Source organism: Falco rusticolus, chromosome 6 (assembly GCF_015220075.1).
Source record: "Falco rusticolus isolate bFalRus1 chromosome 6, bFalRus1.pri, whole genome shotgun sequence".
Lineage (NCBI taxonomy): Eukaryota > Metazoa > Chordata > Aves > Falconiformes > Falconidae > Falco > Falco rusticolus.
Window position 1 is genome coordinate 67,891,666 of NC_051192.1, and position 72,089 is coordinate 67,963,754.

Consider the following 72,089-nt stretch of genomic DNA (forward strand, 5'->3'; position numbering starts at 1 on the left):
CAGTGCAGCCCCCTGTGCCCCAGTAACACCCCCACGCCAGCACCGCCTCTCTCCCCGAGCTCCAGCATCAGTCACTGCAGCTGGTAAATCAGTTTCCTGCCATGTCACACTCCCTTCACAGCTCTTCGAAAACATCTTTTAATCCTGAAGCTTTTATTTATTTACACAAAAGAAAGCTGATCTCACTGAGCTGTAGAGTTCCTGGGGGCATCTGATGACATCCTGATGACTGCAGCCTGTGAAAGGGCCTTTTAATTTTAACCACATGAACTGCCCTGCTGAAGCCAATGAGACTATACTCTGGGAGTATTCAAATGCCTCTGTTATTTCAGGGATAGCTACTACATCTGGAGCATGCACACTCACTTAGGTGAGAGAACTATATTTTTTTGCGTGGCAGAGCAAAGTATCTGGTGTGCCCCATGTGACAGAAAAAAGAAAATACTTTTTGCAGTGAGTATTTTCAGTTGATCTTCAAAGGCTGGTTGTTCAATATAACAGCAAAGACCAAAATGGGTGGCAGCAAGTTATACCACACTAGGGAAAGAACCAGAAGACAGCCATGGTCTTTCCAGGATGACTCACTTTTTAGTCTCCACCACACAGAGAGGTGGATTTGGGGACATTTTCCATACTCATCTGAGTACAGAGATTACAATTGTTCCTGTAACCTCTAAAAAAATCTCATACAATTTAGAATAGTTCAATTCAGTGGATACAAATTGACTAAAAATAGGAACTCTGGGCTGTGAGCCCTTCTAAATGTTCCAAAACAAATACCTTTTTCTCCCTGTGTAATGGTAATACATCCAGAAGAGTGAATAAGTGCTGTTGGTGACAAGAGCAAGACAATAGCACAAATACTTTGGCTCCTCAACCTCCACATCATTGTATATTGGCACAATTTGGTACTTTACATAAGGTCTAAGCAGGAGCAAGCTGCAGTGGTACATTTTGTTGTCCTACACCTTTTCCCAGATCTACTGTATATCATGTAAATATAGTTGGAGTTATCCAGGCTAGCTTTTCATCTAAACAGTGTAGAAATTGAATATTGTTGGCATTTTTCAAAATGGCAAGAGTAGAATGACTGTATCTGCTCGATACTGTTATTGCTCTTTTTACTATCCACAAAACGATTTCCAGTTTTATGTAATCATTCAATTTTTATGACCCTGCTGTCTTTGTGGAAGTAACACATTGGTATTTTCTATTATGCATTATTTCTAGCTATATGAAATAAACAGCAGTTAGGTGGTTGTTTTCCTGCGTTGCTCCTTTCATATGAATTGTTTTTAAACTTCCACAGCAAATCCCACTGCCAGGTACTCAGCCACATCCCAGAAAAGAGTGTTGGGTTAGTTAAGGATACTACAGACTCAGAAGTGTTAGTAATAGACAACAGCCAGTGAACACAGATGCCATTTTTGCTTGTAGCAATTTCATGCTCTACTAATAAATATTTCATTAAAGCCCAGGGCTAAGAGATCACATCTTAAGTGCCAGATTACAGTGGAATTCTATGTTTATGTCAAACCCCTGCCACGCTGTGCTCCACTGTGTGAAGACCTTGCCTTTTGCAATCTTTGTGTCCATTCTTTGAGACTTCCCCTAAAACCTGTCTTTGATTAGTTATCACATGCATTTATCATCTGTACATACAGTGGGATTTCCCCCTCTGCAATTTATTTTGTTTGCTCAGGAGAATTTCTGAAAGTTTCATTACAAAAAAAATCTTCAGGTAGTCTGGAGAAAGCTGCATGGTCAGCATGGGATGAGTCAGTTAAGGAGAAGCATAATGTGGGCAGTCTATAACTTAATGAAAAGAAGTGTGCTTATACCAGAGGGAGACAGGCGTATGGCAGTATCCCTGCCAGGTTCCTGAGTGTGCTCTCTAAGCATCCATTACTGGCCTCTACCAGCAGCAGGATACTGGGCTACGTGGATCTTTAGTCTGACCAAGTATTGTCCCTCATGTGGTTTGATGACATCCATTTTTGTCTGCTGCTTCTCCTACAACCCATCCTTCTCCTGTGTTTATTAAATCAAGCGTCTTACTTTCACACAGCAGATCAATCATGTGTAATTTATACCACCATTATATATGTCACCTATGAATTTGGCTGAGAAAACAGCCTGGTTTTCATCCTACTTAATTATGGGCTACATTATACATCAATTTTTTGGAATCTTCTAGGAGAAACAAGAAAATCTCCATTAATAGCTGACATCATGATATGATTTGTATGTCTCTACCCTATCTAAAGGTGCATATTGCCCTTGTATGTAAAAAAAGAATAAATGGAGTCTTGGTGGTCATATTGTCTAGTTAGGTTTCAGCTAAAGAAAAGTGAGCAATTAACTCTCCAAAGAATGTCATTAATAACCCTGGTCAAATACACCACAATTAGCAAACCGACAGCTCCTGGCATTCTTCTTGAATTTCTTGTAGTGTATACTCACTCAGAATGTCTTTAAAGACATTAATTACCTGTGCCTTTTTGCCATCTAAAGATCCTCTGTTTGCTGCAGAATTTTCTCAGCTAGCAGACTTAAATTCAAACACATTGTGGAGATCTGAAAATGGAATGGTATGGAAAAAAACCCCACACTATGCTGACAGCACTTTAGGACCATTAGCACATCATTATGAAAACCAGTAGACAAATAACCAAACATAAAGCATCAGCTACTTTTTGTTTGGGTGTTTATTTTTTTTAAAAAATACAATTCCTCAGGATGAACAAAATATATAGAGAGAAATTGTGGAGAGAGAAATATAAATATTAGCTCAAGAAAGCATGAGATACTGTAGTCTGTATGATGTGGAATTCTGAAAGCATTTTGGCAGTATGAGGAATCCAGGACCACACTAGCCTGGGGAGAAAAGGCTGAGCTTAAGGTCAAATGTAAAATTATCATTGACTGTACATGTACTTAGTGTAATCAGGCAGCTATAATCTACCCTTATATTAAATAGCTGAGCCTTATTAGATGCACAAGCAAACCAAAAAGAACAAAACATTGCTCACTGCATGAGCAGTCCTGCTGCAGCCCAGGTGGTTCCTCCTCTTCAACCTGTCTCAGGAAACTGAATAAGCAGGTGGAAAACAGCCCTTCAGCAGAGACAGACATTTAAGCCTTGATGGTGGAGACATAACAGACAGAAAAGAGTTCCATGCTCACTGCCAGGGCAACATTATCTAAAAATATGTATAACCGGAATAAATACCAAGATTCTGATTCTTCTAAGCCTGCCACAAGCCAAGGCATAGCAGCACAAACTGCTCTGTTAGATCTGTTATCAGGCCCTCATAAAAAAAGAAGAAATATCTAGAATCCTTTTTCATGTCCACAAAACATTTGGCTGCAGATCAGTTGTTTATAAAGAAAGGTTACAGGAGCAGCTCTCAACCCCCTTCACCTTTGTGACACAGCCACTGAACTAGGTGTCTTCTTGGTGTTCCTAGGAAAAGTGTAATCCTTTTAAATTCTCAAACACAGTTGTGTTTTTCTGCAAGTAGTTCTGTATCTCACTGGCAGCCAAGCAGAGTGACAGGGTACCTTCCAGAAACAAAAATTTTGTCCCTGAAGAGCTTCTCTTGGGACCTCTCTTTGTGAGGAGGTGGTCCGGAATAACAACTTATGCCGATGCTCAGGTGGGCAATTTGTTCAAAAAGTTCTTTGTCTCATTTAGCTTAGTAAATTTTGGAAATGAATGATGTCAATACACACAAAGTTCACATGGTATGTCAGCACAGACCAGCACCTTAACTCACTCTCAGTGCTGCAATACTGCACACTTGCATTACGCTTTACACGACTTGCAGAGCTAGTCCATGTCTACCCAAAACCAGCACAGACAGGGGGAAACAAGGTGCTGCTGGCCCCAACAGTTCAGATGTGCCCAGGACAGGGAACAAGACTGTCCAAATGGGGAGACCCTTATTTTGCTATTTGCACTGCAAATTCACACCTAGGTTTTCTATAGAGTACCTTTTCCAGGCAGGCATACCATTAGAGGGAGCAAAAAACACTCGAGAGCTCTTCCAAGCAGGTCAGCCGTGGCACAGCTGAAAACGCAAGGCAGAGAAGAGTGTGGGCAGTAGATTTGAAAACCTCTAGCTAAACATTTATTGTATTATAATTATTATTATTATCATCATCATCATTGTCGTTGTTGTTTTAATACTGACACAGATTGCAAGCTGCAAGACTGCATGAGAACTGAAAATTGTCAGTTCTGTTTTAAACTCGGGATAATCCAGGACAGAAAAAAAATAAATCAACAATCACCATACCGTTGTTACGGTTATTTGCTGAAACTTATCTTCCCTGATTTTTTTTTTTTTTTTTTTTTTTAAGAAATTCAGGGCAGGAGTGTGCTAATTGTCCCTGTGCCACAGCCTGGGTGAACTTGCCAGCAGTATCAGCCAAGGACATACCACAAAATTGCCAAAAGTCCTGACCAAAAGGCAAAGTGCAGTTACATGAGAGGAGCAGCAGTGTGGGAGCAGGCTGTGACTCAGAGCCTTCCCGGCACAGCAGGGCTACACCCAGCATCATCCTCTGCAGACTTCTCCACGCATCCTCCTAAAGCAGACATATTCCCAGAAAAAGCTGCCAATATTTCCATAGAAGCCCATCACATGGACAGTTCTGATGCAGTAAAAGAGGTATTACAAGGCACAGTTCATCTCATAATAAATCAGATGTCACCAGCAAGTAACAGGGGAGCAGAGGGGAATGACCCAGGAGGGCTAGTTCAAACGTAGGGGTCTACAGTGTTGATGATACACTGGGACTGAGTTCCCTAAGCATAAGTATCTGATGCCATTTAAGTCACAACAAGATGTATAAAGTGGCCTCATGGAGCCATCAAATATGGCACATAACCTGTAGCACACCAGTGTCCTTCCAGATCAGCAGCTGGAGATCCCCTGGTTAACCCTGAAGCATCCCCAATGGCACAGGATGCCTACACCTAAGCAGCTAAACTCAGGTGGACTTTAGGGTGACCTACACAATTCTCTGGTGATCGTGTTGACCAGACGCCCACTGACCGTGGGTGCAGTTTAGACTCACTGCACCTATATGGGGACAATTAACATTTGGTCTTATGCTGAACCCCGCCAGTACCGTTAAGTGAGATGAATCCAGCCATGGAGTCAGTGTATATGGATACCTCATAGATTATTTAAAATTTATTAATCATAGGATTTCAGACTTTCCTGGTCTGAAGGCTCACTGAGCACAATGGAGATGTGGACAAATACTAAGTGATGTTTTTTCCCCTCAGCTTACATGCCAAGTTTTGAAGATTTAAGATCAAACACACAGCCCCTGTCCAGAAAGAGCTAGTTTACGGATCTGCCTTGACAATATAATATACCTTAAGTGGGCTTTGTACAAGCCCATCAGATATTAATTCTGCTGGTTGCATTCCAGCAGAGCACTGTATGGATAAATAGCTCAAAGGAAGCATTGTTCGAAAGGAGTGTTCAGCACCTTCTACTAACCTCAGCTACTTTGATACAGTTAAATGATAAAATTAATGAAGCCAATTGCAATATTTTAAGATTTAAAAAAATGAAGTGACAACAGAGTTTTCCCTCTTTTACCCTTATTCCTTTCCAATCCACATGCTTGGGAGAACTCCTTGTACTTGACAAAAATGCATTGTTTCTGCTGGCTTGTGAGAAAGGTGGGATCAGGCTCTAACTAAGATGGAGTTGTCAGGGAGCCTCTGCGTGTGTCCTCGGTGACCACAGATCAAATGGCCGCAACCTACTCTACAAATAAGGCACTAAAGGCTAGAGATGACCAACTTAGCACTCCTCTGCTTGCAAGCAAAACAAAACGTCCGTGACTTCTTACAGTGCAGTTAAATTTTCCCATGCCATGTTTTTAAACTAGATCTGTTCCCAGAAATGAGATCTAATCGAAAGGGCTGAAGAAACCACCTGGAGGATGAACTGAATTGCAGCTGTATGGCGTGGGGAGTCCCTGGCAGCATCCTGCTTCTAGGAGCAGAGTGGGAGCGAAGCTGCTGTGGTCTCTGGAAAGGTTCTGAGGATGCTCTCTCTTCAACACAGCGCGCACACATAAACACATGTGCCCACAGCCACATGCATGGAGAAGGGCACCAGCTCTGTCAGGCAGCCTGAAATTAGAGGCTGGAGGTCAGTTTCTTGGTACCATCTTCAGGGAAGTCAGGTCAGAACCTGCTGCTCTGGGGGACACATGGGTAAGGCCAGCAGACAGTGCAGTACAAATAGAGCAGTGCAAATCTACTGACCTGCCGCTCACACTGGACCAGGTCCCATCGACTGCCCATTAGTAGCTGGGATGTATGGTGCTCTGGTGCTTTTACCAAACAGGACTCAGTCTAGGAAATCGGCAATTACTCTAAAGTGCAAAACAAAGTGCAGTAAAAGGAGATGATCAGGAGATTGGGTTGAGTTCCCATGCCTAATCTGAATTAAAATTGATGTGGACACACCAAAGGATTACCCCTATAACTGAGCTCTGTGGGCCTGAGGGCCCATCTTGCCCTTAGCCATTGGATATGGCTCTTTTCAGACTCCATGTTATATTTAAAACTGAAAAAGCCATTTCCACAGCGATCTTTGCACTAATCTGTGTGTGTTATTCAATAGAGATGCTACCTGTTCTTGGAGGGGTTTTGTTTTAAACACTGAGACCAAGACACAACTGGTTATTTTTGTTCTGAGAGAGAAAAATGATAATTTCTGTTGCGGCGTAAGACTCTCTCTGCAGAACAGGATCCCGGTGGAGGTCTCCAAGTGTCCCAGCCAGGTGGCACGAAGCACAAGTCGGTCCGTGACATGGCAGCGATAGCAGCCAGCTGTTCTCCGCAGGGGAGTGGGGAGCATCTGTTCTGCTCCTGGAACAGCCATGAGACACGGAAAGGAGAGAGTGAGCCAGGGCCCCAGCTGGGGAGCCATAAGCACCGGAGGGAAGCAAATGCCTCTCATCAGGCCCCAATTTGCACAAGCGTGATGGGAGAGGCTGCTTCCCCTGCAGGCTGCTGAAGGCTTGGCAAAGGACAGCGGTGAGGGAGCGACAGTGCAAAGAGAGGGACAGCAATAACAGAGGGGCAGAGCTGAGAGGGGGAAGGGAGGTGAAAAGATGGACAGCAGATCTCATGTGCTCTAACATAAAATAAAATGCCAACCACCTATGTCAGTGAATGCACTTCAGCCTTCTCCAGTGCGAAGATTTAGTCCAATGACTGCCAATAATCTAATACTCCTTACCTCAAGCCACACAGTTCTAAACCAGGGATGACTAGCTGTGTCTTGCTGGCAAAGAAAGCAAAAAAGTTGCTGTTGTGCTAGTGAACACGGCCCCCATTTCCACAGGCATTGCCATCATTTCTCATGCTGAGCCACGAAGAACTCGGTGCTGGGTGAACAGTGGTCACGGGCCAGCTTCAAATCTGCACAGCCTATGCCAGGACTGTCAACTAGACCCTCAGTGCCAGGCAGAACAGAAATATTTCATGTAAAGAGGCAGTCTGGTTTCAAATGGAAGGAAAATTCATATTCAGGTGGAAGAAAATGCATTCATCACTGCAGAGGCCAGCACTGGCTTTGGAGGGTGTAAGCCCTGTTGGGAAGGGGAGCGGGGACTGATGCAGACCACAGCCTTGGTGCGGTGCCCTCCCCAGGGGGTGAGTTTCAGTAATGCCGGATTTATATACACCCACTAGGAACACAAGACCCACACTAGGTAACAACCCCGCTAGCAGAAGGGTTTGGAAGTGTCACTACTTCAAATTACATGAAAAATGATTTGAGTGTTCACTAAAAACATTGCCTATTATCTCTCATCTTTGTCTGGAAAAGGAAAGATTTTTGTGTCTTCTCCCCCACCACCACCCCCTCCATGCTCTGTGCAGCAGTATGGAACTGAAAGTTGATTTTGCCAGCTGACACCCCTGCCGATCACCTCTCTTCAACCTCTAAAATCCTTTAAAACATAACAGGACAACTTAGTGACCAATATATAATCTCAGCCTTTTTCAAAGGATAGTATAGACGCATAAAAGGCAGAGCGCTGACATTAAAGCTCAGAGGTGCAACCTAACTCTTAGATAGTTCATATTCATTTACACATTCAGTGTTAGAAATGCTTAGATATTAAAAAAATATATAATTTTTCAAATAGGACAACAGTAATCCAATGTGTGCGTACCTTGTATATAGTACGTCTAAGCTTCTTAAAAGATTAAATAAAAATTAAGTTATACTGTAATAATTCATTTAGTTCAGATCATTTTAAAATATAATAATTCTAATTACTGAAGTGATAAGTAATACTCTTCACAGTATTCATCTCCTTCCAAAAGTCTTTGTAAATGTTGAATGAACACTGACACCTTTGGCTAGCTCTACGGGACACAAGATATTTTTATTTCTTGAGCGACTGTGTCTCTGAGCAAACCAACTTGCCTGGTGCTGCGTGTCCTTATCTCTGACTGAAGCCAGTGGGGACAGGAGCTGTTTATAACAATGGCATTCAATGGTCTTCGTTGAGGCATGAAAACCCGTGAGGAGGACACACTGTTATTTTTCACCATCTACAGCCTATGTCTTCACCCCCTCCACACTCATATAATGTAAGCTGGCTGAAGCAGCAGGCGCAAGAAGGAAGGAAGGAAAGAGAAGCTGGGAACACTGTGGTCTGGCAGATGACTTCGGTGTTCCCAACAAGTCTGTGCAAGTGTCAAGTGATTCACGAATGCTTCAGCAAACATTGGCTCTGCTGAAATCAGATGAAGGGCAGTTCCAAGCACCACAAAGAAGCACGTGAAGGCAGAGCGAGTGCTGGATTTGTAGGGGTCCTGGTGGGATCACACTCCCTGCTCTTCCCCTGGAGAGCTGACCTCATTCAGCAAAACACCTGCAATGGCTGGACTTTGTCCTTCCAGCCTCAGAGAGGTTTAGCTCAGGAAAAGATGCTGCTAATTTGAATGCTACCCCATCTTGTCCCCACCACACATCAGGTGTGGTACTGAATGCCCACAGTGCACACAGACGCCAGGAGACCCAAGAGGAGACTCCGATTTTGCATGACCAGGTGTGTCAGTGCCTGCTTGCACACCATCTTCCCCACCTGGGAAAGGGCTTTAGTTCAGCCTGGGTGGGATGCTTACTCCTACAAAATTGGAAACATGAAATTTGGGGTCATTGAGAGAACCACACGCACAGTGCACAAACCCTCGGATTAGAAAATTTACTAATTATCGGGTTTTGGAAACATTTTTTTCCAGTAATCCAGAATGCTAATAATGAAAACTATCTCTTCATTAATTACTAGTCATAAACTAAAGTATTAAGGATTTCAGCTAACCTTTTTTCTATCCCATACTGCATGACTTGAGTTTGTGTATTAATTCTTATTTTCTTCACTTTCATAAGATGTTGGACACAGATCCTGAACAGGTCAATGGAATAATTAAACATTTTCTTGTGATGTAAAAGGAAAAAAAATACAGTTTAATCATTAAAATAAAAGTGGTTTTGTTAGGAAGGTGAGTTTTTTCCAGGGGGTTAGCAAATATGGTAAAGGAGGACATATTCTAAGGAAAAAATTAAAGTAATTTTGTAATTACTATCTGTAGTTACTCTTTAACTTTTAATAACAAGAAATGAGTTCTGTTAGGCCTACACTGCAGATCCGCTAAGTTCAGCTGGTACTTAAAATAACAGAGACTTTCTATTCAAAGCCAAAGAACAATAAACAAAGGTTATTTTTCTCTCCACTGAAGGCTGACTTTCAGTGGGGATAGGTAATTACTTCAAACTGTAAACAAATAGCATATCACATTTCTTTGTATGTTGATTGATTTTGATATTGCTATAATTTTGTTATTTTTGCCTAAAGTTGTTGCAGGTAATTTACAGACCGATTTAACACACAAACCAGAAGCCTAAAATCTATACAGAAAAATTAAAAAAATGGATAGTGGTAAAAAGGGAACTGAACTAGGTGCTGAAGAATATGAAATTATAAGCTATTAATTTTTTTTTGCCTAGTTCTTCTTGTTCTGCAAAATCCATATGGTCTTTATATAATCCTTCCTCGTGACACTATTTTTATTTCAAGGCCATAACCTGCTCTGGTCTCACAGCTGACCCTGCTTGGAGCAGGAGGTTGGACTAGAGAACTCCTGAGGTTGCTTCCAGCCTGAATTTCCCTGTGATCCTATGATCTGTGCCAGCTCCACTTATCCTCCTCTCTGAGCTGAAGCATGCTCATGGGCTAAATTTACACTGTCGAATCCCTCAGGTCCTGGGGCTGACCCCAGCGACCAAGGTCAAGAAGGACACCAGCAAGTGAGAGCAGACCACCCGTCACATCCCCACACTACACCTGCAGCCAACCTACACCCCCCCACGCCCCTCTGCTCTGGGCTCCTACGTTACTCCTGAGACGTAATTACCATCTGTGTGAGCAGGAGAGGGGGCATTTTGTCCAAAAAATCCGAAAAGTGAGGGTCATACCTGGTTCACCAGGGAGAACTACCCGCACTGGAGACCACGTGTCACCTGCCCAAGGGTGTAGGGTGCAGGAGATGCAGGGCAGAAGGAGCCAGACCTGGGGCAGCCCTCCGCAGGGGCTCTGGGGGTGAAATCTCTCCGAGCAGCACCGAGGAGACCTTGCTTGTCCCAGAGCAGGGTGGCTGGAGGCCCCAGAGCAGAGCCAGTGTGGGAACAAGGGGGACGAGTGTTTGCCTTCCCTCCCTGGCCCCCTCTTACACACCAGGTCACAACACATCACTTGGTTTAGCTCACCACCATGCAACTCAAACTCTAATAAAACCCCAGAAGCCTTGAGCATCTACTTGAGAAAACTGAGAAGATTTTTCCCTTTTTATTTTTCTCTATAAAAGATATCTAGAAAGCCTTAAACATATAAGTTGGTTTGTACAGAGGATCCACAAATACGACTCCTGTACCAGCTGTACTTGCAAAAATAGAAAATAACAAGAAATAGGTAGAAGAGTATTTTCTGACAGGTAAACTCCTGGTTGGACACTGGATAGTTACATGGGATAAATGACTTAAATCTCCAACACTTTCAGCTCTTTTCTGCTCATTGAATCTTCTTTTGCTGGGAAGAAAACAGGAGCGTTGTGGGGATGCTTGCAGTCCAACAGCCAGAAGTGGACATATCCCAGCTTTAGCTGGGCTTGAACATCTTGTTAGCACCTGAGTTAATGTTTGTGGGGCAGAGGTGGAGCTGTTTGTTGAGGAAATCTGGACCATTGATTCCCAGAAAAGCCCCATGGTATGAGTGATCCTGTCCAGAGCAGCTGCGTAACACCAGCTTGATAAGATCTGACTGAATCTGTAATTTTGTTTAATATAGCTGTTGCAACATAAACCTAATGAGGCTTGAATACTGGGGCTTATGTTTATTTGTTTTGTATAGCTTTGGAATTGATATAATTACACAGAACAGCTAAGCTATTTTACTGTCATTATCCAAGATGTTAGTTAATCTTCAGAGTCAATCAGATTAGAAAAAATCTGTTATCTCTTTCAAGATAAAATCCTGCAGATCAAGAATCGGTAGCCAGGTCATCCCAAGAGTATTGGGAACACTATTCTTCTGTTATGCAGAGCTCAGGTGATGCTGGGGTGCATTTGGGACTCTAAAATGCAAAGGGCAGGGCATTCATGAGTTTTGTTGGACATGGCCCGATTTTACAATGTAAACATCTGTGTCAGAGAATCCACTCACAACACAGATGTTCCCAAGCTTAGTTAAACACAACTCTGCAGTGTAAGAGAAACTTGCCTATCTCCCTAAACCAAAGCTGAAAATTACCAGATAGACCCAGTCAAACTCAGATTTAGTATATGTATAAAACTGTTGCATGTTACAGTGAATACCTAGGGAAGGTCAAACAGACAATGAATTAAATTTTTACTGAGGACTCAGTGTTGCATCTATGGGCTCAGACTCATTCCTGGCCCCAAGATTAAAACAGGCATGACCTGACCACATCTACACTATTTAACTCTCTTCTTAGCCAAATAAGACAGTTGGGAATAGCCAATAACCTGTGCTAGGTCCCAAAGTTAGGCAAAGGAAACGTAGCCTGTATCTCCTCTCCATACATACACACAGAGCAGACTTCAGGCTCCCTTTTAAGCCTGGAAGATATTTGTCTTTTATGTCTGAACTGAACAAAAGCTCTTTAGAAAGTGACAGGACAAACCACCACACCCTCAGAGATATAATGACTGATGACCATTAAATGGAAAGGTTTGTCCTTGGCAGTGAAACTGTCTTGATAAATTAGTTCATTTTCCCATCTGAACTCCAAAAGGAGCTCTCGCATCAGAGAACTGAAGAAGACCTGAAAATACCTAGAAGGGGGAAGCAAACAAGGCGCAGCAATACACATAAGCACATATATCAGTTTTCCTAGATTTGCATCTCTCTTGTGCCTACAACAGTAAAAAGCAAACACCCTTTGGAGCCCTTGGATAGCCTGTACTCCAGCAGCCTCCTTTAACTACCACACGTCCACCATGAATTGAACTGCAGACCCACACACTATGGGCTATGGGAAAGACTTTCAGCTCCTCAAAATCATAGAAAAACACCAGGCATCCCAGCAGTGAGGAGCACTGGCTCCTTCTGTGGAAAGGTAATGTGCAGACTTCACTCACCAGTAACTCTGCTAAGAGACACCATGCAAGATCTCTTACAGATCTAAATTAATATATAGGAAGTACAGACAAAATGTTGTCTTTGGTCACTTCTTCATAGATTACATAAGGAAAGAGGCTAAAATTTGCAACTACTCATAAGGAAGATTGAGCAATTGCTAGCTATATCTTCAGAGTGTTTCATAGACACAAGAAATCCTTAGGAAGGAAGCTATCATGATCTCACCTCGTTTATTATTAAAACCTTAGACAGATGATGGGCTTTGTGTGTTGCACATGTCCATATGTTACAAGTCCGGACACTGTGCTCTGCAGGTGGTATCTGCAGTCTTGGTGTTTGACGGATAGATGCATTCTTTAAACATTAGGAGCTGTGTCCATGATAGATAGTGTTGGATAAATTTATTCAGTTACATTTAAAAGGAGTTCTACAATAAGCAGTGATTTTGTGTGTGTGTGTGTTGTCATCTTCCTTGCAACCAGCAGATTTTGAAAAGCTGCCCAGTTCAAAACTGCTGGAGCTCAACAGACACTGCAAATGCTGAGCATGTCTGCTGCCGTCTCAGAGACCACTAGAGTCTTTTATGAGTCTTTCCTACCAGAACAAGAAAGCAGACCTATGCTCAGCTGTGGTGGGAAATGCTACAGTGCCAAGACTCCCATGGCCATTCTCTCAAGGCAAATGTGTCAAAATTTTTGCCTTAATGCAAACATTCTGGGCTTATTGAATCACCACTCACTATAAAACATTGACTATATTCTATAGAAAATGAATGAGATAGATAGGAAACAGGATTTCTACCAGTCAGCGTCGTGGGTGAGGCAACACCTGCATAACCTGGTAGGATGCTCAAATGTGTGAAGACTGAACTGAATGTAGTTCAGTCCCTATGTATCACTAGGATTTTCAAATATGAGTATTATCTTGATGGTTTATTTCTAAATTTGAGCCTATATCATGGAAAATGAGACTGGGAGAGGTTATAACAGCCTACACAGTAGAAGAGCTTTAGGTTTTAGATATCATATTGTGATCTGAATCCACAGAGAATACCTTGAGCAGTGTTGAAGGTGAGACTTTTTCAACCTTCCCTGTTTAAATACTTCCACTTTGCAAGGGTAACTAAAAATCCACAGGGTAACCCCCACTTCCTAGGTGCACAGACCCTAGGTTATAGAATTAGTATCTTCTGCCTAGTATCTTCAGTTAATTTCTAATTAGTCAAGCAAAATAAAACCGTTTTCAGCAGCAGAATCTGAGTGACCACGGCACCCACATTGCAACTACTGTGTTGGAAAGCAAGAAATCTGATTTCAAAACTTTGCTCCAAACCTGGGAGGGGAAAATGGCCTCATGCACTTGCCGGTTGAGTACCCCAACTAGCAGGATATAAATTATATAGAACAGACAAGAGGCAATCCTCTGCCAGGAGTCCAGTAATCAGCAACCTTTCACATGCTCCCTAATCCATCACTTGCACGCTCAGAGAGCCCATGTGTGAGAATAAGCAGAGGAATTCATGGGACGTAAGCACGCACGAAGTCTCTCAGCTTCTTGGCCACAATAGATACACGATGGATAGACATGTACAGCTTTGGCACCACACCAGCAAAAACCTTGTGCCTACTGTTTTAGGCATCTACACGGCAAGGAGACAGCAGAGAGTTTTGAGAATCCCAGTGACACACAGAGGCTGAAAGTTCCCTAAAACAACAGGGATCTGTACAGCTTTAAACCCTTTATGGGTTTTAGATTTCGATTAGGTGAGAGGGCTTTTCCATAACCAAAGCTAGCTATATATGAGACTAGGCTAACAGTACTTCCCCAGAAGAAAACTGTGTGAACAAATATGCTGATGAGTGAGAGGGATTGCAGTAATGCTGCCTATAAACGCACAAAGTACTCAAAGAAGCACCCTGACCCATCTCTCTGTTGGGTCAAGTGACTGTGTATGAGCTCGGTTGGTTTGCAAAGGGTTCTGCAGCCACCAAGAGATGCAGTTTTACAACTGCAAGCTATGACTGTGGTTAAGGAGGAAGACTGTAGGAACATTTATCCAACTTACACATGACAGAAGCAACAGTAAGAACCTTTTACTGGGTGCAAAGTTTATTTTAATACATGTAATATACATTAATTCCTAAAGGTTTTTGATTCAGAATTTAAAGGATCCCTTTCTGGATCAAGCAGAGTTGCTCTGGGAGTTAACTCATTTATTTCCTCTGCAGCATGGTAGCTATATTTTACTGTGAAAGTGGCTCTTCCCCTTACTTTTACACATTATTAAATGAATTTGATCCCTCAGACAACATGTTAAATAGATCAGCCTTTAAAACCAAAATACTCAATCTCAGCATTTTAACACACACTCAGATATGTCTGGTATCAAATGGGCTGGATTTTCTAATTTTTACATGTGTTATGCATGTCAGAGGTGTACGAAAAAAAAGGGTTAGTGTAGACTCAGATGTACTGCAGGGACAAAAGGGCACAGAGGGGAAGGGAGCATGCCATGGCTTGCACCTTCCCCACTGGCACTGCCTGGTGTAATGCATGTTGCATTTCTTCTGCCTTTTGTCTCTTGCTCTCATTGTGTTATTCCATCACTTTTCTTCTGCTCTTTGTTCTAATAAGGCTCCCCACATGTGGGCATGATCACTGTGATGTAAATTACACAGTCCCACTGAGATCCATCATGGCTCTTCAGCCTGGAAAGCAGCACACGTGGGGTTTCCAAAACAATTCTCCTAAAAAATAAAGGCCGCTAATGACAATTATGAACAAGCTGGATTGATTTTAGGAGCAAGATGTTTTCTAAGACACTAAATTGTTTAATGAAGCAAACAACCCGGAACTACAGGGGTGGGAAAGGATGCTAAGCAATCTGGCAGTAGTGGGGGAGGCTAAAAGAGGACATAGAAGTGATGCGCATCTGCCACAACTGAAACCTTTGCTGTTCAGTGCTCAAGTCCTGAGTCTTCAAATTCTGCCTGAAGACGTGCAGGCATGCATATATCTTCTGTTGTAGGAATCTGGGGAAGAATCACGACCCCAACTGATTTCATGTTGAAGGGCCTGAAATTTCCCCACCGGGAGACAGCTGGTTTGAAACTGTTCATTTCCACTTTGTGGCTGCTTTATGTCACCCGAACGCAGCAAACAGGACACCCAGTGGCGTCACTCAGGACATCACAGCAGGAGCAGAGCAAATGACCCTCTGACCTGGGCAGCTCCTGCTTTCAGGCAACACCTGAGCTCAGCATGGAGAGGTGCTGGGCAGGGGGGACCTCAGTCCTGGGACACAGCTCTGCTGGGGGTCTCCAAAATGGGAGCGTCCTGTTTCTGATAGGGCTTGAGATCCCCCTTCTTCTCCTTCTCTCTTCTCCTTGCCTTTTACCTCCCACTGCTGCTGCTTCATTTTTGCCCTTTGACCACTATAAATCAAAGGAGTGTCACTGACACTGGGAATGGGGTGGGAGCAGCAGGCAGCGATGACCTAAGCTTTGCACGCATTATACTTTTTACCTGCAGTCACGTTGCAGCAGCTCTCATTTACTGGCTTCCCAGTCTCCAGCAACAGGAAACGTGCCCCGGACACATCACTTATTAATACAAACAGAGTGAGAAGTGGTTTGTCTTGCCCCATATAAAATTCAACTGCTTTGCATTTAGCGATAACATTAAATGCCAGCTGACTCAGAGGCATTTTGTAAAACTCCCCTTTCGTGGGAAAACTCATGCTGCCAGCCAAGGCTTAGGGCGTGCAGGATTTCCTTCTCTTACCTTTGCTTAATCCATTGATGCCAGAGAGAGGCGGATGCCAGCTGACAGGCTGAGGGATGGGTGCTGCTGTGCCCCGTTTTATTTCCATTTTATTGCCTGCAAGCCTGTGCTGGGCCAGGGGCAGAGCTGGTTTGCTTGGGGCTCTCATAATACACCAGATTCTACTCTGCTTTTCAGTAAGAAGAAATGCAATGGTTCTCTCTTCTTTGCACATTGTAAGAGTGTATCCATAAATATAAGAGCTAATTCCAAGATATATAATTTCAAATAACATAAACTTATTTTAAACTGAAATGTATTTAAGTTCCTAAATATGTGACCTAAACATATTTAAAATTTCGCACAACTGTGCAGCTGCTGTATTAATGTATCTTATCAAAGGGGGGACAAAGTTGAAAAATTTTGTTGCTCACTACGTTTTCTGAAGCTGGGAAGACTCTTCACTCACTTTAAATGTCATTGTCATCACCCAGGATTTGCAGGGAGAACTATCTCACATATCAAGAAAGTCAGCTGAAACGGGCTGTTGCAATTTTTCATGAGAAATTTCTTGTGACATGCACTTTGTGGAAAATGAAAACTCACATTTTCCTTTGTCAGTGAGAGTGGGAGGAAATTGGTTGAAAATAAAAAATGTTTCATCAAAAGCATCCAGGTCTGTCTTTCATGCATGCCTTCAAAACCTAGGAAACCTTAAGTGAAAGCAAAATGACTCTTCTTTTTTTTTTAACATAAAATGTGTAGGGGGGTTTCATCCAAATCAATCAATACTGTTCAATTGGTTTTGTATGTCAACTCTAAACACCAAAAGGTATTGTCCAGTCACAAAATTAAGTAATACCTGCTCTTGCTAGTGGCATTTGCATGTGGCAAGGAGTGAATAAAGAGCTTTGATAAAGAAATGGAGTTGCTTAATAAGACCACTCATCTTGATACTCATGTATATTCTGTGGTCCCTTGGGCAATAACCCAAGGTTATTAAACCCCAGTGGTTTTAAACTAAAAAAGCATAGATTAAGACCAGGTATAAGGAAGAAATACTTTATGATGAGGATGGTGAAACACTGGCACACATTGCCCAGAGAGGTGGTAGGTGCCCCATCCCCGGAAAAATTCAAGGCCAGGCTGGATGGGGCTCTGAGCAACCTGATCTAGTGGAAGGTGTCCCTGCTCACTGCAGAAGGTTTGGACTAGATGACCTTTAAAGCTTCCTTCCAACCCAAACCATGTTACGATTCTGTGAACCACAGCATGGTTCTGCTAGCACACAAACAGTGGAAATCTCGCCACAAAAGGTGAGCACGTGCCCAGAGGACTGCAGCTCCACCGAAACCCCAGCTGCCCAGGTCACACTTCAGTGCTTTGTACCCTCTTATGCCTGAATGAGGATAACGTTGGTGCCACTCGCAGGGCTTGGCCCTTTGATGACGACACAGTGTGTGCATGCAGACATCACAGCAGGGCTCAGTCTGGGTAGCCCCGCTCCTGGCGGGGGGTATAAGCACAAAAGCTGCTGCTCTGCCACCCCCAAGCAAAGCAGCTCCACGCACCAGAGGTGCTCAGGTCCCCACCGCCGGCTCCCAGGGGATGCGGAGTGGGGTGCATACCCAACATTTGGCCTACGCTTTCTTGACACTAACAACGCCTACTATGTTTTCTCTCCAGCCACACAGCTATGAGCACATTGCACCTGGTGGCAAAGTGGTGCACCCTGAAACTTCATCCACGAGGACAGGGAGGCCCATAGCCCATCTCTCCCTTTGCAAAGCTGTTTGCCACAACTTAGTGATCATACCGATCAGGTACGTGTCGATCACCACAAAAGCATCCCGCTATTATAATCCCACAGAAGTAATAGACAAAAAAACCCAGAACAACCAAAACAAACAAACAAACAGAAAAAACCCACCAAAAAACAAGTGACTATGTGTGAGAAACCTTGCAGCTATTAACTGGCTTTTGATTTCTACGCAAGGAGAAAAGTTACCTGCAAGTCAGTTACCAGTGACCACAGAGGAGGTGCTTTCCCACACCAGATCACATATACAGGGGTCCTCAAACTATGGCCCGCGGGCTGGATACGGCCCCCCAGGGTCCTCAATCCGGCCCCCGGTATTTACAGACCCCCCCGCCGGGGTTGGGGGGGAACCAAGCAGCCGCAGATGCCTGCCTGCCACTTCATCCGCACGCCGCCCCCTGGTTAAAAAGTTTGAGGGCCCCCGATAAGCCCTGGGCCCTCCAACTGCCCCAGGGGTGCCCGAGTCATCAGGTGCTCCAGTGACAGCTGATGGCTCTGACCTGCCCGCTCAGAACTGCCAGCCCCAGGCGGGAGCCCTGCCCCGTGCTCCTGAAGAGCAGACCTGCAGCAGATTCAGACCCGTGCCCCGGTGCGGCACTCCCCAGGCGCAGCGCCGCTGGGGCCGCGACCCGCCCCCGCCGCCCCGCTGCTCCCGCAGCCCCGCAGGGCTCGGGCGCTGCCGCCGGCGGCCGGAGGCGCAGCGGCTGCCCCCGCCGTGGGCCCGCAGCGGCGGCCGTGCCGCGGCCACCCCGCGCCGTGCCGCGCCGGGACCCGGGTCCCTCCCTCGCCCGTAGGACCTGCAGCGGCAGGAGCCGCTTGCGGCGCCCGGGCACGCACTGCTGCGGGGCGCTGCCGTGCGGCGGCTGCGGGGGGCGAGGCGGGGGTGCCGCCCCGCGGCCGCCGCGTCGGGCCCTACATCAGCGCGCCGTGCCCGGGGGCGGCCCCGCGGAGGGCGCTTGGGGGGCGGGCGGCCGGAGCCCCCCCGGTGCCGGCGCCGGCGCCCTGCGCTCCCCGCCGCGGGGCGGCGCCCCCCTGCCCCGGCCTGCCCCAGCCCCGCGGGAGGCGGCGGCCGGTGCCCCGGGGCGCGGCGTGCCGCGCGCTGCCTGCCGTGACGGGCCCGTTGCGCGGCGGCGCGATTGGCTGTCCCAGGCCGGCGGGGCCGGCGCAGCCGGGGCGGGAGCACGGGGCGGCGGCGCGGGGCGGCACAGCGCGCTCCCCGACGGCGGCGGCGGTGGGCGCGGGGCAGCTCGGCCCCCGGACGGGCGCGGCCCCGCCGACGGCGCCCCGCGTGCCGCCCCCCCCGCCCCCGGCTCGTGCCTTGCGCAGCGGGGCCCGCGTCCCCGGGGGTGCGATGCCGACGGAGCTGTCCCGGGCCGCGGGAATGCACGGCATCTCCGACCTCCGCTCCGCCCTCACCCTGCGGCTCCTCAGCAAGGGGCCCGAGTACCTGCGCCGGCAGATGGAGGCGGGCAGCCCGGGCAGGCGGAGCGCCGTGGAGAGGCTGGCAGCCGACAAGGCCAAGTACGTGAAAAGCCGGCAGGTCATCGGCACCCGGCAGGAGCCCGTCACCGCGCTGAGCTCGGCCTCGGAGAGCAGCGGCGAGACCTGCTCGGTGGAGAGCAGAACGCGCCGCGGGGGCTTCGGCGGAGGGGAGGGCGCGGAGCCCCCGGCGCTGGCCGAGCCCGCGTGCCCCTGCCGGCCCCCCCTGCAGCGCGGCCCCCCCATAGCCAGGCGCGGCACCCCCAAGAGGCAGATGCGGCCCGATTCCCTGGTGATCTACCGCCAGAAATGCGAGTTTGGGAGAGGTCAAAGCCAGGACAGCTCACGGGGGAGCTTGGTGAGGAGGATCTTCCAAGGGCCCGTAAAGGAGAAGCAGCTGGCTTCCCCCGAGATGCCCGGAGTCATGGAGGACACTGTGGCCACCGAGAGCAGAGAGCCTCTCGCAGCGCAAGGCGGTGACCGCGAGCTGAGCAGCCACGGCAGAGCGGAGCAAACTGTCCCTGTGAGCGCTGGAGCCCCAGCGGTGCGTACAAAAGAGCATGAGAGACCCCCAACGCTAGGTCTGCCTCCTGAGGAGGTCAAGGAGGTGAAGAGGAGAGGTCTCCACCGCTCCCAGTCGGACATCAGCTCTCGCTACTCCAAGTCCTTCTCCGAGTTTGATACGTTTTTCAAGTACTGTGGCCTGGACCAGGAGGTCATTGAGGATCTCGGGAGAGAGAACTTCTCCGTGGTGTCTGACAACGTCTCCTTCAAGATCCGCAGCATCAGTGTGGCAACCTCCGAGAGCGACTTCACGAGGCACAGCGGGGACGAGGGGCTGCTGGAGGACGAACTCACAGAGCAGGTCCCGAGCAGCACCTCTGTGATCGAGCGCAACGCTCGGATAATCAAATGGCTGTACACGTGTAAGAAAGCCAGGGAGACTAGTAAGGTGATCCAGGAACTGGCATGATGGCTTCTTTCAGCGTGCATTGCAGCCTCGTGAGCTCAAGGTGTGTGCAAAGCCTTGCCCTGTCGATTTATGTATTTCTCTTTCCTCTTTAGCGAGTGGTTGGCTTTTCTTAGCTTATTCTAGTCTTTTCATGAAGGGCTGAAGGAAAATGTGTTTTGTATACTACGTGTTCCAGGATGGCCTTTTCGGAAAGCAGAAATCCATGTCATTACAAAAAAACAAACAAATGGCTGCAGCTTCTCAGATTTAGATCAGACACCACCACCCCGAAATTAAAAAGTCAGTGTCTGTGAGGGATGTCTGTCCCTTGCAGATTCGTGCTCTGTAAATAGCTTGTTTTCTCTAATTTCTGCTGTGTAAGTGCTGGAAAAAACCCTTAGAAAAGTATTCAATCCTTAATTACAGTTGCATAGATAACAGGCTGAACTGATACTCTTGCTAACTAGGAGTACACCGCACTCACATGGTACTGCTGAAAGTAGGAGTACACCATGTTTATACTATACCATTCCAGTTTTCCCCTCCTTATTCTCCCTCACTCTCTCTCCCTTCCCCTTACACACAGGTACCCCCAAGTATCGGGAAAGCAAAGCTGAGTCAGCGCTCCTGCTAGCAATCTTATTTCCCCCACAGCTTTCTGTTGGGACCATAAAAATTTGTTCCAGGTGACTCCTTAGCATTTCACAGGCTTTAAGCTTTCTGTCCTGTTTGTCATGAATTTGGCTCCTCTGCAGTGGGTTTTGCTGTGCAGTTTGGCACTGGTGGCTGGAAATCGGTTGTGTGGTTTGCCTTGGTTAGAGGGGCACTTCACTGTTGTAACTGAAGATAATTAATACAAATGTGTGGCATTGAGGCTTGGAAATCAGTTACTTCACAGACAGAAGCATAACAAATTTAGCCCTGGTAAAAGCCTTTATCCTGGTTTTACTTGGCATCTGATCCTCTGAAAAAGAACTATATTCACGGAGCCTTTGGTATTGATGGTCTAGTAGGTAACAGGTTTTTCTCCTTCCAGTACCTGAAGCCCTTAGGATAAGTACCGCAGCTTACAGTGTGGTATTTTAAAATTGCATGAGTAGGTCTGGATAGGAAGGATTACATGTATATTTTCTGACAGTTTGTAATTGGTGCGTGAGAAGAACATCTTTCAGTGTAGATACAGCTGTTGGCAGAGCGTGTGGGCCTTACGAACGTGGAAGAGAAATGTAGTGCTTGAGCCTCTTTCCTATGTGGATATGGGGCTGTCACTCCCAGTTCCCTTCATCTATGTAATGCAAAAATCAGTTTACTTACTTGAAATCACTTTTACTTATGTGAAATTTGGATCACTTTTAAAATTTAAATTTTTCTCAAAAGCCTCTTTTCTTCCTGCAGGTTGAGGGAGGAGGAAGGGAAAGAGAGAGACATTTTCACACAAACATTTCAAGCCCTTGTAGATAAGAACGGTTGTCAGGTATCTGGCTGACAGCTTAAAGAAGTGTTGTTATGTGACAAAACCTTCCCCAAATTACCTTAGAGAGAAGAAAGGGCTCCCTTGAGCTAATAATTTCTCCTTGCTCATCTTTCTGTGATAAAAAGCCAGGCAGATACACAAAACAAAATGATGCAGGTGGCAGTTTGTGAAGTTCATTGTAGCTGCTGGCCTTGCTAAGCACAGAGGATGACGGGCAGATTTCACTGCAAGTGGGAGCCATGTAACAAAAACACCCCTATTTCCATGAAGGGAAATGAAATAAAAGCCTGTTTGCTCCTGAATGCCCTTGCTGGGAGTAGGGTCCAGGGCCAGAACCATGGTTGTCACCACAGAGCCTGTTCTTAAGGGAGTAGCTGACCCATACCCCATCCATTTCATCCATTTGCATGGTGCTAAGTGTGTTCAGTGCTGCAGCTGAGACAGGAGATGCTGGTGACTACCCCAGGGAGCAATTTGCAGAGGTGCTTCACCATGGCAAAGGCAAGGGAAGGAGGGGGAGAACCCTTTTCCAGGGGCTGAGCCGGTGTAACCTCACATGGACTTGGTCAATGGCTTATTTTTTAACAAATAATTTTTAACAAACTGAGACAAAATGACAGTTCATAGCAAATAGCCTAACAGGGTGGTGAAAAGACCTCGTGAAGTAAACAGCAAGTTTGTTCAAGTCTGGTCGTTCTGCAATAATTTTAATACCTAGAGCAAGGGGGTACTTCACACTGGCAGATATTTCCTTTGGCACCAAAATTTTTGGCAGCCTAGGAAACACCAATCCGTAGGGTCCATATTATAAATCTAATTTTAATCATACTAGGGCTGACTCTTCAGCTGACAGACCTCAACAGTAGGGCTATGATTGCTTCCAGGGTAGTTTCTGAGAACTGAGAACATACTTACTATTTAGGCCACAGAACCAGAAAGTTTGGGAAAGTCAGCCTAAAACACCTGTATGCAGCACCTAGAATAAAGGACAAGAGTCATCGAGAGCTACCATAGGTTAAATATTACCTTTACTGGGCAGAATTTAAGCTGAGAGTTGTTACCACTACATGATTGCAAGATAAGTCCTGATCAAATGATCATCTTTTCTTTTAGTCCTACACTTTCTCTGACAAGGCAGCATCAAGTTAGGTATCTGTGTGTTTTCACTCTATCCATATATTTGGTTCTGATTAGTTTGCTTACTGGTTATTAATGGGCAGTGGACTCCTGTGCTGCATGAAGGAACGATGTGCTCTCCCTGGTGCTCCCAGGCACATCCTTGAAGGTTCCTGCTTTTACACAGAGGCTTGAACATTGTTGCACCTTCCTTGGAAAAAGAGGCAGAAACCTGTTTTCTTAAATCCAGCACTCATTATGTGTAAAACACCTTTCAAGAACTGCAGGGCTTTTATGAGCCAGTGATCATTCCATTCATATTTTATGTTCTCCATTTAATTTTTCATGAGCTCTCTGGGACCTGGCGGGGCACCATGTAAATAAAACAGCTATTTGAAGGATCAGGTTCAATTACACATTTCATCAGTATTGACTGCAGAGTCTGAGCATGGGTTGCGAGCTTCAGAAAACCAAGGTCCTCAGCAAGATGGGCATTGCTGCTTCTTGGTGGTATGTTACCTGGATTCACCTTTGCAGTTCAGCTCCTCTTGCTGTCAGTCCTGCTTGACTCTAAGGGGGCTTACACTGCATCCTCCTTCCTTGCTTGAATCGAGATTATTCAGCCTTCAGTTTCAGCACCATTCTTAAATGGATGTTGATTATTCAAGTGGAAATCTCCTGGGAGGGGAATTTACTACGTTGGCAGTAGCCATAAGCAGCTGAATAAAAGCTTTAAAGTATCACCTTAAGCTTGTCTGATGTGATAAATAATAAATGACACTTCTTTTCCTCTTTCTTCAGAATCGACTTGGAAGTTGAACAAAACCAGACACAGGAAGAAATCCTTCCCTCATCTGGCTCATGACTACTTTGGCCAAGTTTAGTGTTTTATTATTGCCTCCTACCCTCGCTTCCATCCCTGGCAGCCTCACTCTTGTCAGAAGCACAGTGGTGCCCAAGAGTGTGATGACAAGTGGAGACTGTGAACTGTGTCCCAGCAAGGCAGCGGGAAATGAAAGCTGCTGGAAGAGTGAAGCCTGGCAGCACCTGCCATCCCCGAGAATATTCAGCATCAGCTCACTGCCCCAGGATGCCATTCTGGGCTGTGACAGAAGGTCTGTGTTGTGCACCCATCTCTTTCCAGCAATGAATTTGTTGACAGGGATGGGGGGAGAAAGCAGGAATGAAGTGGCAATGACCTCTGGGTCAGGCATTTCCTTGCAGGCAGACAGGCTCCACCTGGGCGTTCAAAGGCTCTGGCTTACCAGAGCTGTTTGACTAGGGCTCATCCTGACATCATTAGATGTTATTTGCCTGGCTGGGGAGGACTAACTGTGGCAGCTTTATCTCAGATACTTAGCAAAGATGTTGTAAGCTAAATCCCTGCCAAGTCTCTCTTTCTCTGAGGGTATTAAAGCCAAAGTGGAGTACCTTGTATCCATCTAGTTTGCTCTGCAACACGTGTGCTCGGCCTGTGGGGAGGAATAGCGTTTAAAACCTTGCGCAAAATGTTTTCAGGAGCATGGTTCCAAGAAACAGGTAGTCAGAACTGAGGGAGGGTTTTGCATTGTTACTGCCTTGCTGCAGAATGGTACCGTTCACATGTTCATAAGCTCCTCCACTTTGTTTGCAGTATGGGTCCGGCTCTGACATTGCAAATGTTTGGCAGCTTGTGGTTTAACACTTTTAATTTTATGCACTGTGAGTGAGCAGTGGGCTTATGGAATCATATTAGGAATCTCTGTCCCGGGGTATGTAAGGCCACGCTGCCCTAGCATGGGTCTGCAGTAGGGCTGTGCTTGGGATGTGCAGGATGGCATCCCTGTGCTGCAAGGCAAGAAGGCATGTTAGGGTGCATCTGTGCCAGGTACGTGTCCTGATGGGGTGAGACACCCATATCAGACAGCACCTTACTCAGTATCATCAATAAAATGCTTAATTTGGACTGGCCGAGCTAAATACATTTTAAAAGCTGATCAAAAGTACTTTGGATCATCACTGCAGTGAATGAGGCCTCTACAATAACTCATGGAATTTGATGGCTGTGCCTCAGACACTTACCCCAATCTGTCATTGCTCATGAGAAAATGTCTTGCACCAAAGCATTTCTTTGCGGACATTGCAAATCACAAAAAAACAAATAAACAAACAAAAACCAATCAACAAAAAACCCCACAAACTACCAAAGCCAAAGCCAGTTCCCCTTTCAGTTGCACCAATGCCCATCTGTGAAAGGTGCCCCGCTGGCGTAATAGTGTCTTGACCTGGTCCTGCACGGGTTAAAAGTTTACTTTGTGTTACCATGGATGTGGTGTCCTGGTGTCCAGCTTACCTGGCTGTCAAACCATCCAGAAACACCAGCTTTTATCGTTCACATTCCTCCTACCCACACCACAGCAGCTCCTGCCGCTGCCTCTCCTGGCCCAGGACAGCTGCCAGCCCAGCCGGGTGGATGCCAAGCTCAAGTGAGCACTTGAGCTGCGTTTCTCAAGTGTTTGCTACTCTCAGTAAATACATCTGGAGGAGCAGAAAGGGCAAGGGTGAGCGTCGAGGATTCAATAAAACATTGGTGGTAGGAGGAACAGTTGCCTATTTTAACCTAAGCCAACATTGTGCACTGGAAGAGTTGCCCTTGTAGCACTCACCACCAGTGTAGTTGACATCAGTTAAATTCACAGCAAGATCACCTGGGTTACATTTCTGTATGTTTTAAATGTGCCTGTCAGTCCCTGGATGGTTCTCAGTTACAGCAAGGGTTTGGGAATGTAGGACATTTGTCTTTGTTTTCTAGTGTTATGTACTAAGCTCTACATGTCTGAAGTTGTTGAGATAGATAACAATTCCAGATAAAAGAATTGTTGAACCTGCTTTCCACTTGGCAGAAAACGAAATAGTTTCACAGAATCACAGAATGGTCAGGGTCAGAAGGCACCTCTGGAGATCATCTAGTCCAACGCCCTGCTAAAGCAGGGTCACCCACAGCAGGTTGCACAGAATTGTGCCCAGGCAGGTTTTGAATGTCTCCAGAGAAGGAGACTCCACAGCCCCTCTGGGCAGCCTGTGCCAGGGCTCTGGCACCCTCAAAGGAAAGAAGTTCTTCCTCATATTCAGGTGGAACTCCCTGTGTTGCAGTTTGTGCCCATTGCCCCTTGTCCTGTCACTGGGCACCACTGAAAAGAGCCCGGCCCCATCCTCTTGACACTCGCCCTTAAGATATTTGTAGACATTGGTAAGCTCCCCTCTCAGTCTCCTCCAGGCTAAACAGGCCCAGCTCGCTCAGCCTTCCCTCATAAGGGAGATGCTCCAGCTCCAACATCACCTTCGTAGCCCTCCGCTGGGCTCTGTCCAGTAGTTCCTTGCCTCTCCTTGCATGAGTGAGCTTCTGCAAACTTACAGGGAAGGTAGTACATAGGTATATTTTCATTAAATAATGAAATTTTCATGTGTATTTGTTACATTATTATTAAAGGATGATTCTCAGAAAACTCGAACCCAAGATGCTGCTAATGTAAGATTTATGCGCTTTTTAAGGTGAAGGTTTTTAAGGGATACAGTCTAGGTTTATTAATCAGCAGCATAATCTGAGGTATCTGTTCTTTTCATGCTCACTTTGCAAGGTGCTGTACCACAGAAATATTTATATGCATTTGTCAGAGCTAAGGACTACTTTTCTTTGAAAATACCGACTTCTTTTCTTTGAAAATATGACTGTAGACAGCTCAAAGTGCAGGAAAAAATCTTTTGCATTACAAATCAGTGCCTCACCGCAGGAGAATTATTTTGGTTTGGTTTGAAGGAAATTTTTTGTTTCATTTTCAAACTCAGTTTGTTTTTGCTCTTTTAGTTAAGCAGCTCTCAAAAGTTAAGGTGAAAGATGCGTTGGTCATGAGTTTTCAATGTTCGGAAGGAACAGGTTTAATTTGCTTGAAAGTTCTAAACATCAGCCTTTCTCAACATTGATGAAGGTTTTATGGCAGAGGTTAATGAAATCAGAACTGGCCCCATTCTGAATATTTTTTTAATCTCCCTTTTTGTCTTTATGAACAGTTCAGTGGGGTTGTGGTGACTTTCCACACTGTTATGTGGCAAAATTTCCCTGGCTTTGTTCAAACTCTGATAGAAATCCCAAGCTCTCCCAGGTATCATTTACTTCAGAGATGATGTGGACCTATTTAAGATCTTTCCTTGATAAGTCACAGATTCCCTTTATTTAATAATACCTTCTGGGTAAGCTAATAACCTACCTATTCCAGTATGCCAGAACAACAGTAGATGACAGTCCTTCCTCCATACATCTTGGGAATGGGTAATTCGCTGCTTTTTACAAAGACTGGGAGCTCTGGGCTTCATTCAGCTCCTGTTACTGTTACATGTAAAAGCTTTTCCTTCCTTCTGCTGGGTCTTTAGTCATGTCCCTCAAAGTGAGAAAAACCTGCTGATGTTAGTCACCACCTATCTATTTCCCAAAAAAACTCTCAAGATATTTTTTTTTTTTTTTTACTATTTGATTATGAAAGACATGCTTTGGAAACAATGGGATTTTTCAGCTTTACTGTGGTAAAGCGATCCTTTGCGGTATGAACAGAAGTTCTAACAACAGAGCTGGGTTTCCACTCTTTTGGGAAACCCAAAACTGGGGCTGAGGGCAAAGGCAAGTCATAAATTGAATTATTTTGCTTGACTACAACTATGTAAACTAAAATAGTCAAATGGGGTGCAAGCGTGCAGTGCTAACTGCTACTTGCACCCAAGTGTTTCTGTTGCTCCAGTGCTGTGACAAGGGGCAACGTCCACGGCTGTAGTGGAACAGGCAGAAGGTACAAAGTCTGGGATTTATGGCCTGGAAGCAAGTATTTGCAGTAAAGGTATCAGATAGAGACTGTAATCTTTGCAATATATTGTAAATATTACTGTACAGAAATCTATAAGTAAGAAATACAAATTGTTCTATAATATGTATATTACTTTTCTAAGGTATATAAGCCCTCATGTTTTGTGAAACTGGCCAAATATTGCATCGATGGGGATTAAGCAGAAACTCTCTGGGGAGCAGATTGTCCTGTCATTGACTCCTGTTTCTTGCGTCTACTTTTGAAACCTTTGAAATGGAGTACCGGTCAGATCTGGTATGGATGGTTTTTGCTATGTTTATGCTATGTTTTGCTATGAAAGAACCTATGTTCTATTGAATGCATACAAATAAAACTACCACTCTGAAAGCTAATGTTTTTTTTGAAAAAGTATGCTTTTATGTTGCTGTCCCCATTAGGGTACTATTATTTTAAAATTAGAATCCCATTAGAGAATTAATTTCTCTGTGAGTGAGGCTGATAAGTAGACTATGAACATCTGAAAGCGCAGTGCTTCCCTGGGCCATACCCAGACCCCTGGCTGAGAGCTTAGGCAGGGAATCTTGTAAGGAGATGGCATAACAACTTAGCTCTCAGTAGCAGTAAATTTGAAATATGTGAGGCTAGGGCTGTTCCACAGTATTCTAATATTTTTCATTTCAGAATATGGCTGAAAAGATAGACAGTTTATTTCTGAAGGGTAGTATTTTTTTCCAGACTTTAGTATTATATTTGGTTTTACTCACTGTCAAAAGCTACAGTGTGCTGCAGGCAATACCACATTTATCACAGCCAGTGTCCAAAGCGGCAGGGAGTTTGAAGTTCTGCTTGGAAAAAACATTATCTCCAGAATCTTTTTAACAAGCTGTTGTTCAACTGGATTCCATAGGAAGAATTTAGTATATGGTGCTACTCCCCGTGCATGGATTTTGTGAAGAAAGCAGCAGAAATAATGGTTGCATACAGTGAGCTTTTACCAGAGACCCATGCACTCCAGTTGGTATATCCAACATTTTGGTATGGTCTAACCTGCTCAGACACAAGTCTTTCACTGGCCAGCATTTGAACACAACTGGAGGCAGACCTAACTGACACTTGCTGTGCAGATTAGGCTCTTCCAAAAACCACAAGAGCAACTTTATAATCATTGACATGTAGCCTTACCTACACAAGCCCTGGTTGACCGGTGTCAGTGCAAGACACAAAGCAAGTCTGGAAAGGGCTGGCAATTTGTGCATCCCCCTTTCTATGGAGGTTAATCTGCCATAGCAAGCCTTTGCTGCTACTGCTGCCTTAGAGAGGAAGGAGCCATTGTAGCCTGTTAATAACCTTGGGCTACTTCCCAGCTTAGCATTTAAAAACATTGTTCTTAAGTAATTTTTCACATAGCACCTTTGTCCCGCATTTTATGAAGTCCAGTGGATTTCTTCCAGAAATAAGGATTTGCATCTCCTGTTCTTGGACTCTCTGGTGTAAGCAACCTCTTAAAGTCCACAGCTTACTGATTCACTGCTGCTCTTTTGATTCATCTCTGGGTAACAAATAGGTGTTGGAAAGAAACTCCGCAAAGATATAGTAGCTGGAAAAGGCCTGTTTTGTAGATGTTGGTGCATTCTGAACACAGAACTGCAAAAGTACTTAGGAGCTCCAAGAGATTTTGACAAAGAACAGTCTATATCAACAGCAAACAAATATGCAAATACAGGGCCTAGGTTTACCCTGCAGATAGATGCCTCCAAATTTTGGGGAGGTTTATTGATTGGCTCGTATTTATCCTGGATTTGTCCTGCTGAACTAAAGGGGACTATATCAATTCACTTAAATGGAGTGTTGCAGAAGGAGGAGGTAGGTGCACCATCCCTGGAATTAAAATAGGTTTAGAAAGTTCGTTTCTCATTTGCTCAGCAACTTAGCCCAGGGAGATTGCCATGACAAAAGGTGTTGAGGATTTTCATTGTTTACACTTGCAAATGAAGCTGGTAATATACCAGAAAAGCAAACAGTGTCGGAGAAAAACAATATCCAGATCAAAGTCAGCTACATATATCCATTTCCAGAAATCAGTCTAGCTACTGAAAGAACCCAGAATCCTGCAGAATTAGTTTGCACATTTGTAGGGGAGTTGGGTTGACACAGCAATTAATATGATTAAAAAGATCTAAGGGCTTTGATTGTTTGGGTTTCACAGTTCACCTCAATGATCAACAGCCCCACAGGACCACCAATTTTATGTTCTTTTTCATAGGCCCTAGCAAGAACCAGAGGGTAGCAATCATCAACAGTTACCCACAAAACCACATGATTATTTGTCAGGAGATGATGAACCTAAGACAGTGCTGAACCAGCCAGAGCCAAGATTTAGACTCATGTACAAAGAAGCAGGCACAGCTGAGCACACTAAGGGGAATGCTGCTCTTCCTCCTTCTTGTCAACGCAACCTCTTCTTACATCACTATTTTACTCAATGGTGAGTAGGAAATCTTAGCCACTTCCATGGCTATTCAATCATTTGAATTGCTCATCCTACACCCTCTCTGACAGTCCCTTTCTGTGTTTACATTTCCAATGAACTCATTCATGTGCCCACCATGTTACACAAGGCACTACTATATCTATCCTCATTCCTGTACAGGTTTTTTTTTCAGAATAATGTTTGAAGTTAGGTTTTACATCCCTCTGTTAACACCTATCTGTCCCTACCCCAAGGAAACTAAAAACTAAACATGCAAATAGAATAGAGACCAGCTCTCCAGTCCTTTTTAATGTACATAGCTCTTCCTGCAAAATTTAGCATTTAGTTTTTCATTGTTTTGCTCTTTGATACTTGTTTGTGACATGATCCTTGGCTTGGTTTAAGTCTTCTAGATTACAAGATTCTCTGAGCCGTGGTGTGACACTTTATTTGTCTGCAGAGAGCTCTGAGCACAACTACTGCAAAATCAAACCCAGATCACAAACTTTTTCATGGTGAAGTATAGCTTAAACCTTCTAGGAACTTCAGTGTGGCCAAATAAAAAAGAGCATCAGGGCAGTAAAATTAAATTGGGCAAGCATTGCAGCAACAGGACTGAAAAAAGAAACGCACCTGAAGCAGTTCTGTGTTGGACCCAACACAGCGAGATATCTCTTGGACTTGTTGGAAAGGTGCAGCTCGCCCCTCATTTCTGGAGGACCACCCTTCACTCTACATGTATTTTCTGCAGGAAAGTAAATTTAAGAAGCAGTTTATCACACACAAAAGTCAACCAATATCAAATGTTGATGTAGTCTATTGCGTTCACCTGAAAACAGAAGCTGAGGTGACTCTCCAGGCACCTACTGGGTTTAAGAGCTCCTCCAGAGCTGCCTCCATCTGCTCTGATGGCAGTGAGAACAGGTCTCCATTCTTTCTCCCTGTTACAGAAAAGGATTCAATTCCTTGATGTCAATTACTATAAAGAGGCTGAAATTGTGTAATTTGTGAGAGCAGACCTTCAGTGTAACCTTCCAAAACAGACTGATAGTCTGGCAGGTCCAATTTTCTTGAATTTTCAGTTATTTCGGTCATATAACTTTACTACCCTACTATTGTTGGAAGAAAGACCATCTCATTCCTCCAGAGCACATGACATTCATAGATCATCTTATATGCTCTAAAACCGTTGTGAAAACAAAGTGATGGGATGGTAAGAGGACTTCCACTCTACCTGCTGATACAAAGTCTTATCAAGCATTATCGAACAGGATGGCTTTCTTCCATGGCCACTTTGTCTAAAATCTCCATTTACAGCTACCCGTGCCTGATCTCAAACTATCACAAATAAATCCTGCTGGTGTTCAAGTATTTACAAAATAAATCAGTGTGTTTTGTATTATGTTAGCATCTTGTCCTACCTGAGGACAGAGGCCTATATTAGCAACAGTCCTCATATGTAAACCATCTGTACAAATGCTGGAGTATGTAAAAATCTAACTGCTGATTAACCCACAGTACATAGGACAATCTGGCAGATTTCTTATGGAAAAGAATGAATATAGTGCAATAAAAAATTGTGTCCTACAAAATTCAAGGAAACAAGGAAAAAGAATTTGGGGGAATGTTTAATTCCTGGAGTTACACAATTTGATGTATTTTCTGTCTTTCTTTCATCATGTGCATAACATGTAAATCCCACACTCTAAATACTTACCCATACACTCAAATAAAGCAAACATGAAAAAAAGCTTCCAAAGTTATCAGCACACTTTCTTCAAAATACCAAAAAAAATGCATTTACAGCACGTCTAATGGTTTAGCAGAGCTGGCAAGATCTGGGGACACTGCAGGAAATTGCAAAAGGGATGATTCCTTACAGAGTCAAACTCAGATTCTGCCCGCAGTTGGGAGGCACAGGGAACTGTGTTGTTTTAATTACAAGTACGGATTTAAATCTATTTATATTACTTTAACTGTAAAATAAAATTGATTCAAAAGCTTTGCAAACCTCCACGTGCACAACTGTACTTCAGCAATCCTCTCTGCTCAGTTCAAGTCAACTTGCCACAGTTTTTAGCTGAACAGAAAGCCAGCTGAAAAGATTTGAAACTCTGAAACGTTCATTTAGCTGAGATGTGTCCATGGAATGAGACCCTGCTATCAAATGTGATGGCCTTGCCGTTGAGCTAGTTACCATCTGTCAGCTGCAGATCTAGCCTCTGAAGTGTGCCGAAGTGCAAAATAAAACACCCCAACCACCTCCAGTCCTGCCTCAGTGACTGAGCGCTTCCCCTTACTGGGCATCCTCTCAGGTATTGTCCCATCCATGTGGCAGGAGGCGACGAAGGAGTGGGAACTGCTGTGAGAGAAGGCCTGCTAGAGAGAAGGGTGGTTGACCTGGACCCTAAAATCGCTCACTAGAGCTCATCCTCTCAGTAATAGCTACCAGTAAGTTCGAGGACCTGTTTTTTTCATCTAAGTGAATGCTCTGCCATTCCAAAAAATCCTGTATTTGCCCTTCTAAATAGATTGCAAATATATATTACCAGATTGAGTCCAGCTTAAAATGATTTAGCTCATTCTTAAACTAAAACAAACACTTACCAGATTCCTGTACTTGTTCTCTATTGATTTTTCTCAACTTTCTTCCATGTATATATCTTTTCAAGGTATATCTAGGTATATTTCTTTTCAAAGAAAACCTTTTCATAGTTCTATAAACAAAGTTATGATCAAGATCAAAAATGTCTGAACATTTAGGACTGTTCAGTTATTGAATCTGGGCAAGAAACAGAAGGACACCAGTTTTCCACTTTACATTTTGCTTCAAGCCTGGCCTTCATCCAAGTTCACGGTTCGGTGGAGGAGGCAGAAGTGCTGCAAGGAGTTTACAGTTTGTGGTGTGTCTGGCCACGGGTACGTGCTGTGTTTGGTGGTAGGTGTATAGTAGGTAGCATTATAAGGTCTGCAAAATGACTGCAAAACATAAACATTGCCCAGTATAAATACTCCCATTACTAAGAACCCTGTGATAGCAATTTCCTGCAGCCTGCACAGCCTCCCGTGGAGCTCCTCTTTGTTGTGACTAACCTCAAAGACAGAGCTGGAGACAAGCCGATGGTGTCTGCACAGTCAGGATTACACCTTTGCCACTGTGACCAAGGATGAAACATAAAGCAAAGACAACAAATTCCATCAGAGCAGGAAGTAAACACAGGCGGTTCTGAATGAAATAAAATGGGATGGTGCAATGGAAACATCAAAATATTCACACGTAAATGGATGCATTCCAAAGGAAGAGGTGTGCTGGATAGCAACAAATCCATCAGAACTAAGAGCAAAGTAGCTAAACAAGGAGGTGAAAATGAAATCAGTTCAAGGAGGATTCTCAAAAAATTAAACACACAAGGAATGAGGTGAACTGGAAAAGCTCCCAGACTGTGGAAAGAAGATGTAGCTATGATGATGGAGTTTTCAGTTGTGTGGAGGGTGCAAGAAAAAATCATCAGAAATAAAGTGAAAGATCGTGTAGACTATTTAGGTTCCTTATAGTTGGGATGGGTCTGCTGTTCTGTGCGAGTCTGATGAGCTTCAAAGGCAAAACAAAGCTGATGTGAGAATGATTTTAATGAAGTCGTAGGGACTAGATGCTGACATACACAATGCTTTGCTTTTCAGGCTCAAAGATTCTCATTGTGCTTAATGAAGTAATCAATTAAGTATTGGTAGTAATTGCAGCTAGAAAGAGCCATGTACACTGCAGTCAAGAAGAGGGGGTGCCAAGATATTTGGTAATAGCTTGAGCCGTTTGAAATGGTGTAACATTTCAAAAGCACTCACAACCTGCCTGAGTCATAATTCTCTTTATCAGAGGTATCTCAGAGCCAGTTTTACAAACAGCTGCTGGTACTAAGGGTTCAGCCACATGACTCAGCTATGGCAGCCGAACCTGCCAGCACTTGTCCTGTGAGCTGCTGTGACTGTCCAGGTGCGTGCTCCTACCCTGCTCCAAATGAGAGGTGATGCAGCCTAGCCTGTAGGTAGCTTTGCTATGGGGGCAGGCTAACACAAACAGTATCCAGCAGCATGATACAGCTCACCTAATTTTAACCCCTGAACAGGTCCCTCTGCAGTCGGTGAGTCATCCCATCTTTAGATAGATGTGGGTACAACGAATGAATCACCTCTGGAGATGCCTGTATTTCACTACTGATTACAGAGGGGGACTAGATGACTAGTTTAGGCTAGACTACTAACCTTTGGCCAGTTAAACTTAGACAAGAGCAATCCCACCCTTAACTGATGTTCATAACATAACATTGTGAATGCAGTGTCCGTCTGAAGCCATAAAGTCTACTGGTCTTTTTAAGGAGGGGCTGTCATTTTTTTTCCATCCTTCATTGAGAAAAAACATTTCAGCCAGTGTTTCTGAAAATCCCCGCCCAGGTGTGGCTGGAGGAAGCTTCAGTTTGCTGAACCCCAAATTTGTCAAAACTGAAGTTCCCTGGAAGAAATGCAGAGCCAACATGGTCATTGGCAGGAAGTCCCAGTGTGGCTGGCTAAGGACATCAGGTGCCCCCAGGCTGGGAAATGTGGCTTCACAGTGGTACCCTAACATTGAGAGAAAGTATAAAATGTGTGCTTGCTTCTTTAAATAAGGCAAGTAAGTTAAAGATAAACTTAACATTTGGCATATTAATTAACTTCCGTGCAGTGTGGCTGTCTAGAACAAGTTCTCCATTGTCTGCTCCATTCAGTCTCTTTTCTTAAGTTATTTTAAACTTTCAACCTGCAGGTTAAAGTGGTGCTAACTGAGCCGTGGTGACATTTGGTATATCCCCTTGATGGAGAGCAACACAGAAGACAAACCTGGAAAATCAAGAGGTGTGCTCCTATTTCAGAAAAAAAGCTGTGTCTTAAGCCAAAAAATTAGAGCACATGCTGGAAAGGCAAAGAAAAGCAAGTCAAGGATTGATTACAACTGCTTTTGTATTTTTTCAGAATGAAAGAGGAAAGAGCAGCTCATGAAAACAATAGCAAAGGTGTTGAAAATCAGTGGGGGAAGGACGTGTGAGTCATCAGTGTACATAAATCTAAATATCTAAACGGTAAGTCTAGTCAAAAAATTTCCAACAAAAATATTTCACAATGAAACCTGAGTTTTTCACAAAAGTAGTGAAAAAATCCCTCCCCCCCCCCCCCCCCCAAAAAAAAAATAATATTCAGCTTTCCAACAAAATTATAAATCTGTGAAAATCAATGTATTCTTGCCAGGAAGAACAACCACAGGTCAAAACAAAACATCATATACATAGCAGAAGAAGCAGTATGCCTAGAGCATCTGGCACGCACAGAAATAGGCTCATTTTCAGTTGTTTTTTGGGTTGGGTTTTTTTTGGGGGGGGTGAATCATGGAAAAGTTGAGTGTAATTAATCATTACTTGTTCAGCTGAACTGTAAGGAGGAAGGAATAGTTTGGAAGTGCATTCAATGTGTAACAACCATTTTTTTTGTTATAGGTAAGGGCCAGAACTGCTGTGATGAGTTTTAGAGGGCTCTCATTATACCATTAATTCAAAATATTCTGTACTAGCACTACTGAGTGTAGGCACTGTACCCTCTTAATCTTAGAATTTCAATATATACACACACTTTCTGAAGTGTGCTAAAGTTTAATATTTGTTACCATTCCAGTCAGCCAAATACGCTATAGGCCATTAGAGTGCTATATAAAGATTCATTACTTCTTCTGGAAAAAATGTACACGCTTATTTCAGTGGTAATGCACTGAAAAGGAAGCTTTCATTTTAACTCTAAAATTGGATGATATCTTAATATGTGAATGTACAACTACTGTAGCTGTTAATGTGTAACTAAGTGTTCAGATACTTTGGAACAACAGTTTGAGTCTTTTCGTAGTTTTCACAGTTGTGCTACCCTCAAAAACTTGTGATTTACATGTGCTGTGAAAAAACATTTTGTATTTAACATTATACAGTTTGAAGCAGAGAGGGAAGTAAAGGCAATTTCGCTTTTAGCTATCATTTTTTCTAGAGGTACAAGTCCTATCTCTAGATATCGCTTTATGCCTACTTTTATGAAAGCTAAGTCTGTCATGAAACATCACATCTTAAATCATCCAGGAACCCTTGTAACATCCTCTCAGATTATTATGCAATGCTATCTTTATTTTCCAGATGGAAAACTGAAGCAAAAAGAAATTACAATGCCATCAAAATGGAGAAATCACATGCTGATGCTAAAGGGAAAATTTGTTATCTCTGAAAGAGAACTATAAAGGAAAAACAGGGAAAAGACAAACCAAAAAAAGGAGACGGAATTGCAGGCAACATCAGGCTGAAATAAAAGTGGCTACAAAATAGAAATCCATAAAATACTTTTTAAAAAAGCCTATGACCTGTTGGTAGTTCAAGGGTGTCACATACCCAGCTGTCCTTCCTAAGAAACAATACTCTTCTAAAAGTCTTGCTTACATGCGTTTCATAAACCATTTAAGAACTAATTATTTTACACTTTGCTCCCAAATTTGTCCAGCCCCAGCAGTCTTGCCCCCTCATATCTGACCCTTGGATTTGTCATTGTGCTTATTATGAAAAAAAGGCTGCTCGCAAGGTTACACAACGCTCCCCAGGGCATACACTAGGCATACCTGAAACTCATGCCCTGTATTTGCCTGAGGTATTAGCTGCTCCTCCCATAAAGGGGCAGAGATTGCATCTGTTTGCAGATGAGATCTATATTATTGATTTGTAGCCATCAAGGTTCATGCAGATGCTGTTTGCTGAAACCCCAAGGCATAGTATGAACTGAGCACCAGAGAGACACCAACCAATTTTTCTTGCTTCTGCTATTTCCTTGCACTAGCACATATATCTTTTATTCTGACTTTCTGCTTTGGAGACACGTCTACATCGTATTTCATATAACTGTGTTTTGTATCCTGAGATTTTCCTTGCTTTTCTAAATACACTAGTCCTCCATACTCTAGCAGTCTGTCAAAGGTGATCAAAGAAGGAGCTGAGAGGAGATAGTTTAAAAGGGAATTGCTGATCAAAGGGATGGAAAAAACAGTTTGGTGAGAGATATGTGATATTATGTCATGAGAGGATTGGTAAAGAGGGAATAATGGTTATTTTATTATTAAAATAAAGTGCTGTAACAATAATAGGTTATTAAAAAGACTCTAATATCTCTTAATATTGTCTAATAAAAATTAACCGGTGACCTTCTGATAGCTTTTCAGCTCCTTTCCTCAGCTCTTCAGACCTAAGGGCTCTTTTCTCTTTGGCATACATTTAATCCTTTCTCTGAAGTCTCTTGAACTGGTTACTTCTGAAGATAAGATACTGGACTAAATGGATCAGTATTTTAATTTTATTTGCTTTAGAAAATCCACATGCTTTCTGTGGAAGAAAAAATGGCTAAATTGACAAGGATTAAAAACTGCGAAGGGCAAAACACGTAACTGGGATGACTTCCAGTATTTTTGTGAATCTACCAGGAAGCCGCCTACTTTGTACCAGGCTTTGTGCTGTGGGAAATGCACGCACACAGCTCAGATCCCAGTCAAAGCTGTAGGATGGTGCTCCCTGCACCAGCACAGGAATGCCTTCAAACCCCACGTCCCTAAGTGCCCACGCTGCTTGATACAGCACAAACACAAACCAATAATATATTCGCGGCAAAAGCAGCTTACATTCTAAGATATGTAAAAAAATGACAGGCAGCTACAGTAAAGACAACAAGCACAAGTTAAAACAAAGTCAACATTTTCAAAATACTGCTAGATATCTTGATCTATAGTTGGGCAACTTAATTACTCAACCACAGTCCTAATTAAAGGCATTAACAGTTGTGAAAGTTCTCTAATTCTGAAAGAAGAAAAAAAAGAGCTCACATTTTGTTGGTTAAATGTGAGTGTAGAACCAAACTTTTCAAAAGTGAACGGGGATTTTTAATGAATGTGATTCAGAAAGGCTAACTTCAGACATGTCTGACAGCTCAGTTCTGCAGAAATGCCGGATAGGAGCCCATCCCTTCTTGACAATGTGTCTCCTGTAGTTGGTAATGCCAAATTTTGAGAATTTTGCTTTGGATTCCTGATTATAAACATAGTATTTTAAAATATAGGCTCAACATGCTTCAGTATTTAGATTTCAGTGTAGGCTTTCACTGTTCTTTCAATGCTTCAATATTAGCAGTGCTGGAGGGAAAGTGCATTATATCACCAAATGCTTGTACGGATTTGAACCTAGCTTTCAAAATCAATAAGAGCACAGTTCACAATGACAAATCTTTCCAGTCTCTTTTTGATAAAGATTCACTCTTCTAAGAGATACAAGCACACAACAGAATTATGAAATACATCAACATTTCTCCTCTCTTCTTTCACTGTCTTTTTTGGGGGTGTTTTTTTGGCAGACCTGTTTGTAAACACACATCCCTCATCCGATTACTGATCTATCAACCAATAAAAAGTGAATAAATCTGAAAATGCTGGCAACAACCTGAAACATGAGACAGAGCTACAAATGAACTCTTTCCTTCTCCACAATTAGAAATACCATTCACTTTTTGGAGAGCAATATGAAAGAATAGATGAATACGCAGAATGGGAGGCAGACATATAAATAATTTTAAAACATGACTAATGTTCTGAATGATTTTATCATTAATTTATCATATCTCTTTCCATTCAGTTTTATGCGTCACCAATTAGGAGCAATTTCTCTTGAGAATTCCTCAGTGACATTCCTAAGGGACTTTCACCACTGTGAAAGAAGGACTTACAGACCAATTACACTATCATGGATTTCCCCTAATTAACACTGTCTGGTTAGCAATTAAAATGAATATCATGACACAAACATTTCTGGAGTTTGCAGACATTAATGATTTAATAATCATTGTGATACGTACAGCCATTTCCACATGTGTTTACATAACAGAAGCACCAAAGCTTGCTGAAGTGGAAGGTGATCAAAGTCATGTTCCTAATTAGGCAACAAGCCAAAGTGAAAGGACAAATTGATAAACTCTTCGCAGTATTGATATACCCCTTAAATACTAACTAATCACAGGATTATTGTTATGGAACACATCACACTGGCAAAACAATCAAAGCTTTTATCTCAGAACTATCAAAAAATAAAATTTCCAACTTAGGAAAATAATTTTTTTACTGTGGAAATTCAAGCAATCCTAAATATGAATGGATTTTATTTTAATTTTCTGCAAGACCAAAATGCTGGAACCACTGAAATATTTGGTTTCAACGATTTTGAAAGCTTTAAGCTGATAATTTTGAGAGCTTTCTTCTGAGAAGTAGCAGCAAAATCTGTGGCCACTGAGACATTTAACCTCACTGTCACTTCACTGGAAGGAGAATTAGGACTGCAATTATTTTTTCAAGAGAGATAGAAACAAATGTAAAACTTGTTATCTTTAGGGGAAAACAATGGCAGAATATTGGATTTGGCATTGCAGGGATTCCCCCAGTGCCCCATGAATCAAAATGAACTTTACACACTTGTCAGTTGGGATGCTGGAAAGAATATCAAAGGCTCTTCTCTAGAGTCACATAAGCCACAAACCTACCCAATAGTGCTCTACGGAGGACAATGTTTTTTTTGCTGCAATTGAGCTACCATGACCCTAAGTACACATAGAAACACAAATGGGTGCTGTCTCAAAAAAAAAAAAAAAAAGTTTTATAGTTACTAATAAATGCACTTTTCCAGTTTCTCCCTCCATTTGCTCCGTGATTCCCAGTATAAAGAGTTTATCCAATCCTTAGTCTTTACTTATGGCAGGAAATGTGAAATGGGAAGATGGTGTTTTAACCCCACAGTTACTTTTGACGACTTCCCTGATACCTGGAAGATGTCTTCAAATATTTTCTTCCTCTTCTGAAGGAAGGTTGTATTTGATGTGCTCTTATCACAGTAGAAAATCATCATTGCCATGGAACAACAGGAGATGTATCTAAATGTCTTTACCGAGTTTAGTTCAGTTTTCTCTGGGATATTCAAGAATCCACTCCACAGTATCTCAAAATGATGCTTTGAACAGTCCCTTTACTCCTTGGTATTTTGCTCAACCAGTTAAAGGCCTTACATGTATATTCACTGGGAACAAGAAAAACAAGATCTGTACAAAACCTAGGTGCAAAGCCATGCAGTGCTTGCTTACTATGTTAGAAGCAATCTTAATTTCCTTTCTTTTCTAACAGGTGATTTATCCCGATCTTACCGGAACAGTCACTATTTTTTGTATCCCTTGGATGCAGAAAATTCTCCTGAAAACCTGAAACATGTTGGTCCTTCATGTTATCAGTGAAAATTTAGAACATCCAGCACCTTCCAGGCTGGTGTTTCAATGCAGCTGCTCTGCTGGTGCTGCTGCTGCAGGCCAGGGGCTGTTGGGAACTGCCAGACTCTGCTCATGGTACAGCAGGCAAGCCCCGGCTGCAGGCACCTGCAGTGCCTCCTAACAGTGGTTGTAAAAGCCTTTCGTATGAAACAGTTGAGAAAATGTCATTGGCAGAGAGGGTAAACACAACCAGCAAATGTTTTCTTCAGCAAGAAGATGAGGTTCTTGCCCAATCCTCTTAAAATTCAGTGAAGTAGCCCTTCAGAGAAGGGATTTTTTTATTCCTTTCCTGTGAGAAACTGCAAGTATACAAGCTCACCACACCCCAAAGCAAACAGAGCCCCTGTGATTTGGCTAGAGCCATTTTTAGCTACACAAGAGAAAACATGATTTCATAATGCAATCACTTATTCACTCTTTCTTAGCAGCCCCAGCTCATGGAGCAATTTAGGTCACCCAGATAACTGCACTCAATCTTGCTACCAGCCAAGTTGGTGTTTAAGAAGAACTCACCAGTAATCATGCTATATAATATTCAGGTATGTGCATGTTACAGCGCAGTCAGTGCAGTGCACAAACAGGTACATACTAGCCATGGCTAATTAATAGGGCACATGTAAAATAATCAAGCAATAAAATACAAGGTATTCCAAGGAGATCAGTGATTTGGAGGGGAGTTTTGCAAAGTCTGGGAGCAAGGACAGAGCCTTGAGCAACAGGTGGAGTGCAAAACTATTCACAAATATTAATCTTCTTTGTCCCTTAGATAAAGATGGATAGATACATGTAAAAATTGCTGCCATGGTTATACACCTGTACTGGTGTCTCAGCTTAGCTCCATGGATGGCACTGAAGTGCCCCACACAGGCACCCCATACTGCTGGGGCACCAGGTTAGGCGTACATTGCACTTGGGTCCCCATGCAGGAAAACCACACCTGCCCCAAAGGTATCCCTGAGTCTGCAAGAAGCATGTCACCCATCTCAGTGAGGAATAAAGGCTTTTTCCTCCACACAACTCAAAGCCTGAGGACAGGAAAGACCATCTTCCACCAGTGCCCAAGTGACGCGTCAGTCTGCAGAAAGCATGTCACTGTTGTGATGGCACATGGAGTCCAAGACGACTTCAGCTGGGGCACAGAGGACATCCCCCAGAGGGCAAGTGATTCAGAATCTGTCTGAGTTCCTTTATGAGAAGTCTGAAAAACTAGTGAAAACTAGTGCCCTGTGAAGTCCTCATTTGAGCAGGATTGCTTCACCAACCATCAGGTACTTACGTACAGTTCAGGAACTTAGGTTAGGCAAACTGTATGCAATCAGAAATGCGTTTCCACATAGGCAGGTGTTTTCCGTGAGAGGTAATATTAAGCAAAGGCTGAAAAGTACGTCCACTCTGCTGTGTGCTGTTATGGCACAAGATGAGGAAATCAAGTATGAAGAAAGGACAGAAAAGAAAACTGTTTGACAGTTGGGAAAAGTGGTTTGGAACAAGTAGGAAAAGAAAGGAGTGAGTCCCAAGGCCAGGCAGAAGTACTGGTGTTAACAGGTTTTAACATGGCAACTTCTGTCTTGGGAGTATGAGGGAAGCATGTGATACAAATTCAGATAGTGTTGGTCATAATTTATAATGGACCATTCAAAATCCACCTCTTGCAGCACTCAGTTTGAAAAGCCTCTCTGATGTCTTCAGGGAGTTTTTTCTCAATTGCAGAGCTTGATGCATACACTCTGGACAGGGCGGTGAACCAGATGCAAGTCTGCCTCCTCTTCCTCAGCCAGTCCCAGCATCCAGCATGACCTTTTATTTGTTGAAAGTGGCCTTTTTCATCTTACAGTTCAGCAGCCCTCACTTTTCCTCCATCAAGTGCTCATCCAGAGCACACACACATCTACATAAAATGACTTAATTGATCCCATACATAAAAGCCTCCAGAATTTCAAACGTGCTCTCTATGTATTAGCATTGGCTGCCGACATATGCCCTATAAAGCTCCTGGGATATCAGGCTTGTCTGTTCCCTTACCTAAAGCTCCTCAAGCCATCTGTGCTTTGTCTCACCCTTTCCCAGCCTTGCAAGTTACTATTACATAGGACAGTTTGTGAAACAGGCACCTGGGGCACGGGGCCAGTGCCAGAACGGCCTTGCTGTGGCTGCCTTGTGGGAAAAGGTTTCATGCCGTGCGCTGGAAGCACAAATTATGCAAGATCATTTTGCACAGCTGTGCTGGATCCTCAAACCAAGAGCTCAGGCAAGGAATGGGGAATGTGGAGGAACCCACCTTGCCTCTGCCACGCCTCCCTATCCATGGCCAGTGCCTGTAAGGTTTGCCTCATCATCCATTCCCGGGCTTTACCAGCAGAGACCTAGCTGCCTTCATCCACTGAGGACTACGCAGTTCAGAAACAAGAATTAGTCAGGGGAGGTGCCCTGATGGACCTCATGCTTACAAAAGAGGAAGAACTGATCAGGAATGTGAAAGTCAGGGGACAGCCTTGGCTGCAGCAACCACCTGATGGTGGAGTTTAGGATTCTGAGAGGAGGGAGCAAGGCAAAAAGCAGGATCCCAACCCTGGTCTTCAGGAAAGCAGAATTTGGCCTATTCAGAGAGCTATTTAGAAGAATTGTGTGGGATACAGTCATGGAGGGAAGAGAGATCCAGGAAAGATGTTCATTTTCTCTGAGCTCAAGAATGGTCCTTCCTGATAAGCAAGTATAAAAGCAAAGGTGGCAGGACTGCCACTCCTCACTAAACTCAAGCACAGAAAGGAAACAAACAGGAGGTGGAAGCAGGGAAAGGTAACCCAAAGGAAATACAGAGACACTGCCTGAATATGCAGGTCAGGAAAGACAAAGCCCACCTAGAGTTAAACCTGGTAGGTGACATGCAGGGCGACAAGAAGGTCTTCAACAGGTATATCAGCAGCAAAAGGAAGACCGGGAAAATGTGGGCCTTCTGGTGAATGGGGCAGGGGACCTCATGACGAAGGACAAGTAGTCGGTGGGTTGAGATACCAAATGCTTCTTCACTTTGGTCCTTACTGGTACTGGCCTTCAGCAATCCCAGGGCCTTGAGACCAGTGGGAAAGACTGAACCAAAAAGGCTGCTTGCTGGAGGAGAATCATTTAGAGAATGTGTGAACACACTGGACAGACACAGTCCATGGGACCTGATGGGATACACCCATGAGTGGTGAGGGAGCTGACCAATGTCACTGAAAGGCTGCTTTCCATTATCTTTCAACGGTCATGGCAACTGGGAAAGGTTCAGGAGGACTGGCAGAGAGCAAATGTCACTGTCTTCAAGAAGGGTGAGAAGGATGACATGGGGAACTAAAGCCCAGGCAGCCTCACCTCGATCACAGGAGAAGTGATGGATCAAATAATCCTGGAAAACCTTTCCAAACACATGAAGGGAAAGAAAATGGCTGGGAGTAATCAGCAAGAATTTGCAAAGGGTAAATCATGCTTGACCTGATAGCTTTCTACAATGAAGTGAATGGCTCAGTGGGTGATGGGGGAGCAGTGGATGTTCATCTTGACTTTTGCAGGGCTTTTCAGACTGCCTCTGGTACCATCATTAATGACTTGCATGCTGGGACAGACTAAAGGCTCGTGAGACTGCGGATGATACAAAGTTGGGAGGAGTGGCTGATACACCAGGGGGTTGTGCTGTCGTTCAGAGGGACATGACCTGAACAGGCTGTAGAAAAGAGCTGGCAGGAATCACATGAGCTTCAATAAGGGGAAGTGCAAAGTCCTGCACCTGGGGAGGAAAAGCCCCATGCATCCGTAGACTCTGGGAGTCAGCCAACTGAAAAGCTGATCTGCAGAGAAGGGCAGTGGGAGATCCTGGGGGACAACACATGAGCCAGCAATGCACCATTGTAGCAAAAAAGGTCAAGAACCTCCTGAGCTGCATTAAAAGTGGTGTTTCCAGCAGGTCAAAGGAGGTGACCCTGCCCTCTACACAACACTGCTGACACCACATCTGAGTACTGTGGCCGGTTCTGGGCTCTCCAGTACAAGAGGGACACAGGCATACTGGAGAGAGTCCAGCAAAGGGCCATGGGGAAGATGAGGGGACTAAAGCATGTGTCCTACAAGGAGAGCCTGAGAGAGTTGGTAGTGTTCAGCCTGGAGAAGGGAAAGTTCAGGGTGATCTTATCACTTAAACTTATAGCCAACCTATTATAAAGGGGGGTGGGGGGCAGACTAGAGACCTCCAAAGGTCCCTTCCAACTCATCTGTTCTGTGATTCTGGGAAGACAGCAAGAGTAAGAAAACACACTTTTTAGTCTGTCCACCTGGAGATGAAGAAATTGGGGTTCCTGTTCACATGGCAGTGTCTATCCAACTAGTTTATCCATTGATTTTAACATAAAGCTCAGAAGAACACGCTTGGCCCATAGTTCTAGGTGAAGTGACGACTATCACTAGTCACTGCTCTCTCAGGCCTTTCCACTCCTGTAACGCAAACGACACCACAGAAGTGGATTGTGACGGTAAAATAACTGAAGATACGCTGCTTTGCACGGAGCAAAATAAAGCAGTATTTTCAGAACTAACATCACTGAAAAGCTGTGATGATAAGTTTGAAAATCCTTCTGGTAAGAAGTGTATTTGAAAAGAAAAGCGTGGCTAAAACTGCTTAATTAGATACATTTTGTCCCTCTCTGTGGTACTTATTACCTTTGTCATCCAGTGTATTATTATACATTCTGAAGGTCAGACTTCAAAGTCTTGCTTTAGGTTCTTTCATTTGCTCAAAAGCGCCTGGTCTTGATGCCCTCTGCCAAACTCCTTCCTGCAGAGGCTTTATCAAGCAGTTATGAAATTTGTATTTGACCTGTGATTTTTCTTTTCTAAAGCTGGGGGAGATATGAAACTCATCCAGTTTTAATTAGTACTTTAAATGGGTCATTATCATATCTGAAATATCTGAATGAGTTTCTTGGAGGTGGCACATCTTCTCAGAGGGTGGCATATTCAGATGCTTTACATAACATGGTTGCAATGCAAGAGGGAGCTCTATAATTTTCCCCGAAGTGGTGCAATGCAGAAGGATGCGTACCAGACGAGAGTTCTCTGCAGAGACCCAGAGCAAGTGAATGCCTATCATGTCCACACATTGCAAGGACATTTTTGTTTCTTTGCTAAATATACGGGTGTCAACAAACTACAGGATGTCAACAAAAGAGGCAGAGGCTTGGACTCGTGCCTCACAGCGGAGGCTAAGACGGAGCTTCACTGCCCTCCTCTGCAGTCACTGGGGAAGGAGGAGCAGTGTCTCCCCAGCCTGCCCATGAGACACAACCCAAGCCCCAGCCACTTCATTGCAAAAGTGACTTCTTGCCAGCCAATAACAGCAGTGAAGAAACTCTGGAGGAAACAGCCCTGATAGCCTTTTCCTGTTCCTCCTGCATATTTACATGTGGTTTTCCTCCGCTCCTTTTGGCCTTTTCATGGTGTTTGGTTTTGCTTACCTTCCTGCTCTGGATTGAGAAGTAATGTCGAGTGCCAGCCTGTGCTGAGGATCAGACTCCTTTTCAAAGTCCTTTCCAGTAACACCAGACAGCAAACAAGCCACACCAGCTATTATGTCTTACCACCAAACCCGGTGATCTCTTTTCGGGGAGCTGGATCCTGGCACTTATACTTTTTACCCATGTGGATTCCCAGCTATGCTGCCAAAAATGGTTGAAAATGAACAGGGAGACAATACTGGTGCAAAGAATCTTCTGGTACTTGGCTCCTGCCTGCTCATTTGGGTAAGTGAACAGTGTGTGATCCCCTAATGATCTTACTATGTTCTGTAAAGATCAAGCATTTTTTTGCCCACGACTGCTTATCTTGTGTTTAGTTACTGGGTGGCAACCTCCTATATAAAATGTTACCCCTGATAATACAGGCAAGCAAGGCTGCATACAGAGGAGAGTAAATAATGTGCTCAGCATGATCTCCTGCAGCCCTCTGATAAAAGGAAATGTGAGTGGAAGTGCACCTTGACCAGCTGGAGGTTTGAAATGTGTTTGCAGGAGCTCAGGTTGCAGCCTGTATAAAAGCTTTTCTGGTGTAGTGGTTAGATCAAGCATCAGTGGCTGCTGTTCACTGGTGCATGTGGAATTAAATCCAGTGACAAGCTAAAAAAAAAGCCAAAACAAAACAACGACAACAAAAAAAACCCAAAAACAAACAAACAAACAAAAAAAAACAAAATAAGAAGAGAAAACACATAGAACAGAGCAAGGCGCAAGGGCCAGCTGATGTTATCACTCAGCTGCAAACAGCAGGGCAGGGGAAGGGAGGGAGGGAGGGAGGGCTGCTTGTCCCATTTAATCCAGCCTGCTGCAGATTCAAAGGGGCTCTGCTTTCCTTTTGACTCCAGTTCCCAGAGCAGTGGAACAAGGAAGAAAAACAAGTAGAAGAGACCTGGAGGTGGGGAAGGCAAATAAAATACAGTAATGGCAGAGTATCCTAAGGTGAGCAAGGAGGGGAAACTGTAAAACATGTTCTTACGCAAAACAGATGTTTAGTTTTCCACCTGGAACAGCAATTACCCTTTCCTTCCAGAGCAAGGTTAATAGCATTCATGTTAGGGGTAGTATCACCTTCCATTTTCTTCACACTTACCTGAGTTAGAATACACAAAACTGGGCAGCTATTAATATTTCAAACCTGAATCCAGCCAAGCACTGGCACATCATTACTCACACCAGTCAACAAGCTATTGATTTGATTGAAATTTAACAGGTACTTGAATGTTTTGCTAGACTGAGATCTCCCAGATGCTTTTGCTTGCTAATTCCCCAAAGGGCCGAACAAATGATGCACCCTATCTTCCTCCCAGGCAAAGTCTGCCTGCCAGGCACTCCAGCTTGGGAGACCCCATGCACACGCATCCATACACGTCATTGCTGAGGCATGTCCTTGCATGTCCTCACCTGGGGCTGCTTGTGCAGGTTACTGCCCTCTCAACTCCTGCTTGTCCCAGCTGAAATGAGCCAGAGTTGGCCTGAAGGATTTAAATACAGACTGGGTCTTGCTAAACCAGCTCACTTTGAGTGATGGAGGTCAAGAAGTCTGTGCTAAGTCAAAAAGTATAGAAGAATGGTAACTCCTGTCTTGGCAATGGTGCTGGAGATGGCAGCTTCTCCATCCCGTGTATTCCCAGGGAGGGGCATGCTAGCTGTCAGGCTGAAAACATCTTGGTAAAACTGCAATATTTTTTTCATTCCATTGTCAAGGGAATGAAACACAGACAATTCTTTTTCTTGGGCAAAGAATACATTTACTTGGCTTCATATTCACTTTGTGTCACAAAATGTCAGTAACTCCGAAAACGAAGAGTAGATGTGGGCGCCTCTTCTGCAGGTATAAATGCAGGGCAGAGTCTCTTTTGTCAAAAGTGCCCCCTTTGGAGTCAAGCCATGAAGTGGAGTCATTACTTCTGTTCCTCCAAGATATCTCATGCTCACATGTACTTGAAAAAAGGAACATTTCCCAACCACAGGAAAATTATTGTAGGTGTGGACCAAAGCTGTAAGTTCCATTTATTCACAAGACTGCCTGTGCAACCTGAAGAAGGTTGCACAGTTCCCTTAAGCTATACATGTCCTGGGCTTCAAAGCACGTACAGGAAACACACCTACAAAAATAGATGGATTTCTGAAGCCTCAGGTTAAAAATGTAATACATGGCTTATTGACTTGGCATATTATGCTCAGTCTAGTAATTCTGTACATGCTGTGTAATTAAAAATGTCAAGCTGCTACGGGAAATTTAAACTATCCTTCTCAAAGAAATACCCACACCATGACTCAGAATTGGCTTTGGGCATAGGCAAAGTAGGGAAGAATATTGCTGGGAAAGCAGATCTGCCATAGGTTAGCAGTGTATATACAATAGCTTTGAAAAATCCTTAAACATGGGCTGAATTCTAGATGCTTTAGTTAGGGTGAATGAATCCAGTCTTATAGTAGATGCCTTAACTACTTTTCTTCAGTGACCGCACATGGAGCTGGGGCAGTCTGGGCAAACTTCTCACCCCTCCACTGAGCTGGGTACCATGAGTTGTACTGCCTATGCATGTTTTGTAGTAGGTGCAAGAAAAAGGCTGTTGTGGGTGTGAGGATGTGGTAAGCTATCTTTTGTAACTTTTTCAAGTAAACAATCAAACAGAAAAAATCTTCCAAGCACACAGTGTTCAACCCCATTTTAGCAGTGAGATGAGGTAGGGCACTTCAGGTGTAAACACCTCCAGGACTCCTTGAAGAAAAAAATACATGTGTTTCTTGAAATGCTGATTGCACTGCATTTGCACAAGGCTTTCTGGGAGGCAAGAAAGCAATCCTGGAACTGCTATTATTTTTTCACAGCTGTTACTTCTCAATTTAGACACTATAAGGATTAGAGACGGGATTGAAGAAAGCAGAATGACGAGTATGTGCCTACCTCTGCCCATCAACCCCATGTTCCCTAACCCTGCTGTAGCTGACTGTTGTTGTACCACCATTCATTCAGTGCCTCCAGTTCCCCGTACCAGCAGGTGCCAGTGCAAGATCAAAAGAAATCACAGCAAGTATAGTTTCTCTGCACTTGCTATATACATGGAGAGGGAACAGAGATGTAAAGAAATGTGAATATAGACAGCTTCTTTAGCTTTCTTCCTGCAATTTATATCATGATCCAAGGTATTTTAGAGAAGCACATGCAGAAAGGATGATCTTCAGCCAGACACCGCTCTGTCCTTTGCTTGCAGAAGCAAATGCAAGGAGTGGTTGCTGTTGTTTACCTATCCAGGCACTGCCAAGACCTGTTTGGACTGACCTGTCCTATTGAAGTAGCTGTGTGCTCTGCAGGGCAAGATAATAGTAATCTTCAGCACCTCTAGAATGCTTCACATTTTAACAGAGCTTCACAAATATGAACTGAACTGCAGTCATTGATAGGTGAAGTAGTGAGCTGACAGCACAGTAAGATAGCAAACACTGTCTCCCCCTTGTACAGATTGATGGCACAGCCTCACTCAGAAACAACAGTGTCAAAACAAGTTTCCAAGACCGTAAATCTGGACAGTGGTCTGAATGTAGCGTAATGACATCGGGTTTATTCTGTGAAAGTCCTTGGGGAAAACAGCAGAAACATCACTTTCTGTGGGTAAAACGACCTTGAAAAACAGAAGCTTGGCAGGGGCAGAGGAATATGCCTCCCAAAGAGCTTGCAGGAACAAATCAGCCACAAATGAAACAGAACTGAAAGGCAGGGAGGATGATAATAAGGGTAGACTTACACTGAAATGTTTGGTCCTGCAAAGATATATCGACATGGTGACCTCTGCAAAGCTCCTCACTGACTACACCTGGCATCATCCAGCTCTTCTGGGGCATTACCTGACAACCTGGCTGCTCGGATGCAGTTGTCATAGGGCAGGGGCAGAAGCAGCTGAGGACCATGACAGGGAGGGCAGTGAAACTTTACCCATGTATGACAAAGACTGAATAATTTGATGAGGATAACACCCTTCTGGAGGGTGTTATTTGGGGCAAAAAACTTAGGTCCTTCAGCCCTTTCTCAATTGATTCACATCCGTAGAATAAACAGGGTGCAGAGGTTTACATTGGTAATATTTGTTAGTTGAGTGCATTAGGAAAATGTCTCAGTATTAAGCTACATAGTCAAATCTGTCAAGTTGAAAACGAGCAGCTGTTTCAGGTAAGGAGTTTCTGTTTTCATGACCTAATCCATAGTAGTAATGCCCACAAATAATCTGTTGAAAGATGTAAAAGGAGAGACAACTAGCCTAAATTCTGTGGCATATTGCTTATAACCGATTACAATAGCTATTTTATCATTGTCTTAAAATTGAATATTTATTAAAGGCAGCTTCTTTCCTTAATTTTAAAAGTGTACAATTTTTAAAGCCCTGCTGTAAAACCGTTTGACTAAGGTATCCCCAGTGGTTCTGAAGAAAGCACTTTGGATGCAGAACAAGGTGGATGTTAACTTTACTGGAGTGCAGAGATAAAATTGTTCTCCCTGTTTCTATAATATTGAACTCTGCTGCAAGAACAGTATAGCTTTTTGTTGCTAAGCATAAGAAAAGACATGTTGTTCAGTAAAGCAGGCTGCCTATCCGTCACACAAACCAGGAGAACATCTGCCTTTTGCTAGGATCAAGGTTTAATCTGACTCTGCTAGACATGTCTGACTAAGCCTTTTTTAACTTGTTTGCACTGCAAATGGAATATTCTTGCGTCCAATCAATTAAGCGCTCTATAAGTAAATGCAGGATTCATCAAGTAGTCATCAGGATCTGGTAGACGTTAAGTCCCATGCCACGCTCCTCATGAAATTAATCTCTGGTTCCTTAGGAATTTTCAGACAGGAGTTTGCTTCTGTTTTCTCTCATAGCAGGACTGGACTGATGGGAAGTGAACCAGCAAGAGTTCTTTATCTAAATCACTGGGCTGCTGCACTGGCATGTAAGGGGATAGTTTTCTCAAATCAAACAAGTAGACCAATTAAATTGGTAGATTTTCCTCTTTGGAAAAAGCTGTTACCGTATGTCTTTCTCTAAATCACAAGGCTGTACTTTAAATGAGATAAGACCATCTAGTCAGTGTGTTTGCCTTTCCTGTTGAGATATCGGTATGTTGCTGCTGTGAAAGCATGGGAAAACAGGTCATTTTTTAGCTAATTTTTTTCTTTGCTGGTTAACACCCTTTCATGTAAGGCTACTTCACTTGACTAGCTGGAGCACACAATAGCTCCCTGGTAAGTTTTGTGAAGGAAATAGCATTATCTGATAACAAGAGCTGTATCATAATGTTTAATGCTGTGCTTAAATCCTAATCCTCAAGTTAAGTGATTAGGTGGAAACCTCAGCTCATTAAAATAATAACTATTAAATCTGTCAAACATCATTGCTGTGGAGGAAGGCTTGAAAATGAGTACCCCAAAACTCACAAACCATGAAATAAACAAAAATAATTTAGACTAGTGTGTACTTTTTAAAAAAATACAAAACATGAGATCCAAATTTCCATAATAAAAACACATGCCCTATTTTTATTCGCATGTTCTTTCATTTCTAAGGAAACCTCTTGGAAGGTATTCATGCCTGTGCCTAACACCTTTAAACACTATGTTCTTCTAACTGCAAACTAGTAAGGACATACATGCTTTGTTACGCTTGTATTGCTACTGTTTACAAAGGGGTGAGATGTTGCACTCTGGAAAAACAAGTATCCACCAAAATGTTTGAAGTTTCATTGCTTTTAATTTCTTACATTTAAAAAATAAGTTTCTTTTCTGGATTTATTGAGACTTTGTTCTTAAACATTCATGAGCATTTTAATCTCTACCCAAATCCCTTTTGTATCCTGCAAAGGCCTTTTGCAATTTCAGACTATTTCCACTTTTGAAAAACAGTTATTCTTGCTCTGCATGGATACGTCATTTTGCTAGACACAGAAATGTCTTTCTAGTTCTGTGTCTTTTCACAGGGAAGCATGGATGAGGGGCAAACGACCACAATAAGAGGCAGCAGGGACACAACTGGGCCGAGTACAGCTTTTTTGGCAGCTTTTCACTCCTGCACCCTTTTGCCAGCTTACCTGATAGGGATTCTGCCTTCAGTTTTAAATCTTTTAACCACATAGAGAAATATGACTGCAGAAATTACCTACTTCTTACCAGAATTTATTGCAAACCTTTTCCTCTGCGCCACATATTTCTCCAGTCCTTACCTGACTTGACTCTGCAAATTTTAACATGCTTTCCCTTTGTTTCCTCCAGCCCTCTCCTGCAGCACTTTTCACACATTTAGCATCACCCAGCAGGAGCTGTCATCACACTTCAACAGGCCCATTATGAGGCTTAATTTACTGTGGCCAAACTGGCTTCTCTGTGACTCATGTTATAGCCTCAGGAGCAATCATTTTTTGGTACCTGGGATACATGGGAAAGGAGGCAGAGATCTTTCACTTGGTCTTAGACTGCTGGTTAGTAACTTAGCAGATTATTTGTGTTTAACGAGTCTGAGATATATACTGACAGCTGTCTTCTGCAATTGGTACCTTGAGAAAAATGCCCCTTGGGGCTGCTTTGAGAACTACCTATATTTAGAAGAACCCTACAGATAAAAGCAGTTATTAAATTCGTTCAGCATGGGCATCATACCAAGAAGTTTTGTTTTCTTGCAGCCATGCCACCTTGAACAGCAGCTAACAACAGAAGATCATCAGGGATCAAAAGCTATATCACAAGGCTCAAAATAAGACTAACGAAAAATGGCATGTGGTTGTCCAGGGAGAACTTTTCACACTCGTAAGATCCTGTAAAATTTGAACATAAATAAAATGACATCAACATCGTTGACCCTCTAAGACAGAAAGCCACACTAGTGATGCTAACCTGTTTTAAGGATTTCTTGTTCTTTTCACCCCTTTCCCTTTGGTCTTACATAAAGACATTTATTCTTGGCAGGTCTCAATTACCTTTAATTGGCATATTACGTGATGCTAGTGGCAACCTTGTAAAAAGTATTTAGAGAATTTAAGAGATAAGTCAGCTTTAATAATGAACCAAATTTGCAGATCAGCGAAATGTTTGTGCTGAAAACCTGCTGTGGTTTGTAGTGGAAAATCAAGAAGAAATCCTTTTATCTCCTGCTCAGTTGTGCCATATGGTGTCCCTGCAGCAAGAGAAAAGCACAGGACTCCTACCTGGATTTCCCATCCCTGAAAAAGGAAGACTCTGTCCAGGTAAATTTGTCCAAGCAATTATCAAGACCAGCTTGAAATAACATGAAAAAAAGGCCTCTTCCACTTAGGATCTGCAGGCAGCCTCTCATGCATCCCTTTGGTCCCATCTCCTGCCTCTCTCCTCCAGTGATTCTTTCCAAGATGTTCTCTTTTGCCATTCACTTCTCCACCTCAGAAGTGTCACCTGGGCAGAACATGAGGATTCCCTGCTTTTGTCCATGACTTCTGGCTTCTCCAGCACCCAGAAACCACAGAGATGCTTGCCGGGGAGGAAGGTTGCCCTTCAGCAGACATTCAGAAGTCTGATCCTTTGGAAGTGGTGTGGGGGTTGATTTTAGTGTGCAGACTTCATAGATGATCTGTGTTTCTGCCGTATATTTGACATGCTCAGGATGTCTCACTTACTGTGCAGAATCAATGTATGCACAGTAGGTTTGATACTTCCCAGATGTATTAAGCCCATTAGGTACATACTGCACTGAAGCCTGCAAATATATTTCTGTCTAGAAAATCCATCTATCATAGCAGGCCCTGAAACGACCTTGCCAAGAGTCAGTGTCTAAAAACGAATTTCACTACCTTTCTAAGAGGCCGTATGAAACCAGAAGCCCCAACCCTGAACAGAACTCAAATTCAATCCCAAATGAGTGATCGCTCTCCTTCTTCCAGTGGTTATTTGTTTATAGCAAGTAACTGATGGAGCACTAAGTGTGGTCTCTCCCCTGTCATACACCCAGCTCTGCCATACAGTGATCATGTTGCCACAGTGAAAGAAAATTTTTACACTCCAAATCCTGTCACTTTTATAGATTTTTAGGGGCAATGAAAATACCTGACAGGCTCAGGGCTGAATACTGACTTTGGCACATCTCAGTTTATTCATATTGTGCCCTCTGCCAAGGACTAGAATATCAGGAGTTGTCTAGTTTTATTCCCTTCAACTCTCAACAGTCCTGTCAAACCCCATAAACTGAGAGGATCACGCAGTCCATTCCCTCATCATCATTTCACAGAGACAAGGCTAAAGCTCCCCTGACACCGTGGCACCTCTTCTGCTCTGCAGTCCAGTGGGCTTGACAGAGGTGACTAGCCTACCCAGGTTGCCAGCGAGAGAGGAGCATCACAAGGATGCACTGGCACCAGGTGGGTACCACATTCGAGCTATCCCTGCCAGAAGGCATATAGCCAGCCTGGCCCCAGAGTCCGTCCCCAGCACCCAGCACCTTCTCAGAGGTCAGAGGCAAAGTCATCCAAGAGAGCTGCCTCCACAGGGAGAGATTTGTGAGGCTTCATCACCACTAGTCAACACAGCAGGTAATGCTAGCACCTCGCTTTCACACAAGCAGCAGCCCTCCAGAGACCAAACCACGTTCTCTCAGTTCTGTCGGCTGAAGGCAGGCAACTAGGCAAAGGAAAAAGAGGCTTTACGCAGTTACTGCCCCGCATCGCTTCATGAAGTGGACTGCAAAGTCATCTTCAGCTAGTAAAACAAACCTGGTTAATGACAGTGAGGTGTCTGGAAAAAAAAGCAGAAAAAAACCCACAAAAAACCAAGCAGACAAATGCCTTGTATTCTGGAAAGGCAATTAAATCACATGCCCTGTAAGCCCTTATTATAAATACTTTTGATATGCACTGTGAAACCTTCCCCTGGCTTTCATCCCTACCTCTGTCTGCTGTTTGTGGTTGAAGAACAAGTGACGTTTATTCTGGGCTAAAAGACAGCTTTGTTCCAGACCAGATGTCTCATTCACCGCACATATGTCAGCCCTGCAGGTGCTACCACGGACTCAAGAAACAGCAAGTTTTGGAGCAATTTTAAAATAACAATGCAATGTCAAGATATTACTCAGACAAAATAATAAAACACTTTCGCTGCCTCAGTCATAGAAAGTTTTGAGGGTTTTTTCCCCAGACTGAGTTATATTGTGCTTTCTCTTCCATCACTGTAACTGAGAATAACTCCACCGACTTCAGAGGAAGTTTTCACATGTATGCTACTAAGAGTGAAATTTTAAACCAGCACATGGATATACTGCATATTTGAGGGATTTGGCTGGTTTAACACTTTAATTCTTTAGGGACTTGCTTTAGATTTTCCTGTGTCTGATGCAGTGAAAGCAAATCCAAGCTTTCAATGAGTAATTTATGAATCTCAGCTTTGGGGGGACAAATTCTATCCCAGGATTTCACATGAACATTATATCACCTAGATGTAAAGAGCATAAAGTGTCCTTCCATATTGAGTCCAGCTGTTACATCACATACCAACTGACTTCTCCCTTTCACCCATCACAAAAGAACCATAACATCTTCCTTCTTGCTTTTTTAAAACCTCTTTTGCGTATCTATTGGCTTTTTTACAGTGACAGCTCTCTGTCATTGCAAATACAGGTCCTCCTCAAATGTAAATTGCAGGTAATTCATTTGTGTTTCTTTACAAGTGAATTAAATTTAGATTTTAAGATATGAAGAGTAGATCTCCCCAGTGGCTCCTAATCAAATACTTGTGCATTAAAACTTCTGTTCATCTTAAGCTGTATGACTGTCATAAATGGGTAAACAATTATGGTCCAGATCTACAAAAGTGCCTAAAGAACCTACACAGAACCAGGCTTTTCAACACCAGAGATCCATACTGCAAAACACTGCCTTGTTTCCCACAACGAGTAGGAAAATTTTTGGTGTGGCATTAAGTTACACTTTCATATATACAAAGTGCTGCATCTGTCTTGGAAGGAAATCACTGCTCCCCATCCATGGTGGCCAAATCCAGCAGCCAAGCTTCCCACTGATAGATGGGAGCTCTGCACACTGTGTCACTAGCCCATCTAATGTAATCTGCTTGCGGGTATGCTGCCTGCAGCACAGAATAACCTTAACAGAACAAAAAAGCCAAGAGGAAATCCCCAAACCCTGCCACCCACCCTCAAAACTGTAAAAGCTCAAAATTTATTATTGTCGTCTATAAAGGGTCCTCCTCCTGGCACAGAAAAGCAAACTGTTAATAATGGGTAATAAATCCCAGTCACAGCTTTTATGGCTTTTGCTTTCTTTTGTAATCTGTTTCCACAATACGTAAGTGGAAGAAGCAGATAAAACACATTTTTTTAAGCAACCACAAATATAAGTTGTTTGTCTTCTTTCTTTAAGCCCTTAGGAAATCAATCTGCCTCTCATTTTGCTTCTGTGCGTGCTTATGTTTTAATTTTTTGGAGCTCTTTTCCCTTTATCTTTGCTTATTACTTTCAGGGAGCACATGGTGTTCAAAATGTTAAGCCAAGAGAACTCATTATTTAATGTCCAGCACACAAATTCACAAGCCAAAAACGTGTCTACAGCCCAAGCTTAGGAAGAGTTTATTATTTTTTCCATACAAAATGTTTAAAGAGTATTTTACTTCACACATTAAAAATAGCAGAAATGTTGAAATCTGAGTACAAACTACAATTTACAAGTAGCTCACTTTTCTGAAATATGTGTGTGGAGCTAGGATGTGCTGACAGCCAGCATGGAACAGATTCTGCTAGCTGGTTTTCTTCCACAGAAAATGAGGACATACTCAGCCAAGCAGTTATGTCCCAGCTTTAAGATTTGACCTAAACCCCATGAGCAACTGCATAGTACAGTGAAAAGTAAATACACTTCTGCTGCTTTTAAGCTGTGTTCCACAGGATGACAGTAATACCAGCCATCAGAGGAATTAGAGATGAAAATATGCCCATGTTCATAGTCCATAGACGGCTTGCCTTACGCTTGCTAGCCCATATCACATTTTTGCAGGTATCCTCTCTTGTGCTACTATGATAGACTTCAGTGTAGAATAATTTTAATCTAGACTATCACCTTCATTTTTCTATGCAGTAACCAAATGAAATTAAGGCATGTGCTTAAATCTGCTGAATTAATACCCCTGCATAAGTAACTTGTTGCGCACCCACTAGATTATCTAATTGAGTGCCTGTCTATTTTTGCTCTACGTTGAGATTTTTGTTTGACAATCCTGTCTTTGAAATCATTAGGAAATTTGCTGCAGACAGCCACAATTTCAGAAATTCATGAATACTATCTAGAATAATATCTAGAGAAACACAGCAAAAGATTTGAGTTACCTTTAGGTACTGTAAAGGAAAATTCTTATTCTCCACTGTGGATTGACATATTATATAGTTCAAGAAATAAGTACATACAGTTGCAGAGCTTCTGGTCTTTCCCCATAATGCAAACAGTCTGCATAGTCTGTCAATCAAGTTATTTCTTATTTCCAGGATTCCTTTTACAGTGCTACTTGCTCAAAATTTGATGAAAGATTACTGATAAAGGATAACAGCCTTACAGTTTGGAGACAGGATGTTTTCTTGTCATTTTCTTCCCACTTTTAGGCACTTTATTTTCCTGTTCTTACAGCTAAAAATGGCAAGATGCAGGGTGGATGGATAAGAATTCAACTTAATGCAGAAATGTGAGGAGTGTTTCACAGACAACGTGACACCCTATCAATAATCCAAGATACTCATCTTTTCCAGAAAAAAATATTCGTTCATATTTTAATTAATAATCCTAAAATAAGCATTACGTATCCTAAATCAGTGCACATTAAGATGAACACTATGTACAATTACTCCAAATTCAAGCTGTAGGTCTTCAGGTCACATTTATCCTTTATACATTAATATACATCTATAATCAGAGGGAGGTCAAGGGGATCTGTACATTAGAACTTGCTAGAGCACAGCCTCAGGTATTATATGACAATGACTTGCCATGTGTAATTAACTATAGGGTTAGAGTTTCAAAATTAGAGCTGTAGTCATATATCCTTCATAAACTCCCAAAGCTGTACATGTAGATGACTAATAGGTACAATTGCCAAGACACCAGCAGGCAGTTCTCTTTCTCAACCTGGTACGATCCTGGTCTTCAGTGACTCGTAATTAACCAAACAAGCCTCCCAGGTGAAAGGGGAAATCCTGGTTGTACTGCAGAAAATGCCAAAAAATCACATCAGGATGGCCAGGATTTTATTTGGAAAATTTGGTTTATGTTCTTAAAAGAGAACATATTGAATTTCCTTTTTTTGAAAAAATCAGTTGGAGCCCAAAAGATATGTAATAAGTACTGCCCCACGCACAGCAACCTTCCTGTGGTTGCTTAGTCCTGTAGATATTTTTGAGACAAAGGTAAAAGTTGAAAACCAACCTTTTTTGCGATGACTGTGCAACTACAACAGGAATCAACAGAACACGGGCAATTCAAGGTAGGGACATGCTGGAAGAACACTGAACAAATACTCAGGTACCTGACTGTTCAGATATGGTCTGTGCTACTGAGAGCCAGCCTAGTTTTCTCATTAAATCAGTCAGATTGATAGAAGATATTGTCTCTCCATATGAACCTTGGCGTGCTTATAACCTTAGACCATCAAGGCTACTACTAAAAGACTGATACTAGAAATACATCAGCCTGTTACTCAAAGGTTGAATTAGGGAAGATAAGAGAGCAAAACTGAAGAAAGAAAAAATGAAACATGTCACATAACGCCTATAGGCTTCACATATAGATTACAGAAGTCCATTCACCAAGGGATTAAATAGTTTGGGACATTTGTGTTAAAAGTAAACTACAGATTGTCAAAAGCTCTTGAATTTTCAGGAAACACACAGCATGAAGTTTATAGATAGGCACTTTGAGTTACAGACTATAGACTATATGTTCTTAACAAACTGTTACATGCTAGCTCCCGCTCTCTCCAAAAAAAGTCATCAGCAATTTGTCAGAAACGATTTTTTCTTGCCACATATCTTGACACATACTTAATTATGTCTATTGTTTAATTTTGGTGGTGTGTAAATGGACTTATAAATAAAATAATATGAAACGTGAGATTTCCTCATTTGATTTATTTGGGATATTTATTTGGGATATTCTTATCAGTTGGATAAACAATTAATATATAAAATTCCAATAATCTGTAAACTGCACAAATCAGAGTTATCTTTATTTTCTTAAGAACCAATGAAAGGTAAGAATAAGCATCATCTAACAGTTAGTACCAAACAATGCAAGAGTCAAATTCCTCTTCTTGTCAGCTTTGGGAGAAGAAACAGATACCACCAAGCGGAAATGGCAGTTCTTTTTTCTCTTCCGCTAGATGTGCAGCTTCTTAATATTTTGTCTCTCTCAGGTAAGCTTAGTAAAGGGCACATATTTCTTTCCACTCAGTCTCTAGGTAACCTTGAAAAAAGTTGTATACTTGACACTGGACCCGAGTTGTTCCAACTGCAAGGGACGACATTTTGTGCCATCTAAAACTTGTAGTATCTCATATTTTGGGGAAAAAGATTATTCCAGATCTGGATGCCAAAAGTGTGGAACAATTTTCTGTAACAAGCCTCTCTCAGGGCCCACTACTGAAGAAGGCTGAACTTCAGTGCAAGTTACTGCAGTTAGGATCAGGCTTTGCATTCCTCTGCAAGCCAACCAAAACCTTCCACTTAACTCCCAGAGCTCAGATCCAGCATTGATGAAACAGTTGAGAGGTGGAAGAAAACATCTGACAATGCCTAGAGCAAGCAAGAGGTCATGGTTTGCTCTAGGAGGCAGACGTAGTCTATTAGTTTCACAATGATATTTTACTCAAGGGAGAAGCTTTACGTAGGCAAGTATGCAATCGTACATACTCTTTCCCATACCTCTTTCTAAAGGATCTGGGTATTAGATCCATTTTCCAAGTTGATAGAAAGTGGTCTCTTTTCAATTCAGTACTTTCATGACAAATTGCCTTAAGTCGTTTTGGCAACACAAGAAAATTAAACACTTGCGGCTTTTTCTCTTCCCTACTCCCTCACTTTTATCCAAGGTTATTGTATTTTGACAAATCCAAGCATTAATAGGACTTAATTTAGCTGGGAGAGAAAGCAGGTGCCAGAGCACACCACTGAGAGCTGCTGCACAGGATTCACATCACTTGGAACTACATTTATCAGGTTTATTTCTACAAGGTATCACCAAACCAGAAAAGTATTTTTTAAATATGTAGAGCACCACTGGGAACATGTCAGCACCACAGGTGGAATGGCTGCTGTTTTGTGCGGTTAGACACCCCCATCCCCTGTGCCTGAGTCTGTTGCTCTCCTCTGTACCCCACGTCATGTGGACCAGAAACTGGCAAATCGGGGACAAAGATTAACTCAGGTTTCTTCAGAGAGCACAAAAGAATTTTAACATGTAACAGAATTCATTTTACATTGTTTAAGTAATTTCTGTGAGGACTGTTTTCATCAGTTATGTTAGTAATTATATAGAGTTCTGGGATGCAAAAAAGCTACTTTAATTTCTCCTTCATGGAGAAGACACTTTGGGGCTTGTTTTATTTTGGTTTGCTTCTATCTCCTTTGAACTTTTTCAAAAGCTGCAACTTTGGCTTATTTGAAAATGTATAAAGCGTAAAGGCTTCTAAAATGACATTTTGGACCAAAAAATAAATGCATCCACCTTGAGCTGCAAACACTAGCTTATTATTAGTCAGCCATTCTCAATGAAATAAAACAATAATAACATTTAATTCCAAACCTGGCATCAATACAGTGCTGGTCAGGCAGCAATTAAACTACAGTCTAAAGTTACTGTCAGAGAGAAGAGTAGAGATATGAAGAGAAGAGGTAAGAGAGTAAGGGAAACTGCTTGCTTTTGAGAGATTAAGCTGTAAAAACAGGTTCAGGGAAGCTTTAAAAGCATTTCAAATGATGGAGAACTTTAAAAATGCCATAATTTCTAAAACTATGGTGTGGCATGGCACCCTTTTCTTTGGATGTAGCATAAATGGTTAAAAGTGCTTATATGCTTGGCAGGGAAATAAGACGTACTGTACTCTGTACATCAACACAATTCCACCAATGTTTGAACAGGATTTATTTCACCTGGTCTTCAGTATCTAATCAGTCATCTACCTTAGCCGCTTGAGGTTCCTTTTCTAGTCACCGGAGAGAAAAAGTCTTGCTGTAGTGGGAGGTGATAAACACTCGTCCTTTGCCTACATTAGACAATATGAGGTCATCATTTTCTGTAGGTCCTTATTCTTTTTTGCTGTCTTTAAGGGATGCCTGCTTTTCTGGACTGTATGTATTTCTCTCCACTGACAGTAAAGGGAGCTTAAACAATGAGCTGAGATGGGGATGGCAGCACCATGTGAAGTTTCATCTTTCCTTGTGAGCCCTGTCTTCTATGCCTCAGACCAGAGCTGTGTAACTGACCTGCAACAGCTCCCTGAGAGTGATCTGATGATACCCTTTTCTAATGAACAAGCCATTTACTGAAAAAGTGTTACACCACCATAGGGAACTTTACAGTGTTTGCCTAAATGGTTCTTTGTGCTGTAATTTTCAGTGCTGATTCCCAGATAGCCTTTCTGCTCTAGTATCTAGTTACAAAAACAAATTCTAGGAAGAAAGTTTCCTGTAGATTTCTCATCAGTACCACACCCAGGCATGCAGCCATCTTAAGGCATCTATCCTGCTCTTGCTAATATTGCTCAAGGAAACAGCTTTCCTGTTAGCAAGAGACTAAAAATTTCAGAGAGGTGATCAAACAGTTGACAGTGAAATATTGCATTGTGCTTAAGTGCTGAAACTTTAAATAATCGGTGTCAGAATTATCTTCTGCTTTTTCAGATCCAAAATATTTTATAAATACATCCTTTCCAAAGGGCTCTCACTAGGTCATATAAAACAGTTTCACACTCTGTATGCTCAGCTTTGAGCTGGGAACATCTGTTCTTTTGTTTAGTCATCATCAAACCTGGCTTTTTAACTTTAAGAGGACAGATTGACTATATCATAAAATAGAAAAGCAGTATTATCATGATCACAAATGTCATTACTTCAATTGTGCATATATTGTTGCACTTACAGTTAAATTTCTTTGACAAACAATTCATTACCATATAATCTACCACAAAAATCAAGCCATCTCTGTAAAACAATCTGCACTATTACAGTTATATTGTGCAGCAGCTGGGAATGAAGGCAATTTAGATTGCTTAACAAATGGACAAATTTAATCAGTACAATAGCAGTGGAGCAATCCCTCAAAAAAAAAAAAAAAGGGCAACAACAACAACAAAGCAGTTGTAACTCTTTCTATAAAGAAGAAACATTAAAGACAATCTGCTCAGAAGTTTTGCTTCCCTTTAAGTAGAGCCCTTTCATAGCCTGTTCATTGCAAGCAGGTATTGCCATCTGATAAGGCTCAGCTTTGTGAACTGAATCCCCATTTTTCAATGAAATTGGGATGGAGCTCACAGAGCATTGTGGCCTCGAGTTCCCATTAAGTGCAAACAAATACAGGCACTTGGTCGGCTAAGAAGAGCCAAAATGTGTTTCATTCTTCAGTAACCAGGAAGAATGGAAGAGTATCTACTGGATTGTGTTTTTGCAGTCAAGGGGAGAAGCCGCAGCAAGGCAAATTGCAAACATTTCATTTCAAAGGCAGGACATGGCAATGGCAACATGTGGAACTGTAGCTGAAATCCAGCCAGGCTGATGTGTAAAACAGTGGCATCACAAATCAGCACCATTCAAAATGTACTGCCAGAAGTGAGGTGATGAGAGGCCAAGAGTAGTGTAAATGTACTTTACCTTTTTACCTAAAAGATCAAATGTAAGAGCTGGTTCCTTAATTTCACACAGTGTAAAGTCAGGCTGTAGGGTTTTGCCTTTTCAGCCTTGTTCTTCTGCTGATGTTCTTGATTATCAAAGGGATTCATGAACAGGTTTTAGCTAAGTTTAGATTCCTTGAAAGCGGTTCATTAGCTGTGCTCATCTCTCACTGTGAATTCCCAAAGCATGAAGAAAATCACTCTGCTAAATTTCAAAGAAATTAAAGATAATCCAGCCAGTTTAAGAGGCATTTTTCTTTCCAAAGAATAAAACAATGCCTTATCACTTTTATTGCTACGTAATTTATGGCAAAGCTGCAGGCTGACTCTGACTGCAAGGATGGCTCTCTGGAGGTGTACACATTTCCCAGCCGTTATTGCTTTACCCAGGATATGCTGTACCTGTGGCACACAAAGCATGACATGTAGCTCTTTAAAAGGGTGCAGACTTTCTACAGAGCCTGTGGAAGAAAGGGTATCATTCAGTTCCAGCATAAAACTGTACGTAGCCGAAGCATTTATTACAAAGGAAATCTCTAAAATTTCGGGCTATGAAAGCTCCTGGGCAGCTCTGTCATACCTCTGTGAGTACCAAGGCTAAAGTATCCTACAGATGCTCTGGCTTCTCAGACTCAGGAAAAAGGGATCAGATGTTTGGCATCTCCAGCTTTGTTTATATCAGTGAGTAAAACAGGCCGGGGCCCACAGGCCCTGAAGCTAACCGGCAGAGCACACCTTGCAACCCTGCCGCTTCCTCCCTCCCTCAAGTTGATTCTTTAGGAACAGTCCCTGACAGACACTGTCATCCAGGCTTTGCCTGGGCATTCCTTGGGGGAGACATAGCTGGTACATGCCAAAACCCATACCAGGGATTGCACTAACAGCCAGGTGGGATGATCGTGCGCTACTGCTGTGCCCTAGCCCTGGTTTATTTACTATTATCACCTCAGCCTCTTTTTCTCACTGCCAGCCCAATGACTGCAGATGCTGTTCTCTAAGTGGAAGGAACCCTTTAGTAGATGGAAGACAGAGATCACAGCATACCGTGCCAGTGCTGTGACTAAATTAAACTAATATCAGATTATAAGTTAATGCCAGGGTTGAATGGGCACAATCTCCAAAACCAGAAGAGGCATCTGTGGCCTCAGCTGCAACACAGACACTGAGGTGCAGAGCTGAGTCTTCTGGTTCCAAGTCCTCTCATCATACAAGGGCAACCACGGATTTCTGGAAGTAAATTCAAAGTAGCTACTCCTTCAGATGCTTATTTTCTACAAACACTTAGGCAGAGCAGTGACAGTGAAGGAGTCAATACAGTGCGGCTATTTGGGGCTTGTAGCTGTTACAGCAGTGCTTACACAGAGCAACTATTCTCCTACCACTGAACCGTCACTACATAAAATCAAACATTTCAGAGGAAAAAAAACCAACACAACTTTCACTGAGAGCAGAATCCCACCACTCAAGCAAGGCAAAAGCCCTTGTTTAGAAAATAAACAACCTGTTAATTGTCAAATCACACATTGGCTTTGCTGCTATTTCTTGAGCACCAAAGACCATGAGCCAGAGCAAGTTACAACAACTCACTAATTAAGGTTTAATTATTTCAGACTGCAATTACTTAAATAGGAGGATCACACTTCTTCTCTCCTCATAGTAGCTTGTCACAGCAATTAGTTTAAAACTGCAAAAAGATGGGCACAATTCCTCCTGTGCCCTGGGGAGTTCCCATCAGTAAAGCAGCGTCTGCAGTTAGTACAGTGCAACCACTCAATAGAAGATAACTTGTGCCAACAGCCAGAGACGAGCCTGAAGGGAGCTGAGCAGATGGGTCCCATTTGCAGAATGCCAAGCCCAGCATCTGCCCTCTGTTCATGGGACCTGGCCAGAGCACACCAGGCTACATGCCGCACAGCAAAGATTCAATAGGTTTGATTTTCCTGGCTGCAACCACAGCCAGTCTCCAGCACATGCCAACCTGTGCCCGTAAGATCTTATCTCATTCTTTAAAAAAGAAGGTATTTCAGACATCTTCAGAGCTCTGTGGGAAGCTGACCAAATATCTGTGAATGCTGCGGATCATCTCCCTGGCTGTTCAAAGCAAGGCTGAGCCAGTGGGCAGCAATCATGCCAACTTTAGGGACAGAGCTTAAATATTCAACCTTGGGCAAGCGGCCTGGTGGCAGAGCCAGCAGCTCGCAACAAAGGACAGATTTCACTTGCCACACAGCCAAGCTGGCACTGGGCTGCAAGTTCCAAAAGCAGTAGCTCAAGAGAACTACTTCTGAAAGGCAAAGGACCCCAGCTCCCTCGAGCACATGATTCTTGAGCTGGAAAGATACATGCTCTACCAATTAAAGGTTGCCAACGACTGGCTCAGCATATGCTTAGTGTTGCCTGACCCCTACTCTTAGCCACATATTCTTATCACCATTGACCTGCCCAAGCCAGCTCCCCACACTTCTCTTTCAGGGCTGTGGTGTGGCCACATGAGCTTACCAAACCTAGAATTCGTCTTAACTGAAAATTACCCACTGTGTCAGCTGAACCCCTGAGCTTCTGAGTATCCACCCACATGCACTGATATTGCTGTGTCAGCCCCATCCTGTGCCAGAGCCATTTCTAAAAGGTCATTCTGTCCATTTGGCTAGTGAAGTACTGCCGTCATATCTTTTCTGGCATAAAACAAGTGTTCAGAGCATGCTCTAATAACCAAGCAGCAATCAATCTCCAGAAAATCTCACTGCTAACATTTCTGTATGCCTAATTTAAGTTGCTGCACCCGTATATAGCCAGTAAAATGAAATGGCCTGATTTTCAGAGATGCTCAGCTCCTCTACGTAAGTGCCTTTGCAAGACAGATGATTTACAAGGCTGTGCTGTTAAACTTGTTAGCTGCTGGCTTTAAAATTTAGAAGGCTAATCTAAACTGACAGAAATAGGAGTTTTGCAGCGGGACCATCTTAGAGGAGAAATATTTGATATGAATACACACTGAATCTCTATATAGACAGATTGTTACCTGTCCCAGACTATCAGCCAGGGTTTGCAGTTCTACAAGTTGCTTCCACCAGAGGGAGAAACTGATGAAGAAGTCAGGTGTTTCTTATATGTGGTCCCACTTATTCACAACAGCAACAACAAAAATGCAAGCATTCATGTTCTCTTCACAACACTGATTTAGCAGGGAAACTAGTAGACCTGCAGTCCTCTTCCCAGTATCCCAACCAGTATACGACCCCTGCATGACTCCCCATGATTCCCAGGGCTGGATCAATGGGCTGAGCCCAGTTGTATGAGGTTCAACAAGGAGAAGTGCCGGGTCCAGCACTTGGGTTGCAACAACCCCACACAATGCTATAGGCTTGGGGAAGAGCAGCTGGAAAGCTGCCCAGTGGAAAAGGACCTGGGGGTGACAGTTGGTGGCCGGCTGAACGTGAGCCAGCGGTGTGCCCAGGTGGCCAAGAAGGCCAACAGCATCCTGGCTTGTATCTGAAACTGTGTGGCCAGCAGGAGAAAGGAAGTGATTGTCCCCCTGTACTCGTCACCGGTGAGGCCGCACCTGGAATCCTGTGTTCGGCTTTGGGCCCCTCACTGCAAGGGGGACACAGAGGTGCTGGAGCATGTCCAGAGACGGGCAACGAAGCTGGTAAAGGGTCTGGAGCACAAGTCCTATGAGGAGCAGCTGAGGGAACTGGGGTTGTTTAGTCTGGAGAAGAGGAGACTCAGGGGGGACCTTATTGCTCTCTACAGCTGCCTGAAAGGAGGTTGTAGGCAGGTGGGGGTCAGTCTCTTCTCCCAGATAACAAGTGTCAGGACAAGAGGAAACAGCCACAAGTTGTGCCAGGGGAGGTTTAGGTTGGATAGTAGGAAAAATTTCCTTCACTGAAAGGGTGGTCAAGCACTGCAAAAGGCTGCATAGGAAGATGGTGGAATCACCATCCCTGGAGGTTTTTAAAAAATGCGTAGATGCGGTGCTTAGGGACATGATTTAGTGGTGGACTTGGCAGTCTTGGGTTAATGGTTGGACTTGAGATCTTAAAGTTCTTTTCCAACCTAAATGATTCTATGATTCTATGACTGGAGAGGAGGAACTGCTCCTTCTTCTGCATCAAGACTACACTTCTTTTGGAGCCCCATATGTGGAGTCAAAGGGTGCAATAGAGTTTCCTTCTCAGCACCAAGCCCATTTTCTGCCTGCCCAAAAGCCCCAAGTCTTCCTTTTTCATAGTAACATGCCATATACACAGGGGTTTTTGTCCTTTCTCTTTTATTGCCGATTGTCCTTTCTCACACAATCAAATATGCCTCAGCATGTCCCTTTTTTCTGGAGGCTGACTGTTTCCACTGTTATCTCCCCTCAAAGTATAATTACTTGTTGTCTGAAAGGAGCGGTGGCTGCTCTGTCCCTGCTTATGTGCCCACAGAAATCATAAGAAAAGGCCTCACAGGCTTTGCTGTGCCCTGGACGAAGACGTCTAACCAGATTGTTCCTTTGTGTGAGATGTCCTCACTCCCACAGATTTCACAGACAAAATTCTCAGTATTCACTGACAGCTGCAGAACTGATTCAGGACCCAAAGTCAGTGAAAAAAATAATTGTGATTAAGCAAGAAATGGGAAAAAAAAAATCAAAAATCCCAGTTTGGACCCACTCTCTAAATCAGAGGGAAAGGTAGCAAAAGTTATGGCTTGACTGGGGCACTTATTTCTTCTTAATGGCTAGCTGCAGAGACTGATGTTCTCTTTATGATAAGGGAAGATCAGCAAAATAGCAAACTGATGAGTAACTATTCAACACTGTACTTACATGCTCTTCAAAATTTTAATTATTCCAGTGAGGAGACAGAATATAATTTATTCTTCCCGTGAGACAGAAAATGAGCAAAAGACAGACAGCAAGCTCTTTTAATTCATTAATCTAGTAATCTATATTCCACATTTTTGCAAATCAAATTTACCCTGCATAGTAAATGTAGCCTGGCAAGATTCACTTAAGCATATGTGATTTTACTGATCCCCTTTCAGAAATCCTTGACCATTCCACTTTTTTGCAAATATCAAAGGAGAGATCACAGCAGCTGTTTTGTTGGGTTTTTTTTCTTTTGCTAGCCTGGAACTGAAATATCCCACGAGTACATGCTGTGAAACAAAGATGCTGATTTGACAGATTTTAAGATCCTGTAGTCAACAGAAGTCTGGGAGCTCACACAGAATCGGTACTGCAGATCTCTCCCAAACCTCAGGTTTGGGTGTATAATAACTGCAAATACTCCATACACATCCTTTATTAATTTGGTCTTCTTTATGGTTTTTAAATTCTTCAAGCCCCCTCTGCAAACTATGTTATCAATCACTTCTACTTGTATTACCAGACTTTCTACACCTCTAATTTTCTAATAGTGCAAAAGTACATGTACATGCCTCGAGGAAGTTATTCCTTTCTGCTCATCCTGTTTGTGCTACACATTTGGAAAAAAATACAGAACCCTTTTGAGGAAAAAGTGCACTTTCCTGCAATGCTGGTTATAGGAAACTCTGCAGTAATTGATTATGAACCCAAAAGTATTTTCATTTCAGTATCTGCACACATTTATTAGCAACAGGGGCATTACATTTGCCTATATTCAGTGTTGTTAATCTGCTTGTTCAGAAACACAAGCTGGCAAAAATGTCCCATCAGCTCAAAGAATGACACAGAGCATGTCAGGGTTAGGACAGTAAATCTGACCCATAGCTCATACTCTGGAGATTCTGTGACTACTAAGGTCACCGTAACAAACCATTTTAAACACAGCTTAAAGTCATGCCAAAGACCCATTCACAGTCCAAACAAAACTGAGCCCTATAAGGCCACGTAGAAGCATTTATTTTCCAATTGAAGACTCTACACTTGTCTGGATATGCATTGAAAGCATTACATATTTTCATACACTGTCGTCTAGGGAAAATCTTCATGTAGCTAGGTAGTTAGTTACAATTATAGTTAATTATCTAACATACAGACTTAATAACAAACTTACTTTGTTAGCCAAAACAACTTCTCACTCAAGTAAGAAACTTCAGACAGCACATACATACAGTCAGTGGAAACTGTTCACAAAGTCAAAAACTGAAATCTGCCTGATGTGTAAGATTTGTCTTGAGACAATAATAGATTCAAGCTTTTTTACAACTTACCATGTTTTCCCTACACTGCAACTATTAGGTTAATAGGATCACAGTGTACACAAAACAAGTCTTAAATCCGCATGTGCTTCCAGGCGTGATATTTTGTCCATATCAAATAGACCTTTCATATAACTTCTTTAGGCAACTTTCATTTTGTAAAAAATAAAATTTTTGAAAGCCCCCAAATTAACGCAATTATCAAACCAGATTGACTCAATTGGCTTCCATGCTGAGAAAGTCTAGGAAACTATGATTTCTGGGTCTATTTTCAGAACCAGGCAAAGACAAGAATTTGATCTTTCAGCCAGGGTCTAAATCCTATGTTCTTCTCATTTCTAGGCCCCCGCCATACATGAACTGAATTTGGATTCTTGTCATCATGTAGGATGTGAATAGTTACATGCTTAGCACATCTAACATATTGTGGAAATTTTTCACAAGCTACACAGTCAAGCTGCAGTAATACAATAAGTAAAAGAAAAAAATTTGCAAAATTCAAGATCCATGTGTTGACCCATAGCTAGAGGTATCTTCTGGCATACCAAGTTTGTACTGGGAAATCTATCAATCTTCTTATTTGATCCTATCAATCTTTCCTATATGAAACTTATAGATTACTTATCTTTGTCATCAGATATATGCAGAAGTTTTAATGTTATTTGTATATTTTAGCTCTTGGTCTGCATTCAGCTTCTTTCTAAATGTCCTAATCATAGACATGTAAGGCAAAAGGTTCATATGGACTGACATTTCTGCAGATGGCACAGTAGATGGGCCATGGCAACAAATGGATATAACTACGTAAAGAATAATTCATATTGTAGTATACCTTATTTATTCTGCTTTAAATAATTCAGCATTCAGCCATGGCAGAAGACTTCTCCATTTTACTATCACCTTGCCTGTTATTCTCATCTTTTCATTGACATTGTTTTTCTCTTTCTCTTTCTTTCCCCATCATATTCAGCTTGAAGCATAGGCCCCATTTCAACTCCTGCTCATCAAATACAGAAAATGTGCAAATATGCATTTTATTAGTCCTAATTCGTATGAGGATAGCTGCCTGATTTAGGAGTGTGAATTCCTCATGGAAACAACTATCCCAGTATAAATCCACAGAAGGAAGAATTAGCATTAGCAATGTTGGTATAAGTAGTTTTAAACAAACATGTCAGTCTTTACAAGGACAAAATTACTGTAAGGAAACAAAATTAATGTGAGGAAAACTGGTGATTTCAACGGTGTTGCTTATGTGAATAAGCTGCTAGGTTGAGCAATGTGTTTTGCAAAATGGACCTGCTTCCTTTTGACTAAAAAGAGAACACTGACTCTAAGTTACAGAATCATCATATTCATAAGCTGCCCTAATTTTTAAGATCTCACTGGACTGTACTTACAAATAATGCAGTTTTTAAAAGAAAATCTACCAGTGCGCCTTTGCAAAATACAACAGGACAAACACCTGATTATGTTTTCCTGCTGCACACTTATAACTTCCAATTCTAAACTAATAGAGCTGCATTCTGCACAACAGCTACACATTCTCATGTGCCTAGCAGAAGCCAGCACAGTTGACTTAGAAACTATGTGATTAAAGTGAGTAAAAATAGCCACTTTGGAAAAGAAAAAAAAATTCACATTTATCTGGACTTCAGCTCTTTTAAGAAATAGTTGTATTTCCAGAAATATTAGAAGTTGTATCTTATGATAATAAAAATTCCCTCGTATCCAATACCATGGACAACACTCCTGTATGTGAAATAAACCAAAATGGAGGTACTGGCAAATTCTATGCTGCTAAAGAAAGTATCCGTAATGTATCTCAGGGTATTTCTATTCAATTTGGATACAAGAAATACATATCGTGAATACAAAACATTAATGTTACACAGAAGCAGAGACAGAAGCGTACACCAAATTTCAGAATGTAAACCATTATATATGTACCATGGACATTTAATTTACAGGGTTTCCATTCTGTTTAGCTTAGGTATATGGTGTTTGATTTGTCAGAGGAGGTAATTCTGACCAGGATTTAAAAGCTTCCTACCATTTGTTCATGCAGTGTTTGTGCTTCTCATTTGCAAACCCTGGGATCATTATTTATAGATTAGGGAACTCTGGATTATCACACAAGGATGAAAGAGTTCTTCATCTGTTCATAATTTATTCTTGTCCCGCTGCTAGTTTTGGCAGTTCAACCATTAGACACAGTCAGACAATAAAAGCTCACAGCATGGTGCCTATCTGTACAGTTTTGCGCTGTTTTTGCAATCTAGGCAGCAATATTCTTTTGTTAAGTAAGGGCAAAATTCTGCGTGCCATGCAAACATGGTTTTAGGCTATGTTTTTAGCTATGTGCATTATCTGCTGTTGAAACAAATACAAGCCATATATAATCAATGGCAGAATCTGGCATTTTATCTCCAAATAGTTTATGCTCACTCAGATTCAGAACCATGTTTAGATATGAGATGATAAGCAAA

At 42.8% G+C, this 72,089-nt stretch overlaps 1 protein-coding gene and 2 long non-coding RNA genes across 3 annotated transcripts; all 3 read left to right on the forward strand.

Moving 5' to 3' along the window:
• Positions 1 to 19,559: 19,559 nt before the first annotated feature.
• FAM110C (family with sequence similarity 110 member C) lies at positions 19,560 to 25,469 on the forward strand. The gene is made up of 2 exons (XM_037392434.1): positions 19,560 to 20,787; positions 24,118 to 25,469. Exon 1 carries the CDS (start codon positions 19,647 to 19,649, stop codon positions 20,745 to 20,747), a length of 1,101 nt encoding a protein of 366 aa, XP_037248331.1. The 5' UTR covers positions 19,560 to 19,646; the 3' UTR covers positions 20,748 to 20,787; positions 24,118 to 25,469.
• A 1,092-nt stretch (positions 25,470 to 26,561) lies between these two features.
• Positions 26,562 to 39,751, forward strand: LOC119150141. The gene is made up of 4 exons (XR_005104953.1): positions 26,562 to 30,633; positions 35,417 to 35,505; positions 35,623 to 35,729; positions 36,819 to 39,751. It is a non-coding gene; the product is annotated as an uncharacterized LOC119150141 (long non-coding RNA).
• A 147-nt stretch (positions 39,752 to 39,898) lies between these two features.
• Positions 39,899 to 59,660, forward strand: LOC119150305. The gene is made up of 2 exons (XR_005105006.1): positions 39,899 to 46,781; positions 47,399 to 59,660. It is a non-coding gene; the product is annotated as an uncharacterized LOC119150305 (long non-coding RNA).
• Positions 59,661 to 72,089: the final 12,429 nt, after the last annotated feature.

Excerpts from the sequence above, each read along its gene's own strand:
- FAM110C (XM_037392434.1), top strand. The coding sequence starts at position 19,647 with ATGCCGACGGAGCTGTCCCGGGCCGCGGGAATGCACGGCATCTCCGAC.